The 69,726-nt window shown below is 44.3% G+C and overlaps 5 protein-coding genes and 1 long non-coding RNA gene across 10 annotated transcripts in view; 3 read left to right on the forward strand and 3 right to left on the reverse strand.

Annotated features, from left to right (window-relative positions):
- The first annotated feature begins 7,154 nt into the window (after positions 1–7,154).
- On the forward strand, positions 7,155–10,335 carry LOC144284237 (uncharacterized). The gene is made up of 2 exons (XR_013352603.1): positions 7,155–9,327; positions 9,428–10,335. It is a non-coding gene; the product is annotated as an uncharacterized LOC144284237 (long non-coding RNA).
- Positions 7,776–25,742, reverse strand: SPAG11B (sperm associated antigen 11B). Of its 3 annotated transcripts, none has more exons than XM_077848563.1 (3): positions 25,547–25,704; positions 24,457–24,606; positions 7,776–8,076 (listed from the first exon to the last, which is right to left on the reverse strand). In XM_077848563.1, exons 1-3 carry the CDS (start codon positions 25,602–25,604, stop codon positions 7,880–7,882), a joined length of 405 nt encoding a protein of 134 aa, XP_077704689.1. In that variant the 5' UTR covers positions 25,605–25,704; the 3' UTR covers positions 7,776–7,879. The 3 variants fall into 3 exon arrangements, with proteins under 3 accessions (XP_077704689.1, XP_077704688.1, XP_077704687.1); XM_077848561.1 differs by lacking the exon at positions 7,776–8,076 and adding an exon at positions 18,814–20,205 and having other exon boundaries at positions 25,547–25,742; XM_077848562.1 differs by lacking the exons at positions 24,457–24,606; positions 25,547–25,704 and adding an exon at positions 9,594–9,751.
- Positions 25,743–37,620: 11,878 nt separating this feature from the next.
- LOC144284236 (beta-defensin 106A-like) lies at positions 37,621–40,421 on the reverse strand. The gene is made up of 2 exons (XM_077848564.1): positions 40,336–40,421; positions 37,621–37,906 (listed from the first exon to the last, which is right to left on the reverse strand). The coding sequence occupies exons 1-2, from the start codon at positions 40,382–40,384 to the stop codon at positions 37,719–37,721; spliced, it is 237 nt and encodes a 78-aa protein (XP_077704690.1). The 5' UTR covers positions 40,385–40,421; the 3' UTR covers positions 37,621–37,718.
- A 4,490-nt stretch (positions 40,422–44,911) lies between these two features.
- LOC144283916 (beta-defensin 105A-like) lies at positions 44,912–47,303 on the forward strand. 2 transcript variants are annotated; one of them, XR_013352412.1, is made up of 4 exons: positions 44,912–45,067; positions 45,418–45,459; positions 46,542–46,757; positions 46,992–47,298. XR_013352412.1 is itself a non-coding variant. In XM_077848392.1 (3 exons), exons 1-3 carry the CDS (start codon positions 44,998–45,000, stop codon positions 46,667–46,669), a joined length of 240 nt encoding a protein of 79 aa, XP_077704518.1. In that variant the 5' UTR covers positions 44,912–44,997; the 3' UTR covers positions 46,670–47,303. The 2 variants fall into 2 exon arrangements, 1 of the variants encoding a protein (XP_077704518.1); XM_077848392.1 differs by having other exon boundaries at positions 46,542–47,303.
- Positions 47,304–54,610: 7,307 nt separating this feature from the next.
- Positions 54,611–61,207, forward strand: LOC144284238 (beta-defensin 107A-like). Of its 2 annotated transcripts, XR_013352604.1 has the most exons (3): positions 54,611–54,806; positions 58,157–59,260; positions 59,833–61,207. XR_013352604.1 is itself a non-coding variant. In XM_077848565.1 (2 exons), the coding sequence occupies exons 1-2, from the start codon at positions 54,737–54,739 to the stop codon at positions 58,411–58,413; spliced, it is 327 nt and encodes a 108-aa protein (XP_077704691.1). In that variant the 5' UTR covers positions 54,611–54,736; the 3' UTR covers positions 58,414–59,615. The 2 variants fall into 2 exon arrangements, 1 of the variants encoding a protein (XP_077704691.1); XM_077848565.1 differs by lacking the exon at positions 59,833–61,207 and having other exon boundaries at positions 58,157–59,615.
- A 5,463-nt stretch (positions 61,208–66,670) lies between these two features.
- Positions 66,671–69,726, reverse strand: part of LOC144285128 (uncharacterized) — an 8,389-nt gene continuing 5,333 nt past the window's right edge. The window contains exons 3-6 of the mRNA XM_077850377.1: positions 69,123–69,454; positions 68,494–68,550; positions 67,401–67,594; positions 66,671–67,161 (exon numbers count right to left, since the gene is read on the reverse strand). Coding sequence (XP_077706503.1) covers positions 66,839–67,161; positions 67,401–67,594; positions 68,494–68,550; positions 69,123–69,454 — 906 coding nt within the window. The 3' untranslated portion in view covers positions 66,671–66,838. The remainder of the gene's footprint in view (positions 67,162–67,400; positions 67,595–68,493; positions 68,551–69,122; positions 69,455–69,726) is intronic.

Raw genomic sequence — 69,726 nt, forward strand, 5'->3', positions numbered from 1 at the left:
TCCGTTGAGGGATGTGGACCCCAAGATTTAGCATCACCATATTTTCATATTTTTGTTGTTGGGACAAGAAAGCCTCAACTACATGACCCATGGAAGTCTTGGCCGCTAATGCAACCAGTCAAAGACTTGGCTGGGGGTTTGTAATTCCCTCCTTGATGCCTGAAGTATTCCAAGGGGGAGAAAATGCCCAGGAAACGTTGGGCTTCCTCCAACGTGTCATTAAAGAGATAGCTTTAATCCTTCTTGCTGATTAATTGGGATATAATTCCTGGCTGTAATTAAACCTAAATTATATCTAACAGAAAAAAACGTATGTCTTAATCGGTTAATACATTAATCTGCAAAATGAAAATGAAGAGAAGATTTTCCTCCTGAACTAAATTCTCAAGAAAAACACTTTTAAGTGAAAAAGCCTTATATCTACATAGGCAACATTCTTCCTGAAATGAATCCCTGATTAAAAGGGCACACGGATCATCCGGGATTGGAAGGTCCCTACTACAGACCAAGTCCCCCAGGTGGGAGAAAGTCGTTCAAGAAAAGCCAGAGGACAGAAAGCAGAACCGGGGAGGGTTAGGCCAACATTCTCTTCTTTTGAGGAAGGAGGACTGACCAAATCTTTCTCGGGAAGCCTGTCACCTGAGACTCAAGACCAGCGACTGCTCTAGTCACCTGTGACTGGCCTCACCCTTCCGGGGGAGTGATCGCTGATTTTGGCACCAAAAAGAAGCTGGAGAGCAAGGTTCTTGTCTCACAGAGTCAAAGAATGAATCTTGCAGGACAAAGGAGAGTGAGCAAAGCCATAGAAGTTCAGTAAGCACAGATACAGAGAGAGCTCTCTGGGGTCCCCACAGGCCTGCCCTTGAGGGCTTGTAGGGCTGGTCTTTTACTGAAAAGCCAACCAGGGAACTTAACTTAATCCTTTAACATCTCTATTGATACCACCATTGACAAGGACTAGTGATGACATCTTCAATGGCTTACTTCTTTTCAGGGTCTGGTTATTTTCTGTGGACCACCGGAGACCCTCATCACCTAGGGCAGGGTGGTCTGGAGTGTTCCCTTATCTCTGGTTCCCTTACACCTTTGCATTTGTGGGATTTCTGTGAGCCTGATCCCATAGCCCCCTCTCTATCTCTCCTTCCCTAGCCCCATCTGTCCCTCACTCACAGCCAGGGATACCTTGGGAACAAAGCTGGGTCTCCAATAGTTCATTTTTGCTATCTTGATGAAGTCCCAATAGTTCAAGATAAGAAGCTTTTGCACAGCAAAGGATACAGTCAACAAAACTAAAAGACAACCTACAGAATGGGAGAAGATATTTGCAAATGACGTATCAGATAAAGGGCTAGTATCCAAGATCTACAAAGAACTTATTAAACTCAACAGCAAAGAAACAAACAATCCAATCATGAAATGGGCAAAAGACATGAAGAGAAATCTCACAGAGGAAGACATAGACATGGCCAACATGCATATGAGAAAATGCTCTGCATCATTTGCCATCAGGGAAATACAAATCAAAACCACAATGAGATACCACCTCACACCGGTGAGAATGGGGCAAATTAACAAGGCAGGAAACAACAAATGTTGGAGAGGATGCGGAGAAAAGGGAACCCTCTTACACTGTTGGTGGGAATGTGAACTGGTGCAGCCACTCTGGAAAACTGTGTGGAGGTTCCTCAAAGAGTTAAAAATAGACCTGCCCTACGACCCAGCAATTGCACTGTTGGGGGGATCCCTGGGTGGCGCAGCGGTTTGGCGCCTGCCTTTGGCCCAGGGTGCGATCCTGGAGACCCCGGATCGAATCCCACGTCAGGCTCCCGGTGCATGGAGCCTGCTTCTCCCTCTGCCTATGTCTCTGCCTCTCTCTCTCTCTCTATGTGACTATCATAAATAAATAAAATTAAAAAAAAAATTTAAAAAAAATTGCACTGTTGGGGATTTACCCCAAAGATACAGACGCAATGAAACGCCGGGACACCTGCACCCCGATGTTTATAGCAGCAATGGCCACGATAGCCACACTGTGGAAGGAGCCTCGGTGTCCAACGAAAGATGAATGGATAAAGAAGATGTGGTTTATGTATACAATGGAATATTACTCAACTATTAGAAATGACAAATACCCACCATTTGCTTCAACGTGGATGGAACTGGAGGGTATTATGCTGAGTGAAGTAAGCCAGTCGGAGAAGGACAAACATTATATGTTCTCATTCATTTGGGGAATATAAATAATAGTGAAAGGGAAAATAAGGGAAGGGAGAAGAAATGTGTGGGAAATATCAGAAAGGGAGACAGAACGTAAAGACTGCTAACTCTGGGAAACGAACTAGGGGTGGTAGAAGGGGAGGAGGGCGGGGGGTGGGAGTGAATGGGTGACGGGCACTGGGGGTTATTCTGTATGTTAGTAAATTGAACACCAATAAAAAATAAATTAAAAAAAAAAAAAAAAGCTGGGTCTCCAAGCATTTAGCACAAGAATTCTTCTGGACCTGGATGCCAAGCAGACCCAGCCTGAGTCGTGCATCCCCCCCGGGGCCCCAAGCTGATGCTGTCTGTACCCTCCCAGGGGCCTCCCTCTGGGTGACCCTGGTGATCACCACCTCACCGACAGGCCCCTCCCCTGCATGAATTCTCAGACTTAGCCAGGGCAGGCACATGTTTCCCTGCAGATGAGACATGTGACAGTCTCCTGTGGAGTCATCTGGGGAATACCCAGCAGGCAGGTGAGATTCCACCTACCTGGCCTCCAGCAAGGAGGAAGCCTGCAGAGCACAGGATCTCCTGGCATCCAGCCACGCTGAGGACACTCAGGAAAGCAGATGCGCCTGCCTTTCAGGGTTTCTGAGTCTGGCTGATGCTTCCTTCTCCCTCGAGTGGGGGGAGGTAGCCCAGGACCATGGGTGGATTTCTGAACCCCCAGCTGCCCCAGGGGTAGGGGTTTAGTTTCCTTGGCTGCTGGAGTTGCTAATTGTGTTGAACTAGATTCTTTCTGAGCTTTATGGAGGAGGATTGCAAAGGCAGTTCCAAAAGAGGAATTTTAATATGTTGAGCGATTGCAACATTATTGTTTAAGTGTATGGCCTGTGGCTTTTCCAAAGGACTCTTTTAAAGGGTGTTCTTGTTTGTTTTGTTAAAAACCCATTCCGTCCCTGGACTGTTTCATTCCTCCACAGAGAGGTGATGTGTAGACAGTAGGCGGTCCCTCTGTGGGCGCTGTGCTGCCCGACTCTGCCCAGTGCGAGGACGCAGGGGGCCCGAGAGACTTCTAATCATATCGGCCTGCTTGTCTCCCTTGCTTAGGGTTGTCATAGCACAGGGTCTGGTGGCAATACCTCACCTTCAGAGGTGGCCATAGGGCAGGCTTCTCACCTTTCTCTGCAGCTTATCTGCACTGTTTGGCAGAGTTCTAGTTTTTTATTTTTTTTTTACTTTTTTTATTTTTTTAAAATGCCAGTTCTTTGAATTGTGGCTTTTCTCCTGTGCCCAAGGCAGAAGGATCTGTTCCGGGTCTCAGTGTTAATTTGGTGTGTGGCATGGAGGAGGTGCATTCAGAGTCTTCCTACATTGCCATCTTGAACTGGAACCCAAACCAAGCGCAGCTGTTTTGGTTCCTCCTCTTAGAGTCTCCCCACAACACCGTGCTGCCTTGCAGAGGACACGGTCTTTATTAGGTGATCACTCGGGTCCCTTTATTGTCTAAGGCTCTCTGGCCAACAGACAGGGGACAGCAGACGAATGCTCCTTGTGGAGACTCCTGAGGCTTCTCCAATCCTTGCTCTTTCCCTCCTGCTGCCCTGAAAAGGAGTGGGCTTGGAGTTCAGTTGGGAGGCAGTGTCACAGAGCAGGGCTAGCAAGGGCTCCGTCCCGCTCCCTGGCTGGCTGTGATGGGAAAGACAGGGCTGCAGGCTTCAGGGGGCATCCGAGTTCCCCGGTGGCCCCATGTTCTGCCCTTGGGCCAGGAAGGATGGTAGCAATGGACTGAGGATGGGTGTTTGACAGTTGTATTAGTTTATTCATTTTCCCCCACCCATTTCACATTGTGCTTGGCTGGTTTAAATAGGAGTAAGGCCCAGACCTGTGTGCAGGATTTCAAAGTCTAGAGGGAGACCCAGACATGTGGCAGATGGGGCAGAGCCTATAAGAGGAAGGCACCAACGCACACAGGGGCAGCCATGGGATGCAGGGCAGGGGCCAGGGAAGCTTCCTTGGGTTGGGGGTGGGGGTGGCATTTGAGCCTATTTGATTGTAGGGAAGGAATGCTTTTGTGATTCCTAGTCATCTCCTAAGTACGGGGGCTGAGTGAAGAGCTACCGTGAGGAAGATTATACTTGTCTCAGGAAAGGAGCTATGGGGAGGGTATAAAGAGTTGCCTAAACCCTGGATTCTTGGATCTGGCCTGGCCCCCCCACCTCCCGCTGGCCGCCTGGGGTCCCCAACCATCAGGAAACTCGGTCCCTCCTTGGCTCAGGAAAGGGTTCTTGCTCTGACCACCATTCCACCAAGAGAGGAAGCTTGCACTCTCCTGAGGCTGCTGCACCTCCTCCCCCGGGCCCCTGACTGAGTGAAGCAAGTGTCTCAGAGCAGAATCCCAGGTTGGAACAGATCTGGGGCCCACCGTGCAGGATGCAGTGTCTCCTATAAATCCCTGGGGGAGGCCGTCAAGGAGCACAGCTCGGTGGCAGACTCAGGTTAGGAGCTAGGGACCCTCTTCTGAGCGCCCTGCCTTTCTGCTGCTTCCCCAGAGCAGAGGGTGCTCAGCGCACAGCCACTGTTGGGTGAAGACTCCAGGCGACAAGCGGCAGCAGGAGGCAGGCGGGCTCTGCTTTCATTATTCACAGTTCTTAGGACCACCTGTCCCCTCCCTTAAGGAAGAGCTGCAGGTGACGCTTGAGTACCTGTCCTGATCCATTCAGCTAATCCCCACCAGCCTGTGGTTGGTACTACAGGGCAGGAGTGAGTGAGGCCCTGTAAGTAATGCCAAGAAATGCAGGCTAGAAGGGTTGGCCCTCAGGCTCCCTTTGTTCTCAGCCCAGATTTGACTCCTACCTGCTGCTTTGTGTAGCCAGGGGAGCAGCTCCACACCTGGTTAGGGAGTCGGCAGGTTTGCACCCACCGAAGGCAGGAGCGCCCCACCTCGTGGTAGGTTCTGGTATCGATGGGCTGCCTGCCCTGCCAAGGTGGCTTCTGGCTTCCGGAAAGGAAATGGCATTTGGGGGAGCTCACATCATCTCAGAACCGTACCACGGCTCTTAGGGACCATGCACAACTGGGTAACTTCAAAAATGACCATGCAGATGAGGTAATTGGCTCAATATTTCGGAGAGGGAGAGCAAGAACCTGAATGCAGGTCCATGGAAACATCCAGGCACCTGTGCAGGCCCAGGCTGGTTCCTTCTCAAGGCCTCCCAGAGGCGATCTTCACAGAATAAAGTAAAGTGAAGGGAGGCCACCGAGGACATCCTGGACCCCTCACCCTCTTCCGGGTCCTCCTTACCTTCCCCTCATATGTGCCCCTCTGAGCCTTGGCAAACGCTCAAGGAGTCGGCTCTGTGCCAGGCAATGCTGTAGGTTCCGCTCCCATATCTCACACATCCTCCTTTCACATAAATTTCCCATCCAAGAGAGATAACATTTTCCACGTTGAAACCAGACCAGGCCCAATTTCCCTTTTTAAAATATTTTATTTATTTATTTATTTATTTATTTATTTATTTATTTATTTTAGAGAGAGAGAGAGAGGGTACAGAAGGGGTGGGGGGAGAGGGACAAGCAGACTCCCCATTGAGCATGGAACCCCACATGGGGCTCGGTCTCAGGACCCCGAGATCACAACCTGAGCTGAAATCAAGAGTCAGACTGAGCCACCCAGGCACCCCACACCAGGCCCAGTTTCCACTAGAAAATGTTTCCATCAGGAAAATGTGAAGAGCAGAGTTTAGGGCTTTGGGCAAACCCCCTGCTGACCAGTCCTGGGCTCTGCTGCGGGTTCCCAGTGGCTGTCACCCACCAACACCACGGAGGAAGGAGGCAAGGCTGGTTCTCTCTCCTTGCTTCACTTGGAGGAGCAGAACCCCCACCTAGGATCATGGGTGGAGTATCAATTCGACCCCCACAGACTGGTGAGATGTGATGGGGTCTCAGGGGTCCGGAGCAGCTCCCACATTTTATTTTTGAGGAAAATCAGATCAAGAGAAGAGATTGTCTGACTCAGGGCACATGGTCAGTGCAAGAGGTAGCAGCAGGCTCCAGCTCCCCAGCCTTCTGGACACTGGCCCATTCCTTCATATATTTATGGAATATTTTGGTACTGTCTGGTGGACAGATGTTTTGAGCATGGGGTGCTGGTGCTCCTGGCAGAGCGTCTGCTTGTCTGAAGCATGAAGCTTTGTTGTGTTTCACTGAGAAGCTAACTGTGGAGTCCACCTCACTTCCAGACAGGCATTCACACCAGGTCTGGAACAGGACCTCAACCCTCTGATGGGGGGCTCCACAGAGATGCCTGCGGTCAAGAGAGGCTCCAGTCCATGCCACCCACAAGCCTGTCTGGTTATATTTAGAAAATAAAAAAAACCAAGAGTGAGTTAAAAGGAGTGTGAGGAGAGGACCAAGGCAATACTCCAAATGTTAGTTGAAACTTGACCTGGGAATCAAGACAGAAACCCAAGAGTCTATTTTCCAGGTGACCCTTCATGTTCAGCTTATTGAGGAACAGACTGCATTTAGGCAGTGAGCAGGAATACTGAAACGAGGCCACTTCTTAAGCTATTAGTCTAGAAAAACCTTTGTGCAGGGTTTCACACATCCAACAGCACATTTGCTTCTCTTATTTTCTGACATTTCTTTTTTTAAAAAAATATTGGTATTTATTTATTTGAAAGAGAGACAGAGAAAGCACGAACGGGGACGGGGGCAGAAGGAGAAGAAGAAGCAGACTCCTTGCTAAGCAGGGAGATCATGGCCTGAGCTGACAGCAGATGCTTAACTGACTGAGTCACCCAGGCACCCCTATTTTCTGACATTTCTTACCTGTGATTACTGTTCACTGCTCTTCGGGTGCCTGGCTCAAAGATGTGGTATAGACAGCATGTGTGAGCGGGATCCAGAGAAAAGCAAAGGGCAGTGAGTTGTACGCGCTCAAAAAATCTTCATGAACAGAAGCTCTACCTCGCTGCAGGTGCTCAGAAGTATGTTGTTTAGAAATCACACAGTGCCATGCGTGCATCGAAATCCCTCAAACGAACTGCTGACCTGGGCAGTCCGCTTAACCTTTTGGTTTTCATTTTCCTTCCATCCCCCAAATGGAGCTGCTTATCCATCCTCCATGAGATTGGGTTGTGTTCATCAGGTGGGATAACCTAAGAGTAAAGGTTGGGTTCGGTTTTTGCAAACTAAACTCCTAAAGACATGTCACCCATCGTGATGATTACCTGAGGAGGCCAGGAGAAGGGGACAAGGCTCGTCAGGGCTGGAACATCCATAGGTGGAAGCTGGTTTGGGTTTGATGAGAAGGTGGATGGCATTTGGTGGGAAAGGGGCCATCAGACTGATTGCATTTCTGTCCATCTATGGATGAGATCAACCTGGAGCTTGATCTCTAGTCTACTCCCATCTATGGGTCAGTGGGAGACTCTCAGGAACAAGGAAAGGAGGTAGGCTATTTTATAAAATTCTGAGACTCTTTAGGAAAAACAAAACAAAACAGAAAAAGGTAAAGTAAGCAAGCTTTTAGGAAAACTCTTTCAACAGACCATCACCCTTGCTGCTGGATTCATTCAACAAACATTTATTGAGCACCTGCCATAAACCAACATTCTTCTAAGTCATTGGGATGCTTCAAGAGCCCTCCTGCCTTCCAGAAGCTTACATGTTAGGTCTTAGCTTTATTGTTTCTGTCATTTGTCTCTGGTTTATTTTTAATTTCTGCTTCTGTACTTGGTAGGCAGCACCTGTTCCAGGGATCAGAGCAGATTTCAGCCTTTCTCTCACCAAAATGGCAGAAGAAAAGTCTGCATGTTCCATGTTGTGTAAGGCAGATAACATCTCTGATTCCAGGTGGCATATCCCCTGTTGATACAATAGAATAGAGTTGATGTTGAATTCATATTGTACAGAGAATAAAAGATGACCCCGGCCCACAGCCCTACTCTGAATACTTATTATATTTTTCCAAAGTTCGGGGTCTTTGGACAAGTTCTAGTTTAACCAAGCTTTGGTTTCTTAGCTTTAAAACAGGAACAATCATCTATACCTCAAAATGTTTTCAGAAAGGTGTATATTTTATCCCATATTATTATATCAGGATTCTCAAGCCTCCTGGTGACAAGAGTTAGCGAATTAGGGGAGAGCAAAGGGAATTTCAGAGAACAGAGTGGAATAAAAGAGGGGTGGATGTCAGTCTCTAGGAAAATTGGGAATAGCTCTGATTCCCAGCTTGTGGCTTCATTTTTAGTTTTATGTCTTATGATGAAAAGAAGAGAAGAAAACCTTTTTCTTCACCATGACTTGTGAAATTGTAAGTCAAGCACAACTACCCATTTATGGAAAGTGTTTTCTATTTGTCCCAAGAAAAAGACAAGTGTAATTATGTGTGGTGATGGACATTAACTAGGCTTCCTGTGGTGGCCATTTCACCATGCATACAAATATGGAATCATTATGTTCTATGCCTGAAACTAGTATAATGTCCTATGTCAATTCTGTCTCAATAAAACAAAGCACTTCCTGTATTTGGGAATGAGATGGTTGAATGAAAGCTCTTATGTCAGGTCTGCAAATGTCACCTATGATGAGTAAGAAAACCAACGAAAATCACAAAATGCCCATAGTGTTGGTTTTGCATGATTAAAAGACAACCTTGTGCAAGATCTCAGCAACACCTGGGGCCTAGCCTGTGACCCCGCATCACCTGGGCTATGGCATGGCTTGGGGAGGGCAGCCAGGTGAAGACATGGGCCCCACAGCAATGAAGGCACCACAAGCCTGGGAACCTGGAGATCTGCATTCTAGCCTCATCTCCTCCAGTAGCTAATCAGCTCTCCTTGGATAATTTGTTTAACCAGCCGTGCCTCAGTGTGCTCCTGTAGAACTGACCACCCGAGACAGCTGCAGGAACACTAGCCTAGGTCTGAGTCACGGCTCAGGCTGTAATGGTAAGTGCACAGCCATACACTGTCACTCTGCTGTGAGCTGGGTTTCCTCTCCCTGGAGAGTGCAGGGCTGCCATGAAGACTATGGGCCCCTATGATGGGACCCATAGTCCCTTCCAGCTCTGATATTGGTCCGTCATTACCTTCTGGAAACTTTTATCAGACTGTGGTGAGTGTTTCCTATGTGTCTCAGAACTAAGGTGCTCCTCTGTCTTGTATTCTATGACCCTGGTAACCCATATTTCACTTCTTAAAAAAAAACTCTTCAGAGGGAAGATCCACATGGTCCAGAGCTGAGCCCCAGAGGGGTCCACCTGCACCCATTAACAACACAAGACACCCCAGCCCTCCACATGGGCAGTCATCCACGGGGTTCCTGCCCTACCTTCCCTGGTCACCACAAGCAGCTCTCTGCACTGGCCAGGAGACATTTACCTGAGTTCCCTTGGACCAGACAGAAGAGGACGGCAAAAAGAAAGAGGGCCTTCATGTTTCAAGGTTCTCTGAGGTCTCCCAGCCCTCCTGTGCAGAAAAGCCAAGCCAAAGAGACAGTGGCGTGGTATGGAGAGGACACAAAAATGGGACATTTATAGGTTTTTGGGAACACTGATCAGGAATGAGCATAGTTATCTGGTCTACTGAGTAAGGCTGTGGGCAGAAGGTGTTGAGGAGAAATTATTTGGGAACTAAATGTTGCTTTTCTCTCTTTGCCAACAAAAGGTCACCCTATCAGTAACTATGACTAAGCAATCATAAAATAGATATCAAGGTGTGTCGCATGTGGGGGTCAAACAGTAAAGAGGGAATCTGTTAAAATTTGGAATTCTTTTTCTCTGGAGCATTTGTTCTCAACACATCTATGGATTTTGTCATTGTGAAAAAGGCATAAGCATCTTGATTCGATCCTTGAGAAAATGAACTTCCACACCAAGAACACATCCTGAGTTCATGATTCTCAATGAATGATTGTAATTCTGAATCCACCTCCATGGATGGAAAAGGACAGTTCTACGGTACAAGAATTACTTTCAATACAAACTCTAGCATGTATGTATCCAAATGTATGGGCCATTTTTAAAAAGTCACCTTGGTAGGTGAAACCATAAAAGCATGTTTTGTACTTTGCGTTCTTTCTTGCTACTTAGACTTACTTGATTTAGAGAAGATTTAAGGTAAATGTGGATGATATATTTTTTCTAGCAGTCTAGCCAGCACTCACATAGTTGTGAGATTATAGCTTAGAAATTGTTTTCTATATAGTTTGGAAATTTCATGAGCTGTGTTGGAAAAGTAGCTCACCTGGGAGAGAAACACATGAACAGTATTAGAATTTATCACCCACTTTTTTCTTTACATGCAGATCTATTATTTCCAGGTCACAGATTCAGATGTAACTACTAAGGAAGAATTCCATAAATAGTGTTGGAGACTCAGGCATGTCATTCCAACAGCATAAAACTAGGAAATCCAGCTTATTGAACAATCTCATTAATATGGTCATAGGGTCATTGGTTCTTATAATTACAGGGTTGAAAGGAATTAAAGCTCAGTTTGTCCCAGCACAGAAGGTAATTATCCTGGTGTGCTTTATACTTATACAGAAGAAGATGGCATTAGGAAAGATAAAAGATACCCTTGGGTTTGAAAACATTTGAGTGTGGCAAAACATTTTTATATATTAAAAAAAATACCTTGATACAGTTCAACAATAATTAGGTAAACAACTCCATTTAAAAGTGAGCAGAGGACTTGAATAAACATTTCTCTAGAGAAGAAATGCAAATGGCCAAAAAACCACATGGAAGGTGCTCAAAATCATTAATCATTAAGGAAATGGAATTCGAACCAAGAGATGCCACTTCCCAGGCAGGCACTAGGATGTCCATTGGAATAATAATGATGATGACAACAATAGCAAAGTGATGTTGTTACCTAACGACTCGGAGGAATTTATTTCCAAATTCAGTCTAACTATTTCACTAAACGAGTACTAGATGGCTAGAATTTGGCTGGGAATCCCATCCACCTGCCATCCTGTGACTCTGAGATAGGGTTCCACTGCTCTCAAATAAACGGTGAGTGAAATCATTTACGCTTTCCACTTATTTACCCCATGAGAATGTAAGCTCCATTCAGGCAGAGGTTTTGTGTGGTTGGTTCTTTATCTTTAGGACCTAAAACAGTGCTTGTCATACAATAGAAGCTCAATGGATAGTGGTTGAATGAACTCCAACATTTCCCACTAGAGATAGAATCAAATCAACACAAAGCATAAGAAAAAAAAAAGTACAAAATAGAGGTCTGGGAATATTACTGGAAAGACTAAGCAAGCCAGCTGTCTTGGAGAAAAGATTCAGTTGTGGAAATCAGAGCAAAATTCTGTCTCATGTATTAAAAAAAAAAAAGAAAAGAAAAGAAAAGAAAGAAAAAGAAAAAAGGAAGAAAATAGCCATTGCATCTACTAGTTAGAAGCAATTGTCTATAAGGACCAAATAAGGTGAAATAGAATAGAAGGCTATGACAAAAACAATGAATTGGAAGAGTAAAAAAAAGTATGATGGCAAGGCAAAATTGATACTTTAGAAGTTGAATTACATGGCATGACGGTCAAATTTGAGTTAGTATTCCAGGTGGAGGGGAAAAAGACACCGTCGGAAAGTTATTAGAGAAGATGAGACACCATAGAAAAGCAGGTGATCCCTGAGGTGAGAACAAAGTTTTCAAAGAAGAAATGAGGTGGAATGGTGGTTATGAGGGGCTAGAGGAAGGGGGAAATGGGGATAAATGATCAATAGGTATAAAGTTTCAGGTATGCAAGATGTATAAGCTCTAGAGATCTGTCGTAACACTGTACCTAAAGCCAACAATAATGTACCCTTAAAATCAAAGAGGACGGATGTCATACAAAGTGTTCTTATGACAATACAATCACAAATTTTTAAAATGCAAAATAATTTTTAATGAGAAATGTATAGGGGAAACCAGAAGAAAGGAAGCGACTTCTACTGAATTATTACTGCACGTTTGCTTAGCACTGGGCTCAATGTTTATATCTCAACAACTGTTAGTGTCTCAATTGTCAAATACTTTCTGGCCTTAGTACTTTTGCAACTGATTTTGACCATATGATTCACCACTTCTCATATTTTTATTTTTTTTTAAGATTTTATTTATTTATTCATGATAGATACAGAGAGAGAGAGAGAGAGAGAGAGAGAGGCAGAGGGAGAAGCAGGTTCCCGGTTGGGAGCCCGACATGGGACTCGACCCCGTGACTCCAGGATCACACTTTGAACCAAAGGCAGATGCTTAACCACTGAGCCACCCAGATGTCCCACATAGTTTTATTTTTAAAATTTTAAAAATTGACTTTTTTCTTTTAAAAAATTAATTCTGGTATAATTCACATATAGTATTACATTAGTTTCAGGTGTGCAATATAGTGATTCAATAATTCCATACATCACCCTGTGCTCATCATGACAAGTGTCCTCTTAATTCAGTTTGCCTACTTCACCCATCCCCCCAACTCATCTCCCCCCCTTTTTAAGAAAACAATGTTAAAATACACTTTTTATATTGTTTATAAATTAGAATGTTATCAGAGTAAGCCAATTAGAGGGTTTTCTAATTTTTCAGATGAAACTAATAAAACAAGAAGTATGGTTAAACATGACTAAATGAAAAAAAAATAAACATGACTAAATGAAATGTTAGAAGAATAAACAAAAAGAAATCCACAAAAATCAGGTATCCTGCAACAGAACAAAAGCAGACCTGCCTTGTGTGTGTTTTATGCCACACGAAATACCAGATGAGGAATGGCGCTTCTGACACTTTAAGATGAAAAGTGTGTTGCAAGAATTGGTTTCATGGCTGATTATTTTTCACAAGTAAAGGAGAAAATCGTCCTGAAATATTCAAGGAGTCAGAAAATGTTTCATCCAAATGCATCCAAATGTTCTTGAAAAGATGGTAATATTTACATTTGTTTCTATTCTACGTTGTCTTTTTTTGCCTTTTTTTTTTTTTAAGGAATGCCAGATACCAGTTTCTTCCTTTAAATTTGCCATGTTAAAAGCCATGTTCATGTGTCCCAAGGACCAAAAGCATGGCTGTGCCCTTTAAAGGTTAAGACTCTGTGGCTTTGCCATCCTGTGGATTCCGAAAGTTACATCCCTTAGTGAAAAGCAGACAGCAGGTTGGCTGGATTTTACCTTTCCCTTCTCAAAGTCATATTTAACATTCATACTTACATTTCCTCAAGCCAGATTGGCTCCTCAACTTTACAGAACCATTTCCTCCTCCCCATGTGTCTGTTTCACTACATACTGTGATCCATGTCTTCCTTTTTATTCCTGGAGCAATAAACAGAATTTTCAGCCTCTGCTCTCCCAGTGGGACCATCTCCTGCTTCCCTAAAAACCACAGGGGAGTGTCTTGATTGCCTAATGTAAGACCACTGCCCCCATTCATTAGAGGCTTCACCAAGGCACGGTTCCCAGCCACTTGAATTAGGTCAACACAGCCCTTGGGTTTAGACCAAAAGAAATAATAAACTGGATCTCCATCACCCAACTTGGGCTGCAGGTAATTGTTCTTACTCTTCGGCTAATGATTCTGACCACAATATCCCCTTGAAATGATCTTCCCACCAACTTCCTCTTATCCAAGAATCTATGTAGGCCCTTGCTCACGTGTCTTCCTCTTGTCTTTATTCCTGCAGCTTCAAATAAAGACAAAAGTGACTGATCAGCATAACCAACCTTCTTTCCTCCTAGATCTGGAAACTCCTTTGGGACTTTCTTTCCACTATCCTAACTCTATTCTGTTGTTGGGCCTCTATATGACAGCCCCCTGTGTGGCTAAAAATCTCACCAGAACCTTGGCTAAGCCAACGGAGAACGTTTGCCATTTTCCCAGAATCCTACACCAGATTCTTGTCTCATTTACTTCACAGGACTGTCTCTTCTAGGCTCAACATAATTCATCACAGGAGAGAGAGCATCAAGCTCCTGCAGTCACACTCCTTTGTCTACTGTACTTGGGTCATGTACAGAAATAGCTCTCAGTTTCCCTTCATCTAGACACACTGGTTTTAATTTTTGTTCTTATAAACACAACCTGTTGATTGTCATGAAGAGCTTGGGTCTAGAAGGGCATGTTTGTCCACTGTGCTCATCAGGAGTTATGCAAACCAGAGACACAATGATTGCTAGAGTTGGGGCTAAGATCCAAGCATCAGCGTTCCTGGGGAGTGCTATTTCCTCTGCTCACCCACCCACATCTAGTGGCATCTGGGACTCACAGAGTCGCATGCCCACCTACAGGGACAGTGCCTTCCCTCAGAGCTGGAGCCCCGTCCTGACCAGCGTCCATCTCTCTGAGGTTGTGGCTAGGAAACATTCTGAAAAACAGATGTATGTTCTCTTAAAAATGTCAATGCTGTGTAAGACCAAAAAAAGCCCACACTTGGACTTTTCTTGCCTGTAGGGAGCTGTGTTAGTGTCCTGGATGTGTCGTGTGATCACCACCTGATTTGGGTTGGATCACTTAGCTCTCTGCCATTAATTTGTCCAACAATGAAATAGGAACAATGACTGGCGTGTTACAGGTGCCTTGGAGAGATAGGTAGGAAGTAGTACTGGATTCTCTAAGGGTGTTCTCAGAGCCCCCAGCGAAGAAGAGCAGAATGAAGGCAAATCACAGAGGGGACCCATAGGAAGCAAACGGAAGAGACTGAACAGACCCTGATGCTTTCCAGTTCTTCTGGAAGCCACATATTTAACCACAGCATCCACTGATGCACGTAGACCCAACAGAGACATTTAATCAGACTTCTCTGCCTCCTAACTGGGCTGGACGTCCTTTCCCTGCAGCCAGGGTTGATCCCTATCCTTGCTGTCCTCACAGGCAATGCTAATACTGGTCATCCGACTCCCAGGAATCCTTTTGGTCTATCAAGAAAGAGGCAGACACTGTGTTTATGATCTCAGTTTCCCTGAGAACTGGACATACTAATTTTTGGACATATTAATTTTAATTTTTGTTCTTATGATGAGGGGCCTCCCCGGGTCTAGTAAGGCAATTTGCTATGACCCGAGAGATAAGTGGAGTCAGTCCAAGCCTGCACACTGTGGTGACTGCCACATGTGTGGACAGGTTGAAAACACTTGGGGTGGCTGTTATTAAAGTCATGAGAGGTCAAGTCATAGGATTCAACTGACTGAGCCTGCCCCCGCAGCGCCAACCCCAGCAGAGCCGGAGTGTCAAGGAGAGACTAGATCCCCTGAGGTAGGGGCACTCTGTGGGATGGATAGGTCTCAGAGATCAAAGCTCACAGAAGGTCCAGGGATGCGGTGGGATGCAGGACGCTCTGTGTGCAAGTGGGTGTGCAGAGCAGAAATGGAGGCAGCCAGGCATGGTATGACTGGCCCTGTAGTGATCTAAAGCAATCTCTGGCTCAAGGGTGTCTTCCCACCAGGGGTACAACTGGTGTCCATAAAGTCTCACCCTCCTCGGGGTGCTGCACGAAGAAGGCTTCTGTGAAAAGAACAACACAAGTGTAACCAACAGAGCTGATGACTCAGAACTTGCCTGGAGAGCCCAGGGTGCTCATTCTCTTGTCTCCAAGCAGGACTGCAAAAATTACTGTAGGGGGTAGAAAAATATCAGTTGTTGCCTGATGCTTATGAATTCCAACGTTGGTTGCAAAATCTCTCTGGGGAATGAGCTTGAATGTTTTATAGTCTTAATACCCAGAAGTTCTGTCTTATTGTAGATTTAGGACTTTCTTGGTGCAACATCTTTGCCTACAATCAAAGTACACCTTTGTTTATACGTACATGCATACTTATCCTCAGGCACATTCATTTAAAATTTAAGAGTCACGCAGTACCTTGACAGAGTATTTTCAAAGATAAAATAAAAATCACCACTAATTTTAGTATTGGAATCTGGCATCCTTTTTTTTTTTTTGCTTTTGGACATACTTTTCACAATTAATTTTACATCAGACATATGAAATTTTTACCTTGTATCTTCTAAGAAAAATTGTCTTAAAAATCTTTACCTTATGCATTTTCATGGTTTTTATTTGCTTTTCTGTTTATTATACCTAAGGGATATATAATAGCCCTATAAGAAGATATACCATAGTTTTCTAAGATAACTGTTTTAGTCTGAACATTTGGATTTATTTTAAAAAGTTTCTCAAAATATTTTCATGGTTTCCTTAGGACATTTACCTTTTTTTTTTTTTTTTAACTTGAGGTAAGAACACGTAAATGGAGACTCAATCTGTTAAGAAAAGTTTAAGTGCTCGACACAGCAGTTCAACCACAGACAGACACAGTGTTGTACAGCAGCTCACTAGAACTTACTCATTTTGCATAACCGTAACTTTGCACCCACTGAAGATGGGTCATTTCTGAGAATCAGAACAACTGAGCCAACAAGCACAAGTATCTTGCATACATAATTTAAAAAAATACTTCTAAAGAAGTTACATAAATCGACAATGCTTCTGGCTTTACATGTGGTTTTCAACATGCCCTCACTACCCCTTAAGTATCAGCCTAGATTGAGTGTGTGTGTGTGTGTGTGTGTGTATTAAGTATGAAGCACATTCATCTGGAAAGAAGCCCAGAAATGCAGCATTTTGGAAAGATGTCTATCTATGCACCTAGTTTTATCTGTATGAGCTGTGGACGCTGGACTGTAACCCAGATAGATACCCACATGCAACAACAGTACAAAAGATTTATTCATTTTTTTATACACAGCATCTCCTTTATTTTCCTGCTTTATTGAGATATAACTGACATCAGAAATGATGATCTTTTTTCTCTTTTTTTCCAGTTTTATTGAGATATAATTGACATATACGTATAATTGATGTACAATTGACGTATAATTTATAGTACAATATAAATTGAAGGTGTACAACATAATGATCTGACTTGCATATCATAAAATAATTACCACAGATTTAGTTAACATTCATCATCTTGTATAGAGACCAAAAATTGAGAAAGAAAAGAAAAAAATGAGTTTTTCCTTGTGACGAGCATAGAAGATTTGTAACTCATAAAAGCTAAAAAAAAAAAGATGCAGAGAGAAGTAAGTAGGGCTCAAAAGTTTGTAACATGAGAAACAGTTTGTAGCATTAGTAGGCAGCTTACTAATAATTACTTTGAGCCTAAAAATAATCACCGCATCTACATATTTCATAGCAAATTCCTTGATTTCTTCACTATGGATCTATTTTTTTAAAGATTTTATTTATTTATGATACAGAGAGAGAGAGAGAGGCAGAGACACAGGCAGAGGGAGAAGTAGGCTCTATGCAGGGACCCGAAGGCAGACGCTTAACCACTGAGCCACCCAGGCGTCCCAATTATGGGTCTATTAAGATTTCCCTGAAACTGCTTTTGAGTGGGGTTGCTCCACATAAAACTCTAGGACAAACAGCAGAGGGAGTGCCTCCATGGAGCACATCCTGCGCTTCCTACTTAGCCGCCAAGAAGACCTCTATGGCTTGTGGGTTGGGAGAGTAGAGTTAGTGGCTGGTATGAAACTACAAGTTTAAGGAGAACCAGCGTTTCAACAAAGTAGGAGAGACTGAACTGAGCTGGAATAGGTGCCATTTCAACTGAGAAAATGCAGAGAATTTTTTTTTTTTTTTAGAGTTAATGGGTATTTATTCTTGATGAGATTTGAGAAGACATAGTTTTTTTTTTTTTTTTTTTTTTGAGAAGACATAGTTTGATCAATAGAATGAGAACGAGATCCCATGAGAGAGACATACTTCGACAAAGAGGAGGACTACTTGCACACATAGTAATATTTCAAAATAAATGAAAATCTCATATCAGAACCTGAAAAATCCCCAAATAGTGAAACACAGAAAGGCACTACCAAAGAGAGGTTGGGGTTGGTGATCTTAAAAAAAAAAAAAAGAAAGAAAGAAAGAAAGAAATTAATGGAAAGTTTTTAGCGAAAATGGAAAGACATGGAATATGGGCGAGAGATGACAGATGGGGAAGATGGTTCCAGGACGGCTAGGGGGTTAAGCTCCTACCCGGCCTTGTACGGATGTGACGTCCTGTCACCTCCATGGCCCGGCTGCTCTCGGCTCTCACCTGGGTCACTGCAAGAACCTCCAGTTGAGTTTTCTGCTCCTGCCTCCCCCTCCTCTCTCCTCAACACGGAAGCCAGCCGTTCCTCCCTGGCGACCCTGCAGTGGGACCCTGACCGTGGTGGTGGCCAAGGGGAGGCGATGGGGAGGAGGAGGGGGGTGCCGGGAGGGGGCTCTGCAGTGGCCCCTGAGCAAGGCAAGAATGTCTGAACTGGAAGAAGCCCTGACTAGACTCAGGAACCTTGGCAAGAAGGGTGAGATGAGGTGGTGACCTCCTAGTCCCGTTGTCACCTGAACCCCCGTGAAACACTTCAGGGGCTGGTTAGACTCCCCCAGAGCGAATCCCAGTGAGGATCTCTCCTGGCGTCCTGCCTGTTGTCCCAGCCCCACTCCCTTTCCTGGACTGCCCACTCTCCGTTCCACCAAACACCCCCCTCCCCCGTGCTCATCTGCCCTGAGGCTGCATCGTGCCATTCACGTCCCCTCGCAGAGCCCCGCTGTGTCCCCCAGTGGCTCCCCCTGTTCTGTGCCTCCCTGCACCATTAGCATCGCTCAGTGTGCTCCCTCTGGACCCCGAAAGCTGCCCCTGCACCATAAACGGCGAGTCTTCCACCCTGATTGCTTCTCTCCATGTCTCTCCTGGAATCCGCGTCGGCCTCTTCAAGTCCCCGTGGACCTGGGGAACATCTCAGGTCTCGTCCACGTCCCTCCTGCTTGTCCTCCTCCCCAGTGTGCTGCCTTAGTTACCATTATTCTTGCCTGCGCCACGTCCTGCCTTCTTCTCCCTCACCAAACCTGTGACCTCCGCATCCTTGGGACCCCCCGTCCCCAGTTGTTCCGTCTTCCTAGAGAGGACCTCCACCTTGATCACTGAATGGCTGTCCCTGGGCTTGTCCCATTCCCTTCAGCCCTTACCTGGTATTCCTGCCTCTGGCCTCACCCATTTCCCATCCATCCCCAGTTCTTTCATTAGAAGGAGCTTTTTGAAATTGAAAATATGATACTGTCACTCCCCTGGAGCACCTGATAATCTCTTCTTGCTTAGCAGCCCAAGACGTTTAGCATACTTGTCGTCTTTGACCACTTCACACCATTTTCCTACACCATAGGAACCAGTGATCCTTATAACGAATCCCTCTCTTTCGCAGTGACATTGAACTTCTCACCATCTGCTTAGCAAACCACGTTCACGTCTCCATGCCTTTCTTCAGACCATGCCCATTGCCTGCGAATCTCTGCCAGTCTCTTTCAATTGACACACTCCTAGTCGCCCTCCAAAACCCTGGTCACATTTCCCCAGGAATCCTTTTCCTAAATCTCTTATATTTATCTGCTCCACCTATTGCCTTGGATATATGCATATTATACAATGTGTAGCATTTTATTGTTTTTATTCATTTGGGTGTTTATCTCCCTATTTGTATTTCCAATTTGTTACATTTCCCCATGCCTAGGGGGAAAAATGGGTACTCAACAAATATTTGTTGAACAAAAGAGGGAATTACTTGAATGTTTTCCTGTGAAAGTTTATTGCATTAAAAGCTGTGTGATTTTTGGATATTTTGTCCAGCTCCTGCTAAGCCACTTTCTCTACAGTCAGGCGGAGGTGGTTGTTGTCCTTTCTTTTGCTACAACAAAATGTCCAGACTGTCTGGATCAAATGATAGGGCAGCAGCATGCTTGCTTAACCTCTTCTCCAAAAACACCTGTGTCTGGGTCAGTGCTATGGCCCCAGAGAGCAGCCATAGGGACCGAGCTTTGGCTTCTATACCAACACGTTCTGATGCAAACAGCAGGCATATTTTTTTTTTAAGCAGTAGCCTACTTGTGTTTCCATGTAATTACAATATTCTTGACAGTAGCCTTCACTTTTCTTGCAGTTGACAATTTTGAAATCCGGTTCAGGTTCTGTGTAAAGAAATTTCCAACGTTAGCATCTTAAGACCATCTCAAGAATGGAAAGGGGGCCCTTTTAGCCCAAAGGGATATGATGGAGACCAGCAACAAGTAGGACACGGGTTTCTTTCGTAAATGAGCATTCGTATCTCCGTGCAGCCATCCTGACCATGCAAAAATCAGATCTTTGATTCTGGCTTAAAAGTTACCTTTACTCTCCCTGAAAAAAAAAATGAGCTGCCCGTTCAGAGGTGGTTGGGAAGAGAAAGAGTAATAGATGCGTCACAGTACAAATGTTCTACTTAAACCAATTTAGGATTCTGTCCCTTAAGGGGACCACTGGGGACTCTGAGGCAGACTCGGGATGACACGGCCCGACCAAACACATACGTAGGGGAGATGGCCCTCTGGGCAAGGTGGCTTGGGGCTGAGCCGTCTCTGTAAGGGAGGTGACAGGTAGCCGAGGGTAGGTTGTAAAGAGTGAAAAAAGATTTCTTTCCCCCTCATCCTGAGGGAGCTCGTGGGAGGCTATTTGGGGCCTCATAGATGTGCCAGTTACCTCACTCTCCAATTCAAGTACTGAGATTATTAAACATGAATTCCTGTCTTAAATTATATATTATGGAGACAATTGATAGAGAAGGCAAGGGGCAAGGGTTAAAACAAAGAAAAAAATGGATGGACACCGTGAAAGCAGAGATACAATATTAGACAACGTGCAGTACGTGGCTGGCTGGGGACGCTGCTGATGGACCCCACGCTGAGGCTGCTCTGCTCATCACGAGCTCCGCCACCGATCTGAGCTGGGACCTTCAGACGGATTAAATGCCCAGATTGATGAATCAATTGATCAATTAACATTATTTTCTTGTCACTTCATTTTGGCCAGTAGCCATCCTTCCCTAGAGATGCACATAAATGTACAAAACCTGCGCAGGTTGAATGTGAACAATCGGATGCGTTCGGACATCTGCACAGCCCCATGGTACCATCACCACCACCAGGGCAGCAAACCTACCTATCACCTACAAAGGTCTCCTTGTGTCTCTTCATTTCCATGTTTTGGTTGATTTTGGTTTTTCTTGTCATAAGAGGACTCAACACAAGATCTAGTCTCTCCACGTAGTTTCAAACACACGATGCCGCATTGTTAACCACAGGCACTTGTACGTACGGCGGGTTTCTAGAATTATTCATCTAGCATAACTGAGACCCTGTACCAAGCAACTGACAGGCCTATTCCTAAGTAGCACCAGCTGCTGGTGAAGCTCATCTGAGCAACAACTACTTGTGGGTTTTGGAGGCAGAAGCAATGCAGTCCTCCTGTAGCCTCATCCTACAGCAGGAAACACATGGTAAGTTCTCCAGGAAGCCTTTTTAAAAAATATTTTATTTATTTATTCATGAGAGACACACACAGAGAGAGGGGCAGAGACACAGGCAGAGGGAGAAGCAGGCTCCATGTAGGGAGCCCGATGAGGGACTCGATCCCGGGTCTCCAGGATCACACCCTGGGCTGAAGGCGGCACTAAACCACTGAGCCACTGGGGCTGCCCTCCAGGAAGCCTTTTGAAACCCATCTCCCTAAGAGCAGGGGCTCCAGGCCTTTGCCCTCAGAAGAAAGAGGGGCCTCTCCATAAGCGAGTGGCCCTAGGATTTAAGGCTTGTTTCGCTGGATTTTGGTTACCTCCTCCCTGGGGGGTGGTCTGCCTCCCTACTGACCAGTGTTCTGACTCTCAGCTAAAAATTCTGTTTTCATACTTTGTTAAACATGTTGTTACATACGGAAGGTTAAAAACTCTTGAAAGAGAGAGGAGGTCATAGAGAGAAAGACAAGAATACAGATGAATGGGGCCCTACAGATGTCTATTCTCTTGGTAAATTAATTCACTTGCTCATTCCTTCAAGGCAGAATGATGTAGGACATTGTAGCCTGCCATGACAGTTAGGGGACATCCTCTAGATCAGGAACTCTTGGTCTCGCAGGGAGACAGACACATAATCATATATTTAAATTCAATGTAATCAATGCATAGTTGAGTGTGCACAGTGATCTGGGAACATAGAGAACAGAAAAAAGGTCACAGAGATGATTAAATTTAAATGGATGTTAAATGTGGCATCTAAATGGGTCTTGAACTAAGGCTAGACATGCTCCACAGAGCTGTGCAAGGATGTGAAAGACTGGAGGGACGCCTGGGTGGCTCAGTGTTTGAGCATCTGTCTTCGGCTTAGGGCATGATCCTGGGGTCCTGGGATCGGGCTCCCCACAGGGAGCCTGCTTCTCCCTCTGCCTGTGTCTCTGCCTCCCTCTGTGTGTCTCTCATGAATAAATACATACATAAATAAATAAGATCTCAAAAAAAGACATGAAAGAGTGGAGTGTTTTCTAGGAATCATAGGCACGGCTTGAGGACTATGGCGATGATGGATAATGGTGGGAAATGTGGCTAAGACAGCTTGATGCCAGTCTAACAGAGACTTTTACAGCTCACTAAGCATTTTAGGATGTATTCTCTTACTTTACTTATCAATATTTAAGATCCTCTTGGGGACGCCTGGGTGGCTCAGCAGTTGGGAGGCTGCCTTGGGCTCAGGTCGTGATCCCGGGATCTGGGATCGAGTCCCGCATCGGGCTCCTATGAAGAGCCTACTTCTCCCTCTGCCTCTCTCTCTCTCTCTCTCTCTCTCTCTCTCTCTGTCTCTAATGAATAAATAAATAAATCTTTTAAAAAAAGGATCCTTTGGGGATACTGTGTTTTCTGGATGCAGATCGAGGTATTATGCCAATATAGGAAGTAATGAGACTCTTTTTTCTCAATTCAGAGAAGGAGGAATTAAGAGAGAGAATTTTCTTCATAATTAATATTTTCCCAACACTTTCAAATAAAGTGGGAAATAGAAAACCAGTAGGGAAATAAAAATGTTTAGGAAAATTGTACTGCAAAAATACTTGTTGTGGAGGACATTCTCTCCCTTAATTGCCTCTTTTCTGAGTCGGGGAAGGAGGCAGAGGTGGTTAGTGTTTCATTCCGTGTGTGTGGCACTGGGCTGGAAGGGATAGATTCAGGGCCAGCGTGAACATGACGAGTCTCCATACACAGGATGGAAATTACAAGTAAGAAGAGCAAGTAAAAATGCACCGTGAGAGACCAAGGCAGGAAGTGAGCACGGAATATCCAAGGGAAGAGAGAAATGGGTATGATGCGTATGTGTTCGAAGGAATGCATGGGGACAGCTTCCTAGAGGAAAGCACTGGGAAGCCTGGCTTAAATTCTTGAAGGTTCTACCCTTGACTACCATTCACCATTGACCTCGGACAAGTTATTTTACATCTCCTCAACTCTCACATAAATCAAGTGGGAATAATAACCCCATCTCATAGATTTGCTATTAGAATAAAGGACCATTGCCTCGTACTGTTCACATTTGTTGTGCAATCATAGTATTTTCTCGTTCCCTTCCCTAGGGAGGAGAACCAGACTAGGGAGTCCCTGGAAACCCAGGGCCACCTCCAAAGGGATCAAAGTGAGGAGAAGACAACGCAGGGAATAAAGTTGCAGGATTTGAATCGCTGGCTTCCCTTTGCCAACGCCCTCATGTGGGTTCCCTGCTCTTGCCCACTGTGTGTCTAGCTTCCTATTCCCTGGTTCAGGGTCAGGAATGAGTTTGGGATTAAGAAAGCATCTTGGAAATGGTTGCCTCCTCTAGGTCCCTACAGATTGGAAGCTGGTTCCACACGGGGAGTCAGGACTGACCAGAAAAGTGGCTGAGGGCTCTTTGGATTTGTCACTTCCTGTACTCCTCATCCCAGCAGCCCATCCTCTGCACCTGTCCTGGAGCAATCCCTATGTGCTCATTGCTCACCTGGCACTTAGCAAGAATTCAGCAAATTCTTGAGGGCCAAAGGAGTGGGGTTCCCACCTAGCAGGAGGAGGGTGTCTTGCTTGGTATCATCTCCTCTGGCTATCTGGTGTGGGTGAAGTCAGAGATTATTGAATACTTTTACCTCTTTGGCCCTCATGCTCCCAAGTCTCATGGGACCCTCAGTCATCCTTCAGAGGAGGCTGTCAGACTCCTAGACCTTTCTAACAGATGAGGCAGCCCGAGCCATCTACCCCCTATTTGCATAAACACAGCCCATCCTTATCTCAACCACTGCGTGGCCCTCCCCACCTGCCCAGACACCTTCCCATCTATCCATTCATCAAACATTCCCAGAGTGGAGGGACTTATCACCCCCCCCCCCTTTTTTTTACTTACCCAGGTAAGGGGGTGTGCGTGGTAAGAGGCGACGTTTTTCTCGGTGGTGTAGCAAGTGAGACTCGTTTTTTCCTTGTCCAGGAGATTCTTCCCAAGGTTCTCTGGGACCCTCTGTACCTTGGTGGTTAATATTTCTGGCCCTGGATGGTCCTGTTTCACAGTAAATACACAGCAGAGCATTTTCAGAGCTCTCTCTTGAGCAGACCCAGGAAGATGTGGTGCATCAGTCTAGGAGGTGAGGGAACGTGGAGGGTGGAGGGGAGACATGCGGTTGCTGCTCAATGGGTATAAAGTTTGGATCCTGCAACATGGCTGTGTGTCAGAGATCTGTATAGCATGGTACCTGCATGTAATGATGCAGTATTGTGCACTTTAGAGTTTAAGAGCATAGATCTTTTGTTAAGTGTTCTTATCACACACACACACACACACACACACACACAGAAACACACCCATGCAAAGGGACACAAGGAAACTGTAGGAGGTGTTGCATGTGGCTATTTCCTTGGCTGTAGTGATGGTACCATGGGTGTTTGCAAACAAACTGACCGAACTGTACACATGAACTATGAGCCCATTTTTGTACACTAATTATACCTCTATAAAGCTGTAAAGAAAAGGAGCAAGTGGACAATGAGATGAAAGAGGCAAATGTTATTTGTGTGTGTGTGCATGAGACAGAAGAGAGAGGTGAGTGACGATCAAAGAGGGTGGGCAATGGAGCCTGAGTACCTGATGGAAGCCAAGCGAAGCCTTCCCCTAGGTTATCACCAAATAGTCGTTGAGACTCCCTAAAATTTAAGGTTCCTTGTGATGCAGCCTGTCCTTCCTTATAAGGAGCAGGTGAATATTAAAAGGATAAGAACGTGTAGTCAGGGTTGGGAACTGGTCTCCTGGGAAGCCGGTGCCAACAGCATATTGAAATTGTCACAAACTACAAACCCAGCCAAGAGACTCTTAAACCCCCAAACTCTGCCAGGAAGCTCACTTGCAGGGCTTAGCACCTAACTGCCCAGCCTGGACACCCAGCCTGGACATGGTCACTGCAGAGAGACCCTGGCTCCAGGACCGGGTCACAATTCCCATTTACCTGGAAACATTAGGGCCACGAGGAGAAAGCTGACGAGGGGAGAGAGAGGTGACTTCATGTCGCCAAGGGGACTGCCGGCTGAGAAGGTGCTGGTGGATGGGCAGCAGGGCTCCCTTTATAGCCCTGAGCTGTGTGGAGGGGGCCTGAGGCAGGGGAAGAGCTGCATTCTGGAATAGTCGCTGGGTCACAGAGGACACATGGGGATGCATTATTCTCCCACTGCTAGCGGAACAAACAGTGGAGCCACTTCCCTCAGGAAGTACATAACATGCCTGAGTGCCCTGGGTGGGTTTGGTGCATGAGAACTACAGGGCAAGAGAAGAGGAGCAGAAAGAGGGAAGAGGTCAAAACAGGTGCTCTTAACCAAAAAAGCACCACTTCCCTCAAGTGCTTATTGGAGGGTTATTAGGTGTCGAGATGGAGACGTGGATATGGCTGCCAGGGTGCTTCTATCCTGTCTTCTGGACATTTATTTCGGTGTAAAATATCAGGCAAGAAACCATAAAACACGTTGGGTGATTTCCTGAAGGTGTACAGGTGGTTCCAAAGTGATTCCAGATTTCATTTCTGCTTTGTCCCCCTGAATCTCTCACCCTGTGTCTTTTTTGATTTAAATTCAATTTGCCAACGTATAGTGTGACACCCAGAGCTCATCCCATCACACGTCCTCCTTAATGCCCATCACTCAGTTACCCCATCCGCCACCCACCTCCCCTCCAGCTGATCCTCTTTATTTCCCAGAGTTAAGAGTCTCGCATGGTTTATCTCCCTCTCTGATTTTTTCCCCACTCAGTTTCCCTCCTTTCCCTTATGGTCCCTTTCACTATTTTTTATATTCCACATATGAGTGAAACCATGTGATAACTGTCTTTCTCCGATGGACTTATTTCATTCAGCATAATGCCCTCCAGTTCCATCCGTGTTGTAAACTGTAGGTACCATCCTTTCTGATGGCTGAGAACTATTCCACTGTGTACACAGACCACATCTTCCTTATCCATTCACCTGTAGATGGACATGTCCGCTCCTTCCACAGTTTGGCTATAGAGGACATTGCAGCTATGAACACTGGGGTGCAGGTGCCCCTTAGGTTCACTGCATCTGTATCTTTGGGGTAAATGCCAACAGTGCAATTGCTGGGTCGTAGGGCAGATCTATTTTTAACTCTTTGAGGAACCTCCCCACAGTTTCCCAGAGTGGCTGCACCAGTTCACATTCCCACCAACAGTGCAAGAGGGTTCCCCTTTTCTCCACATCATTGTCGTATTTGTTGTTTCCTGCCTTGTTAATTTTAGCCATTCTCCCTGGGGTGAGGTGGTATTGTGTTGTGGTTTTGATTTGTATTTCCCTGGTGACTAGTGATGTGGAGCATTTCTTCACGTGCCCGTTGGCCATCTGTAGGTCTTCTTTGGAGAAATCTCTGCTCATGTCTTCTGCCCACTTCTAGACTGGATTCTTTGTTTTTTGTCTCCCTCTGCTTCTTGGTCTCCTCTGCCTCTCCTTCATCTCTTTTTATCCTCCTCATTTTTGCTTTTAATCCTTTCCATTCTTTTATTTTCAGACACCTGGCTATTACTGCCATGGGGTCCAATTCAATTCTGCTTAAAATTAAAAAAGCTGTAATTGATGCTGAGTTTTCTCTTCTGGTAATAACTATCCCAAAGGCTCTTCTTCCTCTTCTCTTCCATCTTCTTCTTTCTAGCAGGCATGCGTTTTATGTTGCTGCATTATCTCAGGGGCACACACCCCAGGAAGTGTGTCCTGGATGTGACCAGAGAAACATGGACTTTGGTTTGACCGTGTTATAACCATCAAACTTTTGATACAGCTCCAGAGATTTTGGAAAGGGTAGTGCTTGTCACATGTGTCTTATTTGCAGGCACACTTTGGTCCAAAGAAAATGTCTGAGATCATTAGTGTAAATGAAAATTATTATCTTCTCCCTGGAGACAGATGCAGATGAAGAAGGCAACAGTGGCCCCAGTAGGAGCTTGAGCATCCAGGAAAGCAAGAGGGAAGTAGAGAAGGTTTGGAGCTACCAATAAATGTGCACGGGGCCCCAGGGTCATCATGCTGTGGCCTCTCCTCCGGGGCTTGGGGCAAATTCAATATTATAGAACACAGAGGTGCTAGCATAAGATCATTCACATTGTTGATTTTTAGGCATTAGAAAATGTTCAATTCACAGAGGATGTTGAAGACACTAGTAGAGACAGGAGGCAATGGGTCCCTGATAAGAGTCGCTAGTCACCAAGGCCACCAGGTGCTCACAATTAGATGCTGGGAGAAAGTAGATGATCAAGCAGGGGATGAGAAGTTTCTCTGATCCTAACTCCAAATAAAGATGCTCTTATCCCTTCACCTGTACCCCATTACTTTTATATTCTAGCCCTAAAGTTATGTTTACAGTTGTATTTATATTTATTTCTAGGAATTGGAATCTCTTATCAAAGATGCAAATTTTAGCGTATATACACAACTTATTTCTACAGATGTTTGCCTTCCCCGTAAGAAGAGAAAAGAAATCCCAGTCAAATATCCAGACATAAATAGTGATGAATCATGAATCATATAACAATATTTTGATAACCATTACTCTGCTAAAGGAATGCTCTAATTCATTAAAATCATTACATCTAATTGGATGAGGAAATTAAGCCAAAGATAGTCACATCTCACTTCCTGTGTCCAGATCTGAAGATAAAAGAAGTCTTGCCCGATACTTGGTAAAAGAACAACCTTAAAAGGGAGGGACTGGTGAAAAGCTGGTTCTGCTCTTTGATCAACAAAGCTGGGTGAAATCATTAGAAAGGCAGTTGGTGTTACATTTGTGCCGACAGGACCATGTTCTGGGCTCTATCCCCTTCTGCTAGCATTCTGTGTTCTAGGAAAACCATAAAACAGTTTACCTACTGAAAGCCACATCTATCCCGAGGAGAAGGATAGTAGAACCCCAAATACTCATTCATTATTATTATTATTTATTTTTGTCCATGCAACTAATGAAGAGTATTGTTTTAAACTGCTTAGTATGGGAAATCTTGATTCATTTGAATGAAGGAAATGGGCCAAATGAAGTGGAGGCTACATCACCAGAGATGTTCTGCGGGCACATCCCCCCATACCTCATATCCGTGTCTTACAGGATTTTATGGAACACCACGTGAGTGAGAGGCGAAAAAGGGATAGGCCAAGGCTGATTGTTTGCATGCTTCTTTTTTCTGGTAAGGACCCAGTGGCAGATCTGCTTATCCAGATGTTTGCCCCACTCTTTCTCTCAACTTCAAATCATACATAATATATAAATTAGAATTACAAAATGCCCCTCGAGCTCCTTTATTCTTTCTGTTGATCTTCATTAGGCTAATTTCACACGATTATTGGTCTTCCATTTTAAACCTCAGCCTTCAACTCTGTATCCACCCTTCAGAAAAGTAGTGATGTTTTTTGAGTTTCTGGATGTGTGTATCTTACCTCAAATATTTCTTGCTAATTCTGCGGACAGCAGAATAAAAAAAAAATCTGACTTTGTTCCTTGACTATTACTCCATGAAATTAAAATAGTGTGACTTTGTAATTTCCATCAGTGCTTAGAGCAGCAATTCATCAATGTGACTATATGGATTATACATGAGTGTAGGGTGGGGGCTGTTTCAGAATCCAGTCCCTTTCCAAAGTGAAAGGTTGGGACACCAGGACAGCAAGTGAAACCTGAGGCTCCTCAAGACAAACCAGGTTGTAAGGTCACTCTAATTTTCTCTCCTGATGGTGAGATAGTTTTTCCCTCTGTTTGCTATCATCACCCTGACCATTACTATTTGTGGAGTTAATAAAAGTCTGTGTCTCTCTATTGTCATAGGGAAGCACAGCATGGCCTCTCTTCTTGAAAAAAATGTCCAATTGAAAATTAAAGAGACCAAAGGAAGTTGTAGAAAGGGGCCAGAAGGTGACTCTATGCTTGTACATGTTGAGTGGCCGTATCACCCATGGAGGAATCAACGTAGAAACTGTCCCGAGGTGATCTGCTAAGTGGGAGCTGGAACTCCAGCTCAGCATGCTGTGCTGCCGCAGATTTGAGCCTGGGGTGTGGGAGTGATCCTGCCTGGTCCTGCCTAATATCCTGACCGACTGGGAAAAGCACTCGCCTCTCTGTGGCTTTGTTTCCACATCCAAAGAAGGTCGGGGTGATGTCTCTTGTCTCACTAACTTATCACAAGGATCAAAGGAGATTATGCACATGAAAGTACCTCGGAAAATACAGTGTGTGAAATTCATGAAGGGCGCCACCAACGCAGGACAAGAGACAACTTAAAATTGATGTTAGATTGTCCTAAAGCACATTCCGCAACCTGGCATCTAGGGTGTTGCCTCCCCAGGAGCTGCTTTACAGGCTCTCCTGCCCCCGTAACTGCCCTGGTGAGATCAGAGGCTCATCTCTGCACGGGATGTTCAACACAGAATTTTACGGGTGGAACAGCAATGGTACGACGCCCACAAAGGAGGCCTTGGAGGCAGACAACCAAACACAATGTGGACGGACCTTTTAGTGCCCCAAGTCTAAGAAATCAGTTCTGACAAAAGCACTTAGGAAACAACCAGGACCATTTGAACACTGATCGACTATTTGGTTGTAATAGGGGATTTGTTTTGATTTTTTCCAGGTATAGTCATAGTACTGTTGTTTTGTACATGTATTTAAAATTATATAAATATATAATTATAAATATATATCATATTATATTGTATATACTATATATTACTATATATTAAATAGTATTAAATACTATAAATTAAAATAGTATATATGGAGTAATAGCTGAAGAACAAAGTCAGATTTTTTTTATTCTGCTGTCCCCAGAATTAGCAATATATATATATATTAAAAGAGTCATTTTCTCTGAATTATATATTCTGAAGTATTTTCAGATGAAGTGACATGGCATGTTGAATATTCTTTAAAGTTATCTGTGAGGGGGAGCTCATTAGGAAGGGGATGAGATTAACCACATGAGTCTGGGGGATATTTACACCAAGGTTTGGTGAACTGTTTTGGTAAAAAGACAGCAGCTTAACCGCTCCTGTGTGGCTGTGTGTACATCCCCAGAGGGCACGTGGCCGTCAGGTGGTTGTTCTTGTTTAGTGAGGGGGGTTATTGGCATTCATGGGCTAGATGATTATTTCTCTAGGTGTTTGAAAATAATGATGTTCACTTTATGTTAGCATTCCTGGTCATTTATGGGGCGGGCTACTTTTATGGAGAGAAGCTTCTCCCCACAGACCATTTGCTCATCCTGAAAGAAGGTTTGGAAAGGAAAGCCAAATATTTTATGACTCCCTTTGGTTTATCAGATCTCAAGGCAGTGAGTCTACATGGTGGCAATTAAGCAGGAACAGCAAGATTCTTGTCTCAGGGAGGAGTCAAAGAATGAATCTGAAGACAAAGGAGAGTGAATAAAGCGAGGGGAGTTTAGTAAGCAAGGATACAGAGAACTCTCAGGAGTGAAAGGGATCCTGACAGTGCTGTCCTGAGGGCTAGTAGGGCCGGTCTGGTCTTTTATTGAAAGCCAACCAGGGAACCTAAATCCTTTTCACACCTCTATTGATCTCACCATTGAGTAAGGGCCTAGTGTTAACACTTTCAATGGCTTACTTCCTTTTTAGGGTCTGGTGATTCTTTGTTGGTCGCAGTAGCTGTTCTAACAAGAACCTATGACACCTAGGGCAGGATGGTGTGGTTTGTTTCTTTATCTCTGGTTCCCTTTCACCTCCACATTTCTGGGATCTTTGTGAGCCTGATCCGTTAGTCCCCTACGCATCTTTCCCTCCCTAGCCCTGCATGTCCCTTAGCAGAGCTGCTCTGTGCTGCTGTCTGCAGGACGTGACCCTCAAGGGACATCCAGGGGGGTCAGCCTTTGGTTATCACATAGCATCTCTTCTGTTTCGCTCCCTGGAAGTCTGTGCTTTGAATTACAGTGTATGCCAAATGAATTGCAACTTCATATTGATTTATTTTCCCATTTTAATTAACAAAAGACATACATAACTGCTGAGCAGAACTTCTGATCAGAAAAGAAAACTAATGTTATCAAGGTAAGTTGATACAATTCAGGCAAAAAAAAAAAAAAAAGATGTTCACTTAGGCTTGTAGTCAACGAAATGTATTTTTTCTGGTTTGACTGTCAAGGTGTTGAAACTCTCACTTAACCCACGTTGCTTTTCTCCCTTATCCCAACTGCAGAAGGCCATCTTGGGGCTCCTACATTGGCTCTGCATTGGGTGAAGGTACAGCAAATTCTCAATTATCAAATTAGTGGCTGCTGCTGGGACTATTCTAGCTGTGAGTTCTCAGGAAGGGAAGGCTCACAGATCCAGCTGTCGGCTGCTCTGAAGACCAGGCACCACTGGGTTTCAGTGTGTCACAGGATTCAGTGGGTTGTGTTCATCTTTTTCAAACAGCATGCATAGACATTGGGGCATATTCCAATGCTGGATTCCTCTGTTTTACAACTCCTCCGGCAGCGGGCAGTCCCATAACCACATATCTTGTCTGTCTCAAATTCACTTGTCACTGAATAACAGAATAAGAGTGATTAATTGTGTCTGAGGACGGCGAGGTGCGACTTAGGCAGTTTGGCAGGAGCACCTGAACCAACTGTAGAGAATGCCCTAGAGCACTCGAAAAACAGGCCCACGGTGGTGGTTTTCCCAACCATCTCCTCCCGCCTCTGTCCTAGCTCATGGACTCCACCATCTGATTCTCTTCCAGCATGATTAAAAAAAAAAAAAAAAAGTTAGTTGGCACTCATCACACCTCTTCTCAAAATCCCTAAAACCGTTTGCTATTACTTTTGGTTAAATTCAAGTCCACCCCTTACCAAGGACTTCAAAGCTGAGGTGCCCTGACTCTGGGCCCCCTTCTACCTCATGTGGGACCCTGGGTCTCAGCCTCCCCAGTGGTAGTGTTGGCCTCCCTTCCGGACCCAATGCTCTTGGCTCTCTATGCCTTCACTTGCCCTGCTCCGTCTGCCTGGAATACTCCTCTCCTCCACCCAAGAATGACCTCCCTGACCTCAGTGTCATGACGCTGGGGAATCTCCCTAGAAGTGCCCTGGAACTGTTGTCTTCCTTATGCAATCTTTAAAATTCTCTCATCACATCTTTCCCAAGTTATTACATATGTTTTTAGTGACTTGGTCTTCCCAATGGAATTCTAAGTTCCCCAAGTGGGAGACAATGTTTATGTTCCACTCACTATTATATGCCCGCCCAGTACCCGGTGCCTGACATGTGCTTCATAACCAACTGCCTGTTGAGTGCATGGTGCAATAGAGTGGACGAGTATAAAGCAGAAGCAACATGAGCAGGGGAGAGTAGAACAGAATGAAGGAGAGGATACACCCCACTCACCTTGCCCCTGGCTTAGAGCGGTAAGCAGGAGATGTGGTTTAGCTACTCACAGTCCCAGGGAGTGCTCTCTGCAGCTCAAAGTAGCATTTAAACCTGCAGCTCCCTCACCAGCTGGGAGCATCTCCCAGCAGTGCCAGGAGAGGCTAGAAGCACGGTCATGTGGAGGGGAGACGTGGATGGCAGATCCAAAGAGTCCCCTTGTAGAGAACAGTGTTTGAGATGGTTCTGCAGACAGGTGCCTCCTGCACTCAGCAGGCACCAGATCTCAAGAGAACTCTGGGGACAGGAGGGTCTAGGCTGCATCCGGCCCCCTTTGCAGAGCTCTGGGACTTTGGTTTCAGCTTCTACAGGTAAAATACCTGGAAGTCACCACTCTTGCCCTTAAAATTAGAAAAACTCTGAACAAACTGTGATTTTTCTTGAACCCCATAGAGAACTGAGGTCACAGGGGCAAACCACCGCTCCTAAATTTGGAGAGTCACAGCCAAGATGTGCTAAACTGGGGCAGAAGTCTCTGGAGCCATAAACTAGTAGGAACATTTGTGGTGATTTTGACAAATTGCCAGAGGCTGAACGAGGACAAGCCTAAGCCAAACTACCGAGGACCAGGAGCTAAGGGACCCACTCCTTCCTAGGTTTTAATTCCAGGAAACCCATGAGGTTCTCCTGGTGAAGAGCCAAGAAGTAACTCCCAGTGGCTCTGGCAAGGAAAAGAGGAAGTAATTATGTGACATATGTCCAGAGATTTCCACAAGAAGAACTTACTCTCCTGGGAAAATGATTTTACTAGAGCTTTATTTGGGGAAAGAGCATGTCCCCCACCAGCCCATGCAGCTTCCTCACTCAACTGTTGGGGAGAACCTAGGGAATGTTTGTGAAGGTCACACTGCAGGGACACCCTGGCCAGGACAAGACTGGGGTTTCTGTCAGCAGGATGGAGTCATGATCATGGATATTTATTTTATATTCTGGGTTATGATCCAAGGCTACATTTTTTTTTGCTCAAATTAATTTAGTTTTTGCGTTCCTTTGGCATACCCTTGTCATTGTGTGTTTGTTTGAAGTTCTTCAATATGCCCTGGCACTACTGATTGCTCTGGGATTATTTTGTACATTTTCTGCTCCAGTCGTAGAATCAGCCACTTCTCCAAGGATCCCTGGCTCCTTTCACTAGTGAATGGAATTAAAAACCAATATGTGAGTGCTGGGTGTGCTCAAAGTTGCTGGAATGTCCTTGTTTCTGGGACCTCTCAGCTGACAGAGCAAGGAAATACATATTTGTTTAATAACCCACATACAAACATAGCAATAAATATTTGTATATGTTACCATCTTTATCTAAGCCATGTCTCCACCTCTCATCCATCCCCATGTGAGTCATTCTATTTTTTTCTTGCTTATCTATAAACTCCCTCTCCAACCCTGGCTCCTGCATCTGCCAGCCATGCATTTAATTGTGTAATTCCAGCTATACGTGTAATAGGATCTGAATCACTAAGTTTGTGTTACCTAAGAAATACATCATTGACTAGAGTACTGTGCTTTTGTACAGTTTCTTTAGTCTGTAGACTGAGAGATGACACTCATTTCCAAAATCACCTAGGCCAGCATCACTGCCTCCCCCACATTCAGTGAAATTGCTTTATATGTTTATGATACAGTTAGACAGCTTTGTCACATTCCATCCTGTGGTAGCCCTGACTTCCTAAATTAACTCTTTTAATTTGCACAGTGAAATGTAATTCACTCTTTATGGTACAAAGTTCTCAGGGTTTAACAAAGGGATAGAATAGTTTTATATTCCACCCTAACACTTTCTCTGTTTTTACATCTGGCCAACCCCTGGCAACTATGGCAAAAGATCACTTCTTTCTAGGATTTCTAGGTTTTCCCTTTCCAGGATGCCTTATAACTGGAATCTTGCAGTATATAACCTTTTCAGACTGGCTTCTTTCACACAGCATTAAGCATTTAAGGTTCCTCTGTGTCTGTTTGTGACTTGATAGTTTATCTCTTTTTATTCCTGAATAATATTCCATTAATTGGATGAATGACAATTTGTTACTAGTTCATCTGTTGACGGACATCTTGGTTGATTCCAGTTTGTGGTGATTATGACAAAAAGCTGCTAAAAACATTTCAGGCAGGAGTTTGGACATAATTTTCAAACTGGTTGAATACAAATCCTACAAACCAGTGTTTGACAAAGGAGCAACCGGAATCCAATGGAGAAAACAAAGCCTTTTGAACAAACACTGCTGGAGGAACACCCACAGATAGAGAAATGGAAACAATAAAACTTTGACCCACTGTCAGCTTTTAAAAAATTAACTCAAGATGGTTCATGGATGTAAGTGTAAATGTGAAACTATTAAACTTTTAAGAAAGAATATGGGAGAAAATCGTCTAGGGCTACACAAAAAGTTCTTATACTTGACCTCCCCAAAGCCCCCACAATCCATAGACATAAGTTGGACTTCACAAAATCTAAAGAGAAATTTGCTCTGCAAAAGATCTATTAAGGGGTTAACAATTCAAGCTGTAGATTGTGGGGGAAAATATTTGGAAATTGCATCTCTAACAGATGGCCCATATTTTTATTTATTTATTTATTTATTTATTTATTTATTTATTTATTTATTTATTTATTTTAACAGATGGCCCATATTAAGAATATATCAAGCACTTTCCAAACTCAACAGACTTGATTTTGACTTAGTATGTGATCTATTCTGGAGAAAGTTCTGTGTGCACTAGAGAAAAATGTACATTCTGCTGCTTTAGGAGGGACTGTTCTGTATATATCTGTTTCTAATTACAAAATAAGTGTGAGACACACATTTCATTGAAAATGGCAAACAGGACAAGGTGATTAGATTTTAGAGAAATCCAAATTAAAAGCCCATATGAGCTGTCAATACACACTTACCAAATGGCAAAAAAAAAAAAAAAAAAAAGAAAGAAAGAAGAAAGAAAGAAAGAAAGAAAGAAAGAAAGAAAGAAAGAAAGAAAAAAAAATCATGACAATTCTTTGCAGCAGATGTCAACTAGAGTGTGGATAAGCCAGGCCACACTTAATTCCAGGTAAGAGTGTAAAATGCAGCAGCCCTGGAAGACAGTTTGGCATTACCTCATAAAAACCTAAACTCATAACCATAGGATTTGGAAATTGCATGTCAAGACACTTACCTCACAGTAATGAAAACTTTTGTTTGCTCCAAAACCTATTAACATAAGTGTTGACAGCAGCTTGACTTATAATAGTACCAAACTGGAAAGAACCCAGCTGTCCTCCAGTACCCATTGGAATGGTTAAGCTGTGGTACATCCATACTGTGGACTATCACAGAGCAACAAAAAGGAAAGACATATTGAGGTATCCAACAACCTTGAAGAATCTCCAGAGAACTATAGTGAGCCAAAAGCCAATCCCCAGATAGTACCTCTGTATGATCCCATTTATTTGACATTCATGAAGGGACAATTTGTAGAAGTGAGGTACAGGTTAGTAGTACCAAAAGGAGGTGGAGGTGGAGGCAGGAGGGAAAAGTGTCTGGCTCTGAATGGACAACATGGTCTCTGTGGTGATGGACTCATTTTGTATCCATGTCATTACCTAGCGGTCATATTGCACTCTGGTTGTGCTATTCGGAAAAAAGGGATTAAAAAGTAGAGATGTATCTGTGTGGGTTTTTTGTACAACTGTACATGATTCTATAATTGTCTCAAAACAGAAAAATATTATTAGAAAAAGTTGTTGATTCCAACAGAATTAAATACGTTGACCTTGAGGAATCAAGAGGGAAATAAGGCAAGATATCTGATCCAGGGGATCCCTGGGTGGCGCAGCGGTTTGGCGCCTGCCTTTGGCCCAGGGCGCGATCCTGGAGACCCGGGATCGAATCCCACGTCGGGCTCTCGGTGCATGGAGCCTGCTTCTCCCTCTGCCTGTGTCTCTGCCTCTCTCTCTCTCTCTCTCTCTCTGTGTGACTATCATAAATAAATAAAAATTAAACAAAACAAAACAAAATAATTAAAAAAAAAAAAAAGATATCTGATCCAACAGAGAACCAAGGCTGGACCTTAGGCCCTGGGGAACATGACCAGGAATCCTTATTTGAAGGAGGTAATATGAAAGCTTAGAGTCAGGAAATAATTTGACAAATGGTAGAAAGTCAATCTGGGATCAGGATCCAGGTCACTGGAGCTACAGTCGATTATAGATATTTACAATCCCTCTGCCCATCAGCAAATTTGCTCCTAGACTTATGGATAGGGGACAAATCCATAGGGAGTATTTAACTGTTTCTAATTAAAGCCATGGGGTCAAAATGATTAATTTATTTGTGTGTATGACACACGAGAGTCCTTGATAACTAAATGTATCTAGCTATCTATTTGTCATTAATATAACTATCTGTATAATATGTTCATTTCTCTACCCATCCATTTACCTATCATCTATCTCAACAGGTGGTTGGGGCTGACTGTCTGAGGGCAAGCTAGAGGTTTGTTAACTTAGAGTTTCTACCAGTCTCCTTTACGAAGAAACATCACATGGTTCTGGGGAAATTATCTTACCACAAAATTACAGAAAAATAAGCCAGTAGGCAGGGAGTTTAGCTATTCACATTTCCCTTCTAAGTGAAGCACTTGACAAGTTGATAAAAGATAGTCATTTATTTTTATTGAAGTATATTCTCACTGAAGAAGCCAGAGTAAAAAAACAAAACAAAACAAAACAACAACAACAAAAAAAACTAGGTCATTTATATCCCTCCAGAAAGCCAGAGTCTTCAGATTTATCATCTTTACTCATCCAACATGGCTGGAGTGTCAGGCAGCATTTCAGAAAATTCTGGCAGAGAGCCACCAGTTCTTCATTTTTCTGGCAAGAATGCACGCACTTCCCGTTAAGCTTGAAGCATTTCTCATCAAAAAATGCATTCCTGGCTATATAAGGGAAGGAGCCACCTGGATTAATTCTCTCCTCAGATAGATCAAGTTACCAGGTACAGTCATGTAACTAGTTAGTAAAGATTTCTTTACGAGCTGCCGTAGTGTCTCGTCTTGCTAGTAGACGAGATGGCAGGAAACTATTTTCTCTCTGATTTTTCTGTCTTTTTGTCACAGGAACTTAAAAACCAGGAAGAACAGATTTGTCTTCCAGCATTTGGCGTTAGGCCGTGTGGGGCCTTTGGGAAGCAGAAGCTAAGACATAATGATCACCTTGTTCCTGTAAACCCCTCCAGGGTGGGTAACTCACCAGCTCACTGTCAAAGTGCTACTTGGTGAGAGCAGAGCAGGTCTGAGGCTGGGCAGATGGCCCAAGATCGGAGTGAACAAGGATAAATCTAGAGCGGGGAAAGTTTGCCGTGGTGGGTGAAAGGAAACGGGTTGCTTAGAAAGGCTTGATCAAATTCCTTTTCCACATTTCATCAGATGTGTTCAAGAGGTAGAGATGTATATTGGGAGTGGATCTCCAAGACTCCTCTGTCTACTCTGCACAGAATACCAGCTCTGGCCTTAGAACTTTATCGTAGCAATCATAAGAGCAGCCCACTTTAAGTTAAGGACAGACACATCTTATCAGACACACAACATTTTAGGGTTTTACTTAATCCAGGGATATGTAAGGATAGTGTCGGATGTACACAAATTGAAATTGATGTCAACATATAAAGGTGGCTAATTCACATATATGTAAAATTAAAACTAGGTGGTTCGGTACCAGCATGTGCGCTAATTATTTCTAGCATCAGCATATAAGTTCATAAGGACAGATACCACAATATTTCAAAGCTCAGTGAGCTATGGTTCCCATTGCAGGAGACAATACTCTGTCCGGCCTCCTAGTGTTATTAGGCCAGCCCGGGATACCGGTACAGGACCTCACTGTTGACAAGAGTCTTTGTATTACATCCAATTGATAGGGATGGTCGAAAAACAGAAAGCCTCCACAGAGGGTGAGAGCATCTGTGTGAACAAGGCTTTGAATGGATCATCACACACACCCACCTAGAGGTTCATATAACTCTGTGTGTGTGTGTGTGTGTGTGTGTGTGCATGTGAACATTAATAGGCCAGCTCCATTTGATTTTATTAGACATTTTTATCTTACATTATCACATATTGTGTTGACTAATTATATAATAAGTTTGACTGGTCTGAAAAGGAGTCCTTGGTCACTTTCCAATGTGTACATCGAGGACAGTGGGGTGAGTAGCTTGCCATAGGTCCTGGATCCCTGTATACCTGGCACAGAATCTACTCACACAGGCTTATTGCAAAATAGACCAGTGATACTTGTATCTGTTGTGAAGATTCTGAGCCACCTATGGGGACACCAATACCATTTGGCACCAATTTGGACTCATTGTAGGTTCTCAAAAATAACCTTTCTCCCTTTCTTCAGCTCTCTGGAACCTGGGATGAATCTAATCTTGGACTTTTAATTTTGAGGAGGATCTGACTGGAGCCATTGGAGGCTTTGGCCAGCAGGAGAGTGTGACGAAGAGTCATGATAGGAACTCTCAGGTCCTGGCTTTATTCCCACTCATCTGCATGACTTTGAGAAGCTAACTAACCCAGCTGAGGCTTCCTATCTGTGTCTGAAAAAATATATGTAAAACAGGCCTTCCAAGCTGAAAGCATTGCTCTGAATCTTGCTAAATTAGAAGGACACAGTTGGGCACCTCAATTTCTCAGTCAGTTAAGTGACTGACTCTAGATCTCAGCTCAGGTCTTGATTTCAAGGTCATGAGTTCAATCTCAAGTTGGGCTCCACACTGGAACATACTTAAAAAGAAGAAAAAGCAAGAAGTGCCCTTAAAGGCCCACTGGAGAACTACTTGCATTTTACGGTGTGATGTGTTTGTCAAGTACTCAGCCTCAGGGTGAAGGAGTAGCAATTACAGGGTGCCATTTGATCTATGCCATGACTAACACAAAACGGTGTCTGACTTCTATCTCTTTTCTTTTTTTTCTTTTTTTTTCTCTTTTCTTGTCCAGCATTCCTTTCTCTGACTCTTTTCCTTACCTGTCTCATCTCTATCACAGCTATTTTTTTTTAAAAGATCCATAGATGTCTACCCTTGCTTTTACATCTTCCCCCAAATTTGGTTTTGTTAGTGAGCATGGAGCTGGGGACCAAAGGACATCTTTCCTGGCATAGCTTGCTTTCTTCAACCCTGTGATACCCAATCCTAGACAATAATGAAGAAATGCAAGGGATTTCCAGAAGAGGCATCAGAGGAAAGTCACCTCCTATAGCAAATATTGCCTTGCAGAGCCACAGGGCTGAATGCACCCAGGAGCTCACTGCAGCAGACCCTTTCTCTGAGCCACCTCTATAAAATTCCCTGAAAAGATATTCCTTTTACCTGGGGCCAGAAGGAAGAAAACAGCAAAAAGAAAGAGGAACGTCCTCATGACTCACAGGGTCCTGAGAGGTCAGCACAGTGTCCATGATAAAAGAGCAGCAAACACCACATTTATACATTTCCCTAGACCAAAGAACATCTTGATCAGTGAGGCATCTCAGCAATGAGGACATGTCCATGCTCTGCCAAGTAGAGCCCACATATATCAGTGGGTGTCAGTCTGTAGCTCATTGTTTTTCTGACTCTGGAAAGTTCCCAAGAATGACAGTGGGGAAGAAGGTAGGATAGAGTAGAGGGTGCATTGATGACCAGGGATAGAAACATGCACCAGCAGGAATGAAAGATCTGGAATCTGGAAGTTTGGATTTCTAATCCTGACTATGCTCCTTAATAGCTTCTGTTCACTCATAGGCAAATAAGAGTAACTATATAATATCACAATGGAGTCAGTGGGGTCTGATTTCCACCTCCAATATTTATGAGCTGTGGCAAGTTGCTCAACTGAAGCATATGTTTTATTTTTTAAAAAGTGCTTCACAGGTGCGCCTGGGTTACTCAGTCAGTTGAGCATCTTGGCTCTTGGTTTTGGCTCAGGTCATCATCTCAGGATCCTAAGATAGAGCTCTGCATCAGGTTCCTCTCTTGGAGGGGAGTCTGATTGTGAGTCTCTCTCTCCCTTTTCCTTTGCCCCTCCCCTTACTCTCAGATAAGTAAATAAATCTTTAAAAAAAGTGCTACACACTTTAAGTGCTACATATATTATCTTATTTAATCCGTAAACAGCTCCCTAGAGAGTTGTGAGCTTATGGGATATTTGACTAAGACTATACACATATATATCAAATATCTGTATATTCTGAATGTCATGGGATCACACTAATTTGATTACCTCTTTTTCCTAATCTGGAGTAAATCAGCTAAGTAGTAGAAAGACCAGAATTATCCACTTTAATTCTTCTCTCTTGCGGAATACCTCTCTTTAATGTGATAACAAGCAGATGAACCTCCCTCATCATCACCTCCCTATTATGATTGCTACTAAATGCTGAAATACCTTCGAAGCATTTGTTAAAATAATCATAAACTCCCCAAAAGCATCAAATGCTTGCTGTGTTATTGAAGGAACTGTTTTGTGTTCAATCTAGGCAAGACCATCCATTTAATTCCTCATACCATAGTGATATCAGTAAACGGTTAAATACATAAATCACTCTGAAAAAAGGGACACATTTTTACAGAAAAATTGCAGATAATCCAAGTAGACATCCCCCTGTAGGAGGTGGAGCATAATTCCAAAGAATAGCATGTAGGAGAGCTACAGCATCAGGAGAGGGTGGAGAAATCTGGTACCGTAGCTGAGTGAGCTGGGTGACCATCAGGAGTGACCAGATGTGTCCTCATCACATACCCCTGATAAAAGGACAGGTTGAAAAAGACCCTTAGCTTTGTGCTATGCTTCTCCCAAACCCAGAACTCCACTCTGGTTGTGAGAACATATCAGATAAGCTAGAAATCTGTAGTTTGGCTAGAAGGAATATGATATACCTGTGGCAATTTCTCAGTTTTGACAAATACATCATGGTTATAATATTAATAATTATTAGCTTGAATGTTAACATTGGGGATACTAGGGGAAGGGAGCGTGAGAACTCTGAACTGTCTGTGCTGCTCTTTGGCAAATCTAAAATTGTTCCAAACTACACATTTGATATTTTAAAAAACTATTAGGGAATATCCCATGCATCCTCCAGTCACCATGAAGTTTTTGTTGGCTGTGTGTGCGTGTGTGCATGAGCGTGTGTCTATGTGCTGATTATATTTCATGAATAATCCAGTTAAGAATGATAGATTGAAAATACACATTTCCTCTATTCCCTTCCAATCCTCAATTAAAATGATTTCAATCCATAAGAAAAGACAACCTTCCAAACCTTTTCAATTACTCATGGTCTCATTGGGCTTATTTATTGTCTCATGTAATTTATGTCTGCTTCTTAAGGTAGGTCTGATTAGTCAGGAAGTGAAGGTTAGAAACATGAGAGAAGTTGAACCCTTTAACACAAAGAAATGTTGGTAAGGTGAAAGGAAGTCCACTTCATGGAATTTCAGAATTTCACATGGCTTCTCATCTAAACTCAGATCATGTCTCAGTCCCTTCAAGCTACTGTCACAAAAATACAGACTCGATGGCTTGTAAACAACAAATACTCATTTCTCACAGTTCCAAAGGCTGGAGGTACAAGACCAGGCACCAGCATGGCCGGGTGCTGGTGAGGACCCTCTTCTGGGCTGCAGACGGCTGACTGTTCGCTGTGTTCTCCCTTGGAGGATGGGGCAGGGAACTCTCTGGAGCTCCTTTTATAAGGGTGTTAGCCTCATTCACGAGGACTCCACTCTATTAACCTAATCACATTCTAAAGCCTCACCTCCAAATACCATCAGCATGGGGATTAGGTTTCAACATGAATGTTGGGGGGTCACAAACATTCAGACCATGGCATATGTGATCTTGTCTGGTTACAGTCCAAATAGCTAACCAACTCTCTTAAGGCCACGTAGTGCTGTAATGGCCAAGAGCCACCCTGTTCACACCTCACTGTGGAGAGTGCAGACGCCTTTGAGTGGGTGAATTCTAGGGGCAGGAGGGTGATAAGTTCCAGGGTTGGGTGGCTGCTCAAGGAAGAGGCAGGATCAGGAGAGGTGTCATCAGGGGGCACCTGGACAGGGCTCCATGGCGAGAAGGGCTTCCCAGAGATGGTAGCATGAGGCATCCACCCTAAGGGGGAAGGGAACTCTCAGGGGAGTGGTGCATCAGAGAGGGGCTCATATGTCTACATGATACCTCTCAGCAGCAAGGTGAGGAGTCCAGGGATCACAGCCCTCAGGAAGGCAGCGGCAATTTGCAGTGTTACAGCTATGGGATTTGTCATATCTATGTTGCCAGATGTTGGGGGAATTTGTGTGTCGTGTGCAAAGCAGATAAGCTTAAATGGCTAAGAAGATACTTATTTGCATCATACTCGAAGCAATCATGTATGGAAGAATCTGAGTTTGGAGCAGGGAGCTTTGAGCTACAGCAGTAATCACTACACAGAGGCATCTTTGGCCCATTGATGTGGCCCCATGACAAGGACCAACACTTTAATTTGAGAGTTTCAGAGTCCTCTTATTTTTCTAAGGCCAGAAGTTCACTGCAGGTCAGGATCAGCTCCACAATGTGCAGGACCTAGTGCATCATAAAAATGCAAAGGCCCATGTTGAAAAAGCAGGAAAAAGGTGCCATTAAAGGCACCTGTTCTTCAATCTGACATAGAAATTTTTCTTTGCTATTTAATATAACAATTCTTCAGGCACAAGGATACATGCAGGACACTTGCAGACTTACCCAGGTGCCTGCGGATCCCCACACTGCCACTGCACATCTGTGTGTGGTTCACCACGTCTGCTGGGTTGCCCCCTCCTGCCAGATGCTGAGGGACTGGCATCCCATGCTGCAGAGAGAGCCAAGCCGGGTGTGTTTCCTCCAGGAGCCTGCCACTCTCACCCATGGTGACCGGGAAGCTCTTCAAGGATATCTCAACACCTGTGCTGGGATGCAGTCAGTATTGAGTTGGGGCTTGGGGAAAGGCCTGTTCCTGCCAAGTTGCCCACCTACACCATGGCACGCTTATCCCAGGGAGGGGTTAATGGTATGCTAGGCCCTGAGATACCTCAACCCCATCTCTAGGTACATCTGCACTTAGTCCAAGCCAACAGTCTGGTAGCCACTTTATATTCATTTCAGTGAGTCTTTTTAAATATCCTATAAAGTACAAACCTTTATTACATCCCCATTTAAAGATTTAGAAACAAGTTCAACAAACTAAACAACCGAGGTCACATACTTGCTAAACCAATCTGACTTTAGTCTACGTGGTTCAGTGCCCCCATCTTGCCTTCCCAAAATGAAAAGCAGAGGCTTGAGTAAGCAGAGGCAATAGGATGGGACTCATTTGAGGGTACCGGGATATAAATGTTAATTTTGATACCCAGGTTCTTGATGAATTAAAACGATGTGGTAATTATGCCTTCGTGCTGCCAGGTGACAGTGGTACAGGCTCAGGGATGCAGAGCTCCTTTGGTGAAATGACTGCCACCCCTTTCCCTTTGCTCCTGGGGACATTCACAGGGAGCACAAAGGAAAGCCAGAGAAGGAAAGTGCCTGCTTCTGGGCTCTTCTTACAGGGCAATCCCTGTGTTCCAAGCATGTCCCAATCATCATCACTCGAACTGGACACAAACTCTGAGGCTGGCAGAAGGAACTGTGTTGTCTCTCAGTAACCATAGTTGCTCCTTATTCTTTGGGGGAGAAAACTGAATTGTGAGAGAGAAGGGGAGTAGCAGGCTCCTACTTGCTGGGTCAGGAGGATCAGTGGGAGGCGCCTGCTTTTCTAGCTCCTGCCTCGTGTTCCTTGCACTCCCCCAGCCAGAACTCTCCGAAGATAAGGCTTTATAGAGACCATCACATCGGGCCTTGATCCTGGGAAATGGAGCATATAAATGTGCTTTCTTTACTGATTCACTTCACTGACCAAGAACGTTCCCCATTTCTCACAAATATAAGTGAGCCTTCTGTCCTCTCAGAGACCCCAAACCTCTGCTCTGAAGAGGCTTCCCTCAGAGATGACCCTGAGCAGAAAGATGTCTTGTTTTTTCTTTGCCTTTTTCTTCATTTTGGCTCAATTTTTATCAGGTAATCGCCAATGGATGGAATGGTGAAGAGGCAGATGGTCAAGCCGCCGGCTCTTCTGTGGACCATCCTAAGACTGACAGGAATGGTCGGCTCCCCATTGAACTTCTCATGGGATTTTCTTGAATCTGCGGTGACATTTTCTAAGCAAACTGCTATTCCCTCCCCCTTCCCTCTTTTGTAAACCTCCCTCCTGGTTCCTGGGAGTGCTGGCCTTCAGAAATAGGATAAAGAAGCAGTCTCTGTGCTCTGCTGTCCCTCGACAGCAGATGGGGGGAGCTGGGAATACTGTTTTACACAGTGTTATTTCCTGCACTGATTTTAATATCCAAAATGTGATGATTTAAATTTAGGGTGCCAAGCAGGACTTGAATATTCCCAGCCATTTCCAGGAGGTAAGTTGAATCCCTCACCTATAATTTCTACCTTTAGGACCCCTAGCTGGTCAGCTTCCTCTGACCTCCGGAGACAAGGAGGGATGGAAATGACAGTGAGAATAGAGTTGCCTGAAATCCCAGATTTCTGCCTCTGCCTTCTCTTCCTCTTGTAGCCAGCATCATACCTGCTTTGCCATTTTATAGAGAAATCTCTTTGTTACTGGAATGGAATTTTGTCCATAGAGATTTGGAGCTGGTCTCATTAGCTCAGGGTGCTAACTAAAGCAGGTTTAGAGGATCAAGCTTGTACCAGCTAATGAGCAATGTTTAGGGAACATGCTCATCCATCTCCTACCGGCTCTGCTCCCAAACCCAATAAAATGCATCCCAATCTCTGCTATTGGTCTAAGAAGGATCAAATAAAGGGAGATCTCATTACCATTATGGAAGATCTGTCCACGATGAAGAGCCCCCCAATCTCTCTCTGTGCTCTCATCTTCTACAGGAAGAACATTAACAACTACAAAAATAACTAATGGGCTACATACTGTTTGGTGAAATAGACTCACCTAAATTACTCCATGTGACCACTAGAATAGCTTACAGTGTAGACAAGCATTTCTAGAATGTCTATATGACAAATGAGAAAGCGGAAAACAAGCAGTTTACTGAGGACACACCACCACTGCCAGGCCCAAACCAGAACTAAACCTAACTTCACCTCTACTTTCAAGGATCTTTTAAAACCAAAAGGTAGCCCTTCCACCTTCATCTTGTAACATTTGCAGAACTATCAGGTGTGTATTTTTATGGTTCTGTCGTATACATGACACCTCATCCCCCTGTGCTTACTTTGACTCATGCAAGGGCCTTAACCACGTGGAGAACAGAGATGGGGCTTATCCCTCCTTCAACGATACCTCTTCCCCAACTCCATCCTGAAAAAAGCAAAGCTCTTTGAAAATCTGGGGCTGGTTCTTAAAAACACTCTTTACAATTGTACAAACCACCCCCACCCTCATTCTTTTGTGGCTGTTAAACTTCTCCTCATTTTCAGGGAGTCCCTGGAAAGGTGTATAAGCTACTATTTCTTGAACTAGGTGAGTTTGCTGTTTGTGAGCCGTGCTGGCTTGGCCGGGGCAAATGCAGGAGGATATGCACCGAGGATGAGAAGGTTGTTGGAAATTGCAAGATGAACTTTTTCTGTTGCCGACGGAGGATCAGGTGAACCAGACCAGCCCTCCCCTGGCCTTCAAAGTGGGACTTGGTATTCAAGGGAGGACAAGAGAAGTCGTGTGCCTTACCCAGGTCACACTGTGAGTGAGTCTCAGAATCATTCTCCTGTCTTTCACCCTTGGTTTTGTTTCTTTGCTTATTTTTTAAGATAATCCTTAAAAAAATCTAGGTCCAAGTGGGCATCGAGTAGCCTAATCGGATACTACTACTATGTATTTGTAGAGTCTCTTGTAATTTATAAATCTTTCCTCCATATTTTCCTCATATGACTCAAGATCGACTTATGAATTCATTATCTCCATTTATATTTGAAGAAACTGAGACCCAGAGAAGCTTTCATTTCTTCAAGGTCATAGCCTGGAAGCTGGAAATGGATGTGCACACCCCTGTCCTGTTCTGTGTATCTATCTTTGTATAATAATTTAAACCAAATAGATAAACAGAAATGACATCTGCATCTGTGTTTTTGGAATTACAATTCTATACCATACAAGAAATTATTCATGTTATTTCTGGGTATATCAATAAGCGATCAGACATTGATTCTAATATTTACACTGTGTTTTTAAGCAACTCATACCTACTCAGTTAATGCCCATGGCCCCAACTTTGTACTTCTTGACAATAAATTAAGATGTTAGAGGTCGAATTAAAATGCTCAGCATGGATTGTGCATGTATGATTGACTATCTATAGCTTTTGTTTATGAAATAAAATTTGTAGCTTCATATAACAAGAGTGAAAATTATTCATCTTACAGCAGCTACTCAAATTTGATCACTCAGTTTTCACATATGATTTTAATTTCACATAATGATTTTGCTTTACATTTGAGCTACCATTGTACCATTTTGCACAGATACATTCCCTGTCCTTTCTCTGCTTTGCTCTGTGTAACTGGCACAATTATCGGCAAATTATGTTCCTTTTTTTTTCTTTTTTTGCAAACTATGTTCTTCAAGCGTCCTGGCTTATGGTTGATTTTAGTTGATGCAAGTGTGTGGTGGCAAAAGGGTAGATGGGAAGAAGGGAGAGCCGCAGATTTCTCTCCCACACTCTCTGCTCCAGCAGTGGCTTATCTCCCATAGCAAAGCCCCTGCTTCTATGTCCTTGCTTCTCCCTCAGCCTTGATGCTGCAGGCACAGCTCCTGCCAGCCAGTCCTAGCCCCTGGGCTCACACTACAGACTCCTGCTTTTCCCCCTGCCATCGGGCAGTGGGGACCTCCAGCTAGGACTAACATGGGGGCCGCCTCACTGCTCCCTTTTTGCATGTTCAGCTTTGCCAACACTTTATCACTTCCTCTGCATTTAAATCTTCTCCATCAAACTACCTGGTGTGGGAGCCATTTTCATGCTTGGAGTCTGACTGATAGGGCTTTTCCCTTGGTCTTACTGTCAGATCTATTTACATTTGCTCAATTGTTCTCCAAAAGGATCTGAGTGATCACCTCTGCCAACCCCGACTGCTTCCCTCATTTTTGCAGGAATTAACTCAGGGAAGTGGGCAATGGGGCAACATAAGAATCTACAGTTGAATGATCCTCTGTCGGTGGGTACTCCTCCCCAGCTCTTCACAGCAAGAGCACTGTGGATGGTTTAGAGAGGACCATGAGACCAGATATTCCCTACTCATTCCAAACACTACACTCCTTGATCACCCAAATTGAAAACACTTTGGACTCTAACTGGTGTCTCTTTTATGGAAGGATTCATGCGTATGTCTCAGTCATACAGAGAAGTGGACCATTGGCTGGGCCCTGATATTTCCTTACTAATAACATCCCATAGATGTACAGCATCTATGTATAGCATCCCATAGATGCTCACCTACTCATCAATCACCCCTCTCTATTTCTCTTTTCTTTTCTTCACTTGGCTTCTTTCTAGGACTTTTTTTTTATCCATCCCCCTTCTTCCTGAGACAAGCAATCCTCCTTATAAAATAATAAAATCTCAACCCATAGCAATTTCTTATTAAAATCAGCACTTTCTGGGGTCAAGTGGCTGCCCGTGGCTTCCTCAGATAAATTTCTGTTAATTTCCATAGTAATTCGTGGAGATCTCTGGATGTCAGTCTTCTGCATTTTCTGAAGAAGGAAGTCTTCTATATGGTGGATGGGTCAGAGGGAAATGGTCAGGAAGAGACACTGGTTTTCCCCTGAAGTATCTCCACTCTAGTCTACATAATGCTCCTGCTTAGCATGACTTTACCTCCATTAAGTTTGAAATTGTGGCTCTGGTCTTACTATGCTCACCATGTATTGTCCCTTCTTGATGCGGGGTCCATTTCAAAACCCCCTCACAATAATTGAAAGGGAATGGCAGAGTCTGTAGAACAAGATTGATCAGTTTGTTCTGAATTCCCAAATGTCAGAGGACAAAACATTAAGAATCATCTTCTCTCATATTCCCAACTGAAGTACTGAACCCCAGGGATAGGAATAGCAAAGAAGTTGACCACAAAATGTGCTCTGAGACACTTAGCCTTGTGTCTATGCCTTGAGAGTATAAAAGAAAGCTAGAGAAGGCAGAGGACAAAATTCCTCTGGAAAAATGTGTTAGTGGGCTGGGATTGGGACCTCACTGTGGCTCTCAAGGGGGACGGGTGAGGAAGACAGCACTTTTATACACAATCCACACAACCCACTCAGGATTGAGGTGAGCTTCAAGAGGCTACGTGGGAAATTCAACTTGCCACCCTGTGGTTCTATACCTGAACGTGTTGACAGGTGAAGAACTCTGGCTGGAGTTGTCCACGGTGGCAGGACAGAAAGATCAGCCATGGGGTCACTTATAACTTATGATATGAGGTAGGGCAAAAGGGGCATGGCTCCCATGGACCAGGTGAATACCACACAAGATCACTGGGCTGGGTGGCCCGGGTGGCTCAGCGGTTTGGTGCAGCCTTCGGCCCAGGGCATGATCCTAGAGATTTGGGATCGAGTCCCATATCGGGCTCCCTGCATGGAGCCTGCTTCAGCCTCTGCCTGTTTCTCTGCCTCTCTCTCTCTCTCTGTCTCTTGTGATTGAAAACAAAAAATTAAAAAAAAAAAAAAAAGACCGCAGGGCTGAAACCATCCTAAAGGGAGTATTCCCAAATAATGTGACCTGCTCAATCAAAGAGACTCAGAAGTAAGTCATTTTTGGATACATTGCTTGGGTGGAGGGAAATTCATAAGATCAACTAGAAAGAACATCAACCATTCACGAAACTGTGCAATGCCACGAACCAACAGAAACCTTGCAAGAACACATAAATGTGCTCCCCCAAAGAGATCTACCTTGGAAGACTGCTGGACTCATTTATTTCACTGTGTCACAAGGTACCACAAAAGTTACCTGCTTAAAGCAGCACACCCTCTCTCACAATTCTGTGGGTCCAAAGTCCAGGCATGGTGTATCTGGCCTCCCTGCTCAGGGTGTCAGGAGACTGACAGCATGGGGTCAGCTGGGACTTTGATCTAATCTGAGGCAAGAGATCCCCTTGCATCCCCCTGGGGCTGTCGGGGAAAAATTGTGTCCCTTGTGGTTGTTGGCCTGCACTGGGTTGCTGTCTTCTTGCAGGATGTCGGCCAGGTATTATGCTGAGCACACAGAAGCTGCCTGGCATTCCCTGACCTGTGGCTCTTTCCATAAAATGGCAGATTTCTCCTTCAGGGCCACCCAGAGTGTCTCTCGTACTTCAAAACTCCTACTTCTGTCTAACAGCACAAAAGAAAGAGGAGAAAACCAAGCTATACAGAATAATGCTTTTGTTCACCATTGGAATCTAGTTGTTAAAAATTAATTGCAAATTCATTTACAACATAAACATACATAGTGCCATAATTAATTAAACAAGGGAAATATCAGTAGATAACAGAAAATAGAAAGAAATATTGATATTGAAAGTTATACCTGAAAAAGATTCACTGAATAGATGTGAGAGTATAGAAAATATGACAGGATCAAGAGTCACTGATATTTGACAAGGAAATTCAAATGGTACCTCAGGAAATATCTGTTTAACACAAAAGAAGTCAGTAATGCAGGAAAGGTGGGTGGAGGAGAAATTTAGGAAACAAATAGCAGGGACACCTGGTGGCTTAGCTGGTTAAGCTTCTGACTCTTGATTTTGGCTCAGGTCATGATCTCAGGATTGTGAATCTGAGCCCAACACAGAGCCTTATTGGAATTCTCTCTCTCCCACTGTCCCTCCCCACCCTCCACTTAAGCTCTCTCTCTCTCTCCCGCCTCCCCATAGATAAATAAATACATAATAATAAAAAAGAAAACTATAATAGCAAATGGCAGATGTAAATCCTACCTCATCAATTATGTTATTAAATGCAAATGAATTAAATACTCCAGGTAGAGTCTAGCAGAATGGTTTTTAAAAAAAGTTTTTAAAGATCCAACTATATGCTGTGTGCCTGTGTGAAAGGGACACGCTGGATTCAATGAAATGAAGAGGTCAAAAGTAGAAGGATGGAAAAAGATGGAGCGAGAGACAAGAGAACCCCGTATAGTGGTAGACACGTCAACCCCTTAAGAACACATGACCATTATAAGCGTGTACAAACCTAACAAGAGCCACGAAACACATGAAGTGGGAACTGACACACCAAAGAGAGAAATCAATAGTTCAACAAAAGTATATGTGTTTTATAGCCCAGCATGCGATCTGTGTTGATGAATGTGTCATATGTACTTGAAAAAGGTGTGCATGTGTGTTTTGCAGTCATTTTGGGTTGTATTCCATAAATACCAATTCACTCAACGTGGTGGTAGTGTTGTTTACATCAAACCCGTGTTTGTTAATTTTGGTTCTAGCCTTTGCTGGAAAGAATGACATCAAAATCTTCTGCTCTCATTGTAGAACTGTGTTTCCCCATTTTAATCCATCCAGTTATTGTGTAAAAGTGTTATGCAGCATCCCACTCTCCATTTGATAATATTCTTTTTTATCTGAAATGAATATTGGCACTCCAGCCTCCTTATTCTAGATATTTTCATAGTTTATGTTTTTCCATTCATGTGTTTTCAGCCTTTCTTTGTCTTTTTATATTTAATGCTTTCCGTATAATTTGTGATCTGAGGTTACTCTGCCACTTTATTTCCTAGCTTTGACAATTCACAATTATGGACAATGTCCCCATTGCAGTAGGCTGGGTGATGGGTGTCTAAGAACTCTCTGTACCATTTTTGGAACTTATTGTGAGTCTATAATTATCTCAAAGGAAAAAAAATGTTTGGAGAGAAGATTCCTTTATGGATAACATGTAGTTTTGTCTTCCTATTTAATCCATATGATTATCTCTGCTGTTTAAGGAGAATATTCAGTCCCTTAACATTTTTACGTAATTAATGATAGATTAGTAGGATGTTGGTCTATCAATTGACTATTTTTGACATCTTTGTTCTACTTGATTTTGTTCCTCTGTTCTCTCTCTTATCTTCTTCAGATTACTGTGATATTTGTGTCAAAATTTGCATTAAATATATGTATTATAATTAATGGCTTCACTGGTATTATCAATACACATCCAACTTAGGGTTGATGTTAATCCATTGTTCTTAAAATTTGGAAGGCTTGTAATCATATAGGTAGACCTATTTCTTCCTATTCTCATAGTCTTTTTGCTATATTTTTTGTATGTATCACATCCACATACAGTATAAACCCACAAGGCAATGTTACAGATTTTGCTTTAAGAAGTCACATAAATTTCAAATAAATTAAAAGACAATGTATTTTTTAAGTACTTACACTGATATTTATCTTTTCTGATGTTTTTCATTTTCCTTGAAAACCACATTTCCTTCTGGTATTTCCCTTCAGCCTGAAGAATTTCCTTTTATAGTTACTGTAGGGAATCTCTCCTAGAGAAAAATACTTTCAATTTTCTTTGCCCTGAATATATGTTTATTCTATCTTCCCTTTTTAAAGGAATCTTTCCTGCAGATGGAGTTTGGGGCTGTGGCAGTGTTGTGCTTGTCTTCCTTCAGCTGCTGCAAGATGTGTGCACAGTCACCTGACCTCTTTCAATTCTGAGGAGAAGCCAATTGCTATTTCCCTGAACTGGACGTGTTTTTTTTTCCTTTGTGTACTTTCACAATTTTCTCCCTTTTCTAGACTTTAGAAGTTTGACTGTGATGTGCCTGAGCATAGTATTTATATTCTTTGTGATTCAAGGAGCTTCCTGGTTTTGTCAGTTTGTGCTTCTCACCAAATTTGAGAGTTTTCAGCCATTATTTCCTCGAACTACTTTTTAATGCATTCGGTTTCTCTCCTCATTCTCAGACTCCAATGACCTGTCTGCTCTAGCTTTTGATATTATCCCTCAGACCCTCAAAGGTCTATTTTTCTCAATCTTTTTTCTCTCTGATCTATAGGTTGCATAATTTTTATTGATTCAGTGACTCTTGATCCTGTCATATTTGCTATGCTATCAAATTTATTCAGTTAATCTTTTTCAGGTATTATATCTTTCAGTATCAACATTTCTTTATATTTTCTGTTCTCTAATGACATTTCCCATGTTTAATACTCATTGCAAGTATATTTTCTTTACTATTGGAGCAGATTAAAGTGAATATATTAAAGTCATTTGTCTGATTATTTCAACATCATTGAAGTCCTGGACACAGAGAATGTTGTGTGGAAGAGGATATGAATACTGCTATACCCTCTGAAGAAGGCTGACATTTTGTTTTAACAGGAAAGTATCTCTATTAAACTCAATTGACAGGTATTGCCTAGTGTGTAATGAGCAGCAGCTCAAATATCAGAGGTATTTGTGTGTTTATCTTGTTTTGTTTTACCTTAATTAGATGCATGCATGGTTTGGGAGTCAACAAAAGTCATGGGGAGAGTTCATACAAAGAACCTAAGCTCCCTTCTCTGAGTCTTCATTTCCAGCAGCCATGGTCTTCCTTGACTCTGCCTTTATAAGTTCAGAAAGAGGATAGATATTTTTGTTTGTTTTGAGTTAGCCTCTCCATGCCACATTGCAATCAGAAAGAATGTACTCTTTGCTGTTTAATTTTTCCAAGTTCTAACTTTTTTTCCAAAAAGTTAAATACGCCTGTATTTATTTCAACTTTCATATTCTTCAGGTAATTTTTTTTCCCACAGTTTCACTTGTTATTAGTGGGAGGGTCTTCTTGTCAGGAGCTCACTTTGCTTTATTTGAAATGGAACTCCTCATTTGAGTTTTAATATTTCAAATAACCCCCCTGCTTAAAAATCTTTCAATAGTTTCCCCTTGATTTTAGGATAAAATTCAAATTTCTTAGTAAAATGAAATAAACATATACATAGTTCTCCAACCCATATTTGTTGAATGAAAGCTATTCCCATAACATATGAGGTATGGTCATATTTTGTCATAATACCATTATCCTTAATAATAATATTTACAAATGTAAAATCTTTAAAAGTTCAGTAAGATTTGTGAATTAACTGTTTGACTATTCAGGAGTTTCCCTAGTTAGACAGCTATCAATTAAGTCAAAGAACCTGTATATTTTGAACGGCTATTGCTGCAAAGCACTTTATGAGGAATCAATGGAAAGAGAAGGATGGAAGGAGAATTGGTTTCTTCCGTTGAGTTGATAGTCAAACTGGATGGATAAAAATTCTTCACATACTATAATTTTTGAAAAGCAATTATTACAGGTACCCATTAGTAACTGCCAAGATAATCTTATAAGAGACCAAGTTGCAAGTAACATCTTGAAGAAGAAAAGGAGTGGGGGTTATAGATCTTCTGGAAGTGTAGGCACCTGAGATGGGGCTTCAGAGAATAGATGCCTAGGCAGAGACATAGAATGTAGGAATGCAGGCAGGGGGACTAGCTGTGTGCCTTACTCTCCGATAGACATCATTGAGGTAACACCTGATCCAGCAGCCCACACGTTACTCAGTGGAGCATGAAGAATAGCTTCCTTTTAATGGACATTTCAAACTGAAGTTGACTTCCAGCCCTTTCAGAGCTGTAGAACTTGTTTTAATCAACTTCCCTTGATAAAAGAGCTGGATTCTAGCAACTATACCTCCTTTATCCTCTCTCTACTGATGTCTGGAGCCATGAGAATTTTTTTCTTAGTTTCTGCTGCTCTCATTCTCCTTGCTCACATTTTCTCAGGTAAGAGGGAAATCCTAATAGATGTAAGGGTGGCAATCTGTCTTTTGAGAGAAAGTTCAGGCTTTAGAAAAGTGCATGACTCATCCCTGTATTCTAAAAATGTCCCAGCACAAAGCAGTTACTAGAAATCTTTTCTTGAGCTTAAATACAAAATTACTGAGCTGAACTATCTCCACCCAGAAGGGTATCTGGTTAATTTCCCTCAAAGCTCCACCAAGGGATTCAGACTTCTCTTCACAGTTAGCTCTCTTTCCATCTTCTGTAATCATCCACACAGCTTCAGCGTGTGCCAAAGTGATAGCTCTAAAATGAGAGAAAATTTCAGAGGCAAATTTCAAGCACACGTGTTAATTTAGAGAAGTATAGCTTTTGTAGCCTAAATGAAAAAAAAAAAAAACTTATGATAAGAGATTCTTAGTCTCTTTTTTTGTGTTTTTTTCCTATTTTTATGTTTTATTAGTTGGTCTAAATCTCCTAATCTTAGATTACTTAGAATTTCTTTCTAGTTCTCACATACGAATAGAAAATTATGTCATTTAAACAACTAACATCTTGATTGGTTTGCTTTTACATGTTTGAGAGCTTTGAAATGATCTCTTTTTGCTCAGTACTGCCAAGACTCTATCCCTAAGACATTTTAAAAAGATTTATTTATTTATTTTAGAGAGAGAGAGAGAGCTGGAAGAGGGGCAGAGGGAAAGAGAGAATCTCAAGCAGACTCTCCAGTGAACGCAGAGCCTGATGTGGTGCTTAATCCCATGACCTGAGATCATGGCCTGGGCCAAAATTAAGAGTCTGATGCCCAACTGAGACAGTCAGGTGCCATCGCCCCCCCACCAAGAAACTTTTATATCCATCCCTTCTCAACTATACTTCTGTTATTAAGTCATGACTAATGGGGGTTCCTCATGTATTATGAAGCACTTTACTACTTCATGATTTCCGGATTTCTGCACTTACTTATTACACAATCGGGCCTTAATAGGCCTACCAGACCAATACATATAGCACTTAATAAGCAATTGTTTGGGCACTATAGAAAAAGCAGGTAAAATGGAGATAAAAAATGTAATTAGAGTATGATCTTCATGCTTAATTTACTTGAAGTTTACTATTTTATTATTTGTGTGTTGGTAAAAAATAGGTTCCCTGGAATACTAAATAAGTATTTGATAAAATTCAAATGTACAAATAAGTGAATGGGTGATATGAGAAGATTCATAAAAACTATAACACAAAAACAGTTCTCAGAAGTGCCATAAATGATGCAGACTATAAAGGAAAGCCATGGGAGTAGAACCGTGGTTCTAACTGTGGGATCCGAAGGGCCTTCTTGGGAAGTGTTCTTCACCTTGCACTTTTGAAAACAGGTATAAAAACATGCCCTTACATTTCAAAGTCTCATTTATCAGGTCACTTACTTGGTTTCTGCTCCTGTCTTTTCCTGGAGGTCAGACAATGGATCCAGGTAGAGAAGCACATTTTAAGCCATCTTCTCCATTCCCATTCAACAAGTCTCTGATTCATTAAGGGTCCTTTGTTCCCAAACTCAGCTCAGGTACATTTGAATCCTAACAACAAGCCTAGTGTGGGCTCAAAGTAGGAGCGCCACAATCACAACAACCACACAGAATCTCAGAGCTGGAACTGAGAGGAGGAAATGAATACAGATTTTTTTACACCAAAACACCTGAAGTTGGATCTCAGGTCTAATCCTTCTAAGTTGTGTAAACCATTGTGCTTCAGTTTCCTTTCTAGAAGTGGTAATAATAATAATAGGATTGTTTGAAAGATTAAGATACTTGTTATGTTAATTAGAGGCAAACTTATTTTAACAAAGACATTTAAAAAGAGAGTAAATGAAAAAATAGTTTATTTTTCTTTTAGGGAAAAATCCAAAAAACAAGTAAGTTGACTATTATGGTTAGAAAGAAGACTCTTCTCCACCAAGTTACTTTGAGTCTAGGGAGGAAGGTCAACTTTGTGTCCTAAACATGTGTCTTCCATCTGGTTCTAAAGATGCCCTGACAGGAAGGGCTGAAAAGTAAGTAAAGCGCTTGATCAAAAATATTGCACAGAAGCATCTGCATCATTTGATTCCTGTTTCATTGGTCCAAACTTATCAATGCAACCATACAGAGACATGGGGCCTGGGACTGATGTGTTTTGCTGAGTCTCCTTGTGTTATCCAGAGATTCCATTACTCATTGTTTGAAGTGAGAAATAACTGTTTGGGAAGGTTTAACAATCCCTCTGTTTTTATAATCTGCTTAAACATAGGCAGGCACATCCTCTGTGCCCTGAGAAAGTACAATATTATTATTGTCTGCTTATCATTGTTTTTAAATCATCATTCTCATTCTTATTATCTGCCTCAATTAAGTATTTAAACACCTTATGAGTATTCCATGTCAGTTGATTAGCTAGATGCCTGATGAACTTCAGTAGTCTGTTACAATATCCCCAGTTCAACTTTGGACTCTATTAAAAATTTCCTCTTACTTTGAGCAGAAATCTAAGGCTGTGCAATTCCTTTCTGTTGGTCTGAGTCCTAACTGGGGTACAAACAGGCTCAGTGTTTCTTCAGCATGGCATTATCTCAGGTATATGACAGCAATATGTGTTCTTTCTCCTCCTCAAAGCTGTATTTTCCAAGAACTCCCTTTGGGAGTGACTGCCAGTTCTTTGTATTATTTCTCCTGAGAACATCTATCACCAAAAACTTTTTTCAATCATTTATCTCAAAATACCTTTACTCTTTTCAGCTTAATCTTTATTCTGAAGAAAAACTTGTTGTCCACATCACCCTGAATTCCAGAATTAAACCCATTATTCATTGATATTTCTTACAGAACAGATCAGCCTCAGGTTTCTTTTATCTTTGCACCTAAACTCTTGAAACTCCACAGCCACATGGCTGTGGTCTATTGTTGCATGTGGGCTATCGTTGACCTGCCTACAGTATAAACAGCACCATCTTTACCTTTTGTCATATATCTGAGACTATTAATTTGGAGACATGAAAACAATCACATATTGGGAAGGAATGTTATTGAAAATAAAAAGTAGACTGCCTCCATCCCAGGAAGACATACTCTGCTTCTAGATATCCTAGAAATGAATATGGCAAAAGGAATTGAATACCCAGTAGGGACACTGTGTAAGTTGTGCAGGGAATCTGAGCTCCCATACAGCTGCTCACGTGACATGTGCTTTTTTGATCGCTAGGCGTGTACTCGGTGTCCGCAGGAGACTCGGTAATAGGGAATTGTGATTTTGGCCTGGGTGATGTTATGTTGCTTTCTGGTCACCAAGTACTGGATAACTGAGGCCTTGCTTTCTCCACACAGCCCATGGAGCTATACACAGAAGGATGCAGTGTCAGAAGATGGATGGTCGCTGTGAGGTTGAGTGCCTTTCCTTTGAAGATAAGATTGGGGGCTGTAGAGCTGAACTGACACCACTTTGCTGCAAAAAAAAAGGAAGAATAATTAAAAGCCAAGCAGGAGCTCCAGAAAGTGAGAAGCAAAGATCCTCTGGCTGTGAGCTCCATGCGGCAAACATCTCTGGATTTTTTCTCTTGACCTCCAACATGGGCATTCTTTGAATGAAGCTGTCAATCCAGCTTCTGACACTGCAGAGAAATATGATCTGTAGGCCGTGAGGGGCCTGGGGGAAGGCACTGTGTTATGGTGACCTTCGGAATCCTCACTTGCTGGCAGAGGCCCCCTTAATTATTTTATGCATTGATAAAGTGAGTGAGCAGATTAACAGATTAAACAGGTAGAATGGAAAGGTGGGACCATGGTTGAAATGTTCTAAAACCCTGGCTTCAGACAGAGCTGTGACCCTGGGTCTTTGTCGTTCAGACTCTGGTCTCTGTAATATGAGACGACTCAACCACATAGTACATGCCCACGTGATGGACACAAATTGTGGCCGCCTTAGCAGTCCTGCTGGCTCATGCTTCTCCGGCTCCTTCACAGATAGCTGTTAGCATGGCTTCCCCTCCCTCTTCAATCTGGAACATCAAGTGCCATAATGAAAAGGGCCTGTGTCAAAGTTTAAGCTGGCCAAAGATTGGGTAGCGTCTTCATGCTGGCCTCTTGTAGTGAGAATGTAGCAGTCATGGCCTCTTCAAGAGCAGGGTTCCTAGAGATAGTCTAATTCAACACCTTCATTACAGCGGAGGAGATAGAGACCCCAGAAGATGCCACTGTTGCCGGCTTAGTCACAGCAACACTTTGGCTTTTGGTCTTATGTTCTTAGCATGTCCACAAAATGGGGTCCTGGCTGAGAGCAGAAGCCTGAACAGGGATTATTTATAGCAGCTCCGGTGAGCAGCTGGGTGGAAGAAGAAGTGGAAACAGCTGCAGAAGAGTTGGACACTTTCCAAGATCCCTCCTGTGACCTTGTGATCCTTGCTTGTCTGGGCTGATGGTAACAGCACACAGGTTTGCTTTTGCCCTTATTTGCCAAAATTCAGACTCCCAGCTTTCAGGGCTAGCAATATATATGTCATAGGCCACTGTCATCCTAGACTGACAGCACACTGCTCCAGAACAGAAGAAAGATAGCCCCTTGGCTCAGTCTGGAGAATGTCCTTACCTATTTGACTAAGCCTGCTTTCTATAGAGATGTAAATAAAGGAGAGCAGAATAAAACACAACTTACTTCCAAGGATGAGCCAATTTATAAAGGCTGTAAAATAAGAAATCAAAACATTTTTTCTAAAAAATGTTCTGGTGCTGCTACATATCTTCATGGCTAATGGGCTGATTTTTTTATTCTGAAAACTACACAAGAGATGAGTGGGTGGAAGAAGCTCTCTTTTTGCAAGTATCACAGGTCCTGGGGTCTTCCCAGAAGTTGCTTACCCAGGCCTCAGATAAAACTAACTGCCTTTGAGAATCTAAATGTATTTAGGCCTCATACCCTGTTCTTTCTGTTTTTTTTTTTTTCTCCTGTTTCCTTGCAAAATTAACAGTGGTGTGTATAGTGTCTTCCTCTGCTTCTCGACTTACAGAAACATCCTCTACCACCTTCAGCCTGCTGGGATTTCTCTTAATGAGGAGACCATGACCTCTTAGACATGTGTTGGTCACCATGCTCTTTGTAAAGACTCCAGGGGCACCCTCGGCAATCTATGGTTGGTATCTCTTGTTACCTCGATACATCGCAAGCATTTCACAATGTGGTCTGTCTCCTCCTTCATTCCTGTCTCCTCTGCCCTTGAAGATAGAAGTCTTCCAGCTACTTTCTTTCTCTTCTTCCCTGTTGTCCTATGTTCTCCCTTTCCTGCGATTGCACACACCCTGGATTCATCCATCTTCATATTACACATGTCTCTAAGCAATTCCAGGAGCTCCTGTGGTTTCAGCCTCTCCTGTTGATGTGGCATTATCTCCTCACCAGCCTTTCCAGGCTCCAAGCCTCCATTCTCTACTCCACTCCACGGCAGTGCATGGATGCCCTGCACACTGCATCTTCCAGACCTTGAGGCCAGTTGCTTCCCATTAGCCCCTTTAATGCAAGACATTGGCAGTAGACAGGAAAATAAGATGAAGGGTGAAGACAGTCCCTTTCATTTCCAGCTCTGGCCAGCAGCACCCCAACAGCAACAGATGGTTGGCTCCAGGCTCCAACTCCTTTTGGCTTTCTCAGCAGCCTTGCAATAACCCTTGAAGGAACTAACAGCACCCAGCACCCATAAAGGCATGGCTGGGCCACAACCTGTTTTGCTGTGTACCCTGGTTCTCCATGGCCCCTGTTTGGCCGTATCTTCTCCTCAAAAGTCTGAACATTGGCTGCAGGATGTCTCCACCCCACTTGTCTGGGCCCCAGCCATGGAGCACTCCTTCCTTAAAGTCTTAAGCATCATTCATGAGCTGTTCTTGACTTAGAGGTCTGAGCACCAGCTGTGCTGTGTCCCATACTCACACATCCAGCCTCCAGCTGTAGGTAGCTAACACCAGGATTTCGGACCCCTGCCGCTGATAGCGCCTTTCCCATGTCCTCCTCTGGGCCCGTAGTTATTAATCTCTGTGGACATTTGACCATCTGCTACCTGTGTAAGCAATCCTTTGCATTAAATTTCGTGTTCTGAATACCCAGCATGATTTTTGTTGACCTAAATGAGCTTTGTCTGATAAAAATCCTACACTGTATTTCCGACTTCAACTTCATGCTAAAGTTTTACAGGGCATTGGTCTTCCCTAACTGGATCTCTGATGGGCACCCACAAATAACTAGTTTTTATTGCACTTTATCCCTTCCTTTCCAAAACTGATCTTCATTTACTGTTCTAGATCTTAGTAAATATTGTTACCACTTACTCAGGCACTCAAGTTAAAAATGACTTCCTCAGGCTTCTTGTCCCTTACAAATCACACAATTCCCTCACAGCATAAATGTACATAGATTATTTCCCAGTATGTGCAAATTGTGCCATACCTTTTCCTCCCTTCTCTCTCCTCACTAACATTGTTCTCATTTACCAAGAATTAGGGATTGGATATGGTTCTACATTTCATGCTACATATTATGCATATATGCACACACGCATACACACCCACAGACCGGGTTTCTTGTTCAATCATAAAAACTAAGGATAAGTGTCACACTCAGATTTACAAGAATTCTTAGAATATTAAAATGTTAGAGCTAGAAGTGGCCTTGGAGGTAATATAAATCAGTGTTTCTAGAGCCAAATGGATTCTAGTCACCTAGGGATGCTTGGGTGGCTCAATGGTTGAGCATCTGCCTTTGACTCAGATCATGATCCCGGGGTCCTGGGATCAAGTTCCACATCGGGCTCCCCAGAGGAAGCCTGCTTCCCCCTCTGCCTGTGTCTCTGCATCTCTCTCGGTGTCTATCATGAATAAATAAAAAAAAATCTTTTTTAGAAAGTTGATTCTAGTCACCTAGAATATTTTTGAAAATCAGAGGTCTGTTCCTGACTCTCACACTTTCATATTCGGAATTCTTAAGTTAAGAATCTGAATTTTTAAAACCACATGTCCGATCAAATCTCCTGCATAGTGATGTTTGGCAACTATAGATCACCGACCAGAGGAGCATCTGAGATTTGAAAGTGCCCTGGTTCTGTGTCCCACACTTCCAGTTAGAAGCCAGAGTGGAGCTTCAGCACTCAAATCTAGAAGTTCTGTCTTTCAGCCCAGTGGTATTTCACTGTCCTGCACTTTTTGAAAAGGAGATATTGAGAGGAACATAACAAATGGCTCACCTCCTTGCTCGGGAAAGAGAAGTTCAGACTTTATAGATAGATTTACTTATTTGTTTGTTTGTTTGTTTGTTTGTTTGTTTTTCAATTGAGAGAGAGCTGGTATACACAAGTGGGAAGGCAGGGGCAGAGGGAGAAGCAGACTCCCTGCTGAGCAAAACGGGGCTGGATCCCTGGACTCCAGGATCATGACCTGAGCCAAACGCAGATGCTTAACCGTTTGAGCCACCCAGGTGCCCTAGAACCTCAGACTTTCATTGGAAAATACATGTCCAGCAAAGTAACATAGAACATGGCAGTTTCCACAGCCTGATGGGAAGCCTGTGGGAGCTCAGAACAGAATGACTGAGTTTCACTTTAGTTAGCAGAGTCTGAAACAAGTTCTCAGACAAAATACCCTGTCCTCGTTCAAACCAACTTCTTGTCAATCTAGTCAAAATCACTTTAACTGACCTGAAAGATTGCTGTTCCATTTTATTGCCAAAGTGTCCGTAGCTTATGTTCCCATTTGACAATTACTTCCATTCAAAACTGCCCACTTCCATGAGCATCCAAAATAACAAGGACTCTCTGTCCTCCCTTGAAGGCCGTTCTGCTATCATAGGACACCCCTGTCCTCAGATACCTGTAGGGAGGTATTGAAATGTCCTCATGATGCAGGGACATTCTACTAGTCCTGGTGAGTGCGGACTGAAATGAAGTCATTTTCCACCTGTCTGTATGGACACCATCACCCATGAGAACCATTACTATCTTCGTGCAAATCTATTCTTTTTTGAACCAAGTCTCCTCAGGTAACAAAACAAGTTTATAAAAGACTTATTCAGTTTGAGAAACTGAGCACTTGAGAGAATCCTACACATAGGCCAAAGACTCCACGACCTACACTACCTACATCCCACTACGTCCTATGGGATAGTCAGTGTTTGAGAGACCATAGTTCCCTGGTACCTGAATGCTCCCTCCTGATTGTGTGCATCACATCCTAGGTCTGGTAAGATGGACTTGGATGAACTGCAGTCAGGGGCTTTCCAGGTGTTTAGAACCATCTGTACTTCATCAGTGAAACAGAACAGGAGATGGGTAACAGAAAATGGGGCATTTTCCTAACAGTGTTTTTTGTCTCCAAACCTCCTCTGCTTATATTCTCCAAGAGTTAGTGACTTTCAGATAATAGCATGACAGAGCCATGATACAGCTCAGGGGCCCAGGCAATGGGAAATGATAAGGATCTACTTATAGGAAAACTGAGTCTAAGAAAATTAGCTCCATACAACTGATCTTTGGGGCTTAAGTCATTTTTTATGGCTTTATTCCACCCTTGGCTCCCCCTGTTACCTTTCAACTCTGGTCTTCTCAAATGGATTCCTCCTGAGATTCCAGCTGACTCCCAAACCGAATGTGCCCTTCTACATTTAGGGTAGAAACAGGAACTAGAGGTCTTAACCATCCTGTCCAACCATGCCTTACCATAGCCTGCATCAGACTCCCTGCTTTTGACCAAGGAAAGAACTGGAAGTATAAAAGAGAACAGCCAGTATCTAAAAGTCCTGGCCAAGTATATTCAAGGAGGAATAGGCGATATTATTACACTTGAGGTAGGATATTTATTCATTTGTTTTGATGAACAGAAACCTAGGGTTTGCTGAAATGTATGAAGTAGACACAGAGGTGACAACAGTGCTTAATTACCAATGGTAGTAACTCAAAATGGGGGAAGAGTAATGATGACGGTGGTCCTGGAGTTTTTTATTAACACACATTGCAGACTTATGGACAAATGGGGCACACTCTCTAGTCTCAAGGAACCTACTAGATCTTCAATGAAACAATTATGTATACTTCACTTCTATATTTTCTCCATATATAATTTTACTAAGCAAAGTTATTTGCTTTTAAAGAACCAAGGCCAATTGTGAAAACTGCAGCAAAGTATTTTCATCAAATGAGACAATGAAGTATGTAAGAAACATAGAGAATCCATAGGGGTTTCTCCAGTGAGATACCACCATACGACTATTAAAATGACTCATTGTAGGTTTTAGGCCTCCAAACCTGTAAAAAAAAAAAAAAAAGAAAGAAATATTTTCTGTTGTTTTTAGTTACTAAGTGTATGGTAATTCATTACAGTGACAATAGGAAAGTAGTGGAAAACTCAAGAGAACACTCTGGTGGGAATCCCAGGATGAGAGCCAAGAGACATCTCCATGCGACAGGGAGCAACATGCACAGCTGGCAACAATATTGGTTGTGACACCTCAGAAATCTCTGAGACAGAGTTCTACAAGATGATGAGATTGATGGACATACCTGATCAGACTGAACTTTTTAAGAGGGTCGAACAAAAGGCAGAGAGCTTAGGATTGAAACACAGAAAAGGGGGAAACAAAATCAGATATATTAAAAAAGAGAAAAGAATGAGCCTTGGGGAGAATGTCACGTCGAGCAGGACAGGAACTCTGTAGCGCTCTCTAAACAGCACCACTTCCAAAGCAAGCACTGACCACGGCTGTGCCTGAACACCCAGGGGATAAGGCTGGGGGCAGGGGTGAGGGGTGGGGAGATGTGCTTGTCTACTCTGACAGTTGGGGTTGGTGGTCCCTATTCATGGAGCTCAGGTTCCCTCCCCAAGTAGCTCTCCCTTCTCCTTTTATCTGCTCCATCTCTACTCCATCCTCATTTCAGGGAGTTAACTGAGCTATGCCTGGTTTTCCCTCTGAACGCCTCCTAGAAACCCTCTCCACATAGCAAGCTGCGGCCATTTCCGGGCATCCTTGGTCCACCAGAACCTCCACAAAGTTTTTAAAGAACACTTGGGGGCCCAGGGATCACTCGCCTCTGTGAAGATGATGGAGAAAGTTATCCTGAACTGAAGCATCCTCAGAATTATCTGCTTCAGCTCAGACCCTGAGAACTGATAGTGTCAAAACTTGAAATCCAACCAGGCTTCCCATGACCTAACTGAATCTCTAATAAAACTTTATGAGAGCTCCTGTAGGTCCAGATACCTCCTGTGATGAGCGGGAAGACATAGGGATTTTGTTCTTGGATGGCCAGAGTCGTCAAATGTTTTCGAGTCTACTTGGGAACCAAGGAGCAGCTCTTGTCTTCCTGGAGAGGTTTCAGCTGACACTTGCGCAAATATCCTTAGAATTTTGTACTTCAGCTCAGCGTCAGGGAACCACCATTGGACAATCTCAGCCAGCCTGAGTCCCTGGATATGTTTAAAGTCCTCTCGTTGTTCCAAAAAAGGGGAACTTGCCTTTTGAAGGCACCGGGTGGTGACTGCCCACCTACTCCAGCAACTTCAGCACTTCCTGGGTTCACCCAAAGGCAATATGAAACTCAGATGCTTGCCTTTGTCACCCCTGCTGGTCTGGTTGACAGAGGCTCACACTCCAACAGCCCAGAGCCTCTATATGCAAATATGGTTACCTGGACCTCCAGGGGTTGGATGGAAAAGGTGGAAGAAGGGCAATGGGATGCTAAGGCTAAGAAAATGCTGGGGTTTAGTGGGAGTCATAGCATGGTTCATGGACCCTGGCTGTGAGTCTGGCTCCTGCCTTCTCTGCATGCACCCTGGGCTGGCCAAATACTTGAAATCTGATGGGTATCATGTGGCTGGCCAGACCCAGACAGCCCCCCTTCCACCTCCATTCTTTAAAGCTCCCCCACTGGTATGTGCACACAAGTTCCCAAGATCCCCCATTACCTGGACCTAGTTGGTTTGACTTTCTATGCCACAGGCTACCTGTTTTGGCCTTATGAAATAATTTTCTTGATCAGAACATGGGGCTCAGAGCCTGAGATACCCCAGGAAGAAGGTCCTGATATCTTGTGATTTGACAAGGAATTTGAGAAATATGTACCGGAATCTCCCAACTTCTTAGGTTTGTTGTAGGAGACTTGGCAGTATTAATTGCTTTAATAGCGTTAAAGTCACTGTGATCGTCCTCCAATCATTACATTGCTCTTGATTATTACTTTTACTATTATGTCTCTTATTATGGATTGTTCATGGGTGGTTGTTATAAAACACTGACTACATTTTCTATTCAAGAGGAGGGTCTGATATTTGGAGACCATTTCTGATTGTTCCCCAGAAGACTTTTACACAACGAGGCTACAGTTCTCCCACTCCACTGCTTGGTTTCCTTTCATGCGGAAACCCTCTCAGCATGTTCCACATTCCTCTCCTGAGGCATATACCCTCCATGAGGGCAGGGAAGCCAAGTGGATAATGTCCCCAGGTTGGCAGATCCTAGAAAAATGTACACGTTCCGTCCAGAGATCAGCATCATTCCCTGTAGACCTGGGAGAGTCACACAACCCTCCTTGCCTCACTAGAGCCCGCATAAAATTTCTAATGTCATTTGGGTGCCCTGCAACTGCTCTTGCAATCCAAAAATACTGGAAAACAAATTAGCAGGGGCCTGAGTACCCTCAAAATTTTGCCGCGGCCCGGCGGCAGGAGTGACCTGATGTCCTGTGTCCTCCCGTCCTCTGCCTTTCCCAGGGGAGCACCGGATCCTGGGCTGTGTCCCCCGGTGCCCTGGGCTCCGAGCCTGCCACACTGTGAAGGACCTAAGTACAATGTAGCATTTAAAACCATCAGAGTCAATTTTGTGTGAAGTTAACTTATCCTTTATTACAATAAAACTCATAAGCCATTATACAGGTTAAAGGTTAAAGAAAAATGGAAAATATAGAAACAGTGAAATGCCAGGGGAGGGCAAGCCTCCGTTGGGCTGCAGCCACCACGAGCCCTGCGTTGGGAGCTGGGGCGAGCTCAGGGGTCGAAGTCAGTTGTTCCAGATGCAGGTGGCGGCTCTGGCACTCTGGGGACCCCGATTGCAGGTGCCGGGGCCTGCTCCTCCTCTGGGGTGGCCGCGGGTGCAGGGGGCTCCTCCAGGGCTGAGCAGTGAACTAGAGCAGTGACCACTATCTGCAGGGGCTTCACCTCCCCAGCGGGCGCTTCAGCGCGGGCCGAGCCCTCAGCCCCAGCAGCCGGGACGGCCTGGATCCCCGCAGGCCCCGACCGGGCAGCAGTCCCCACGGTCAGAGCTGGGACGCGCTCCTGAGCTGCTTCAGGGTGTTTTCCTTGGGCTGAAGCTGTAGCTCCAGGAAGGCAAAGTATCCCCATTAGGACGGACGTTCCACGTGCCTCCCAAGTCAAGACCACTCTTCCCACTGCTCCACGTGCGTGAGGGCATGAGCCCTGGGAGGTGTCCCCAGGCTGCAGCCCGTGGGGTGAAGTGTGAGCCCACCCCCTGCTCCCAGCCCAGCTGCATGGAGGCTGGATCGGCGGGGCCCACCCTGTCCCCAGCTCAGTCACCCCCAGGCCTCCTCACCCCCAGCCTCTGGCTCCACTGTATGGAGGCGTCTGAATTGCTGGAGGTTACGCCGGGCACGGAGTTCCACGTCTGAACCTGGCATGTGCTGTCTTACGAATTGCAGAATTTTCATAAGGGAGGGAAATTCGGGGAGCTGACAAAAGTCGTCCCCATAATAATCCAGCCATATTTCCAGCATGCAGGAGATGGCCCTGTGGAGGGACAGGCGGGCACAGGTGTCAGAAGACAGGGCTCTGTCACATGCAGGTGTCCCGGGGAAGCCGTGCAGGACCCGGGGACCCGGCCTCCCGTGCGGGGTGTCAGAGGCCAGTCCTGCTCCTTGTGCCCCTGCCACCTGGCGGACCTGCCTGCCACAGGCCTGCTCCCTGAGGAGGGGCTGGTATGCAGCCTCTGTTCTGGGGAGCCCACGCCCAGCGGGGTGACCATCACCGTCTCTCCTGGGGAAGCGGGACTCCCTCCTCAGCCTGGTCCCTGCCCACCTGCCCCTTGAGTCCACCGGCAGGCGTCCGGGGACTGGGGGCGTCTGGCCTGTCATTGCCCTCACTGCACACACTGTCACTCTGGGAAGCTCCAAGGCAGGAGGGCTCAGGCTCTGTGTCCTGCCAGGCCTTGCCAGGAGCCGCCCAGGACCGCCACCTTCCCTCCTGTGGCTCTGGCCTGCCTCCCTCCAGAGGGGCCCCCGGGGGTGTCCTTCCACTGACTCTAATCTCTCATCTCCCACAGGGTGGGGGCTGCCTGGTCTGGAGGCCTCACCAGCTCTCCTGAGCACCTGCTGTGCCCCCTGGTCCAGGTGCCACCAGATTGGGGAGTGCGATGCTCCCCACCCCCTCTGCTCTGGGCCCCAGGTGTGGGGCAGAGAGAGGGTTGGGGGGCATGGAGAAGTTCTCCTTAGGGGTCCCAGTGTCTCCCACCAAGACCGCACCCCATCCTGGCTCTCCTGCCCTCTTTTCCAGAAGGGGCCTTAGACCTTTACTCTGTCACAGGAATTGCAGATGTGTGAGGTGAGGGTGCAGCCGCCCCCCCGCCCCACAGCCCCTTCGCTGCCCTCCTGGAGAGGGAAGGCCCTCCTGCAGGAGCCGGAGTCACTCACAGTTTCCAACGCTGGATCGTGTCGTCGTCACCACATGCAGCTACGATGTACCCATATCTAGAGGAGGGCGGGGGCATCCCATGAATCGTCCTGTGGACGTGACCTCTCATAATGGGGGCTGTCACCCTCTGACCCCTGACTAGGCCGGAGCCCCGGGGGCCGTCAGCTCTGTGCGTGGGGCCACGGGCAGCTCCCGGAGAAGCGCCCGCACCTGCTGGGGCCTCCTGAAGGCTTGAGCATGAATGGGCTCGGCGAGGCCCATGGCCCATAACCGAGTGGGCCCGGGGTGCCCCGGGGTCCCCCGGTCTGGTTGCCCGAGGACACAGACCCCCGATAGACTCTCAAACCTCCCTTTCAAATGGGAAACAGGCCGCTCAGGACCCTGGTGGCAGGGTGGAGGAGGCCCAGGCCTCATGATGGGGGAGGAAGACAGCTGCTGAGCACAGGCACAGACCCTCTGGCTGACCCGCCACAGGCCAGGCCCCGGGGCTGCCCTCCAGGACCCCGCTAGGCCCTGGGGGACCCTGCTCCAGGCGGGGGAGCAGCCCGAGCCCGGGAAGCTCACACCATCCCCAGCCTCCCCAGCAGCAGGTGGCCCAGCCTTGGGCTGAGGGGGGGCAGGTGCTCACTCGGTGAACAGCAGGTCCAGCACCTCGTCCGTGGTGGCGAATCCACGATAGTCGTCTAAGAAGCTGCAAATGGAGATGACGTCCCTGCGCTGCAAGGCGAGCAGCAGTTGTCGGTCTTCGTGCCCCAGCAGCTCCGTCCGGCTGAGCTTCTTCGGGACAATCTGATGCCCCTTCCCGGCCGCGGCCCCAGCACCCTGAGGTGGGACAGAGGGGACGTGCAGCCTGCAGGGAGCCGCCAGGAGACCTGGGATCCTGCCCTGGCAGGCCCTGCGCTGGGGCCCCGTGGGCTTGAGGAGCTGGGGCTCCCTCTCCCGCTCAAGCTCCCTGCCTGTCTCTTACACAAACAGGACCAACTATGCAATAAAGAAACAATCTCAAAGGATAAATGTTCAAAATATTTGGATCAATACGAGGACCTCAAGAGACACAGAGAGAGAGACCGAGAGAGGCAGCCACACAGACGGAGGGAGAAGCAGCCCGTGCAGGGAGCCCAGGCGGGGCTCGATCCCGGGCCTCGGAGATCAGGCCTGGCGGAAGGCAGGCGCTAACCGCCGGGCGACCAGGCCTCCCCTGAGGGCTCTATTCTGATGTTCCCACACATCTG

Source organism: Canis aureus, chromosome 15, assembly GCF_053574225.1.
Source record: "Canis aureus isolate CA01 chromosome 15, VMU_Caureus_v.1.0, whole genome shotgun sequence".
Taxonomy (NCBI): Eukaryota; Metazoa; Chordata; class Mammalia; order Carnivora; family Canidae; genus Canis; species Canis aureus.

What these genes read in the sequence shown, in the direction of transcription:
- SPAG11B (XM_077848563.1), bottom strand. Translation starts at nt 25,604, where the DNA reads ATGAAGTCACCTCTCTCTCCCCTCGTCAGCTTTCTCCTCGTGGCCCTA. An exon ending in CGTGGCCCTAATGTTTCCAG is followed by an intron (nt 24,607 to 25,546) that starts GTAAATGGGAAT and finishes ACTGTGAAACAG; the next exon opens with GACCATCCAGGGCCAGAAAT. An exon ending in ACGCACACCCCCTTACCTGG is followed by an intron (nt 8,077 to 24,456) that starts GTAAGTAAAAAA and finishes TTGTATCAACAG; the next exon opens with GGGATATGCCACCTGGAATC.
- LOC144284236 (XM_077848564.1), bottom strand. Translation starts at nt 40,384, where the DNA reads ATGAGGACGTTCCTCTTTCTTTTTGCTGTTTTCTTCCTTCTGGCCCCA. An exon ending in TTTCTTCCTTCTGGCCCCAG is followed by an intron (nt 37,907 to 40,335) that starts GTAAAAGGAATA and finishes TCCCTTATATAG; the next exon opens with CCAGGAATGCATTTTTTGAT.
- LOC144283916 (XM_077848392.1), top strand. Translation starts at nt 44,998, where the DNA reads ATGACCCTGAGCAGAAAGATGTCTTGTTTTTTCTTTGCCTTTTTCTTC. An exon ending in TTTGGCTCAATTTTTATCAG is followed by an intron (nt 45,068 to 45,417) that starts GTAATCGCCAAT and finishes ATTTAAATTTAG; the next exon opens with GGTGCCAAGCAGGACTTGAA. An exon ending in TTCCCAGCCATTTCCAGGAG is followed by an intron (nt 45,460 to 46,541) that starts GTAAGTTGAATC and finishes TTCTTGAACTAG; the next exon opens with GTGAGTTTGCTGTTTGTGAG.
- LOC144284238 (XM_077848565.1), top strand. Translation starts at nt 54,737, where the DNA reads ATGTCTGGAGCCATGAGAATTTTTTTCTTAGTTTCTGCTGCTCTCATT. An exon ending in CCTTGCTCACATTTTCTCAG is followed by an intron (nt 54,807 to 58,156) that starts GTAAGAGGGAAA and finishes TTCTCCACACAG; the next exon opens with CCCATGGAGCTATACACAGA.